The sequence below is a fragment of the Rutidosis leptorrhynchoides genome, chromosome 6, assembly GCF_046630445.1.
Source record: "Rutidosis leptorrhynchoides isolate AG116_Rl617_1_P2 chromosome 6, CSIRO_AGI_Rlap_v1, whole genome shotgun sequence".
Taxonomy (NCBI): Eukaryota; Viridiplantae; Streptophyta; class Magnoliopsida; order Asterales; family Asteraceae; genus Rutidosis; species Rutidosis leptorrhynchoides.
The window spans coordinates 167,864,225-167,936,313 of NC_092338.1; the positions used below are offsets into that span (position 1 = coordinate 167,864,225).

General features: G+C 33.6%; 3 protein-coding genes across 3 annotated transcripts; 2 read left to right on the plus strand and 1 right to left on the minus strand.

Annotated features, from left to right (window-relative positions):
- The first annotated feature begins 21,238 nt into the window (after positions 1–21,238).
- Positions 21,239–26,287, plus strand: LOC139853302 (tubulin gamma-1 chain-like). Its single transcript, XM_071842673.1, has 6 exons — positions 21,239–21,491; positions 24,254–24,284; positions 24,380–24,508; positions 24,875–24,979; positions 25,063–25,140; positions 26,025–26,287. The coding sequence occupies exons 1-5, from the start codon at positions 21,454–21,456 to the stop codon at positions 25,129–25,131; spliced, it is 372 nt and encodes a 123-aa protein (XP_071698774.1). The 5' UTR covers positions 21,239–21,453; the 3' UTR covers positions 25,132–25,140; positions 26,025–26,287.
- A 3,128-nt stretch (positions 26,288–29,415) lies between these two features.
- LOC139855864 (arabinogalactan protein 41-like) lies at positions 29,416–30,613 on the plus strand. Its single transcript, XM_071845107.1, has 2 exons — positions 29,416–29,682; positions 30,307–30,613. The coding sequence occupies exons 1-2, from the start codon at positions 29,559–29,561 to the stop codon at positions 30,408–30,410; spliced, it is 228 nt and encodes a 75-aa protein (XP_071701208.1). The 5' UTR covers positions 29,416–29,558; the 3' UTR covers positions 30,411–30,613.
- A 930-nt stretch (positions 30,614–31,543) lies between these two features.
- Positions 31,544–33,661, minus strand: LOC139851789 (putative glucose-6-phosphate 1-epimerase). The gene is made up of 7 exons (XM_071840960.1): positions 33,296–33,661; positions 33,115–33,189; positions 32,952–33,008; positions 32,574–32,872; positions 32,393–32,495; positions 32,218–32,317; positions 31,544–32,071 (listed from the first exon to the last, which is right to left on the minus strand). The coding sequence occupies exons 1-7, from the start codon at positions 33,404–33,406 to the stop codon at positions 31,893–31,895; spliced, it is 924 nt and encodes a 307-aa protein (XP_071697061.1). The 5' UTR covers positions 33,407–33,661; the 3' UTR covers positions 31,544–31,892.
- Positions 33,662–72,089: the final 38,428 nt, after the last annotated feature.

Genomic DNA, 72,089 nt, shown 5'->3' on the forward strand with positions numbered 1-72,089 from the left:
GTATAAGTATTATAGGTTAAAGGTATATATGTCAAATAACGTTACGTATAGTTATCATTTTGAAAACTTAAGTTAGTAGTCTCAAAGTATACTTATAACTTATTGTTATTAGTACACAATAAGATGTTAAACCATTCTTAGATCATTTTAAATATATATAAATACATATATATACACAAACATATAATTATCATTTGTTATATAGTTCGTGATATCATCGGTCAAATTGGACGGTCAAACGTTGTGTAAAACTCTTTTTAAAAACATAAATCTCAACAATTTAGATTACTTATCATGTTGGTAAGGTTTAATTTATGTAAATATTAATCTCATAGGTATAAAATGATTGGAAAAATCTGGGTCGTTACAGTACCTACCCGTTAAATAAATTTCGTCCCGAAATTTTAAAATTGTACCTATTTTGCGTTCTCGGGAAACAAATGTGGGTACTTTCGTTTCATCTGATCCTCTCGTTCCCAAGTAAACTTGGGACCCCTTCGAGCATTCCAACGAACCTTAACAATCGGTATGTTGCTCTGCTTGAGTTGTTTAACTTCACGGTCCATGATTTCGACTGGTTCTTCTATGAATTGTAGTTTCTCGTCGACTTGGATTTCTTCAAGAGGAATGGTGAGATCTTCCTTTACAAGACATTTCTTAAGGTTTGATACGTGAAATGTATTATGTACTCCGGCGAGTTGTTGCGGTAACTCGAGTCGATAAGCTACCGGTCCAATGCGTTCGATGATCTTGAACGGGCCTACATACATTGGGTTCAGTTTACCTCTTTTACCAAAAAGTATTATACCTTTCCAAGGTGACACCTTTAACATAACCATGTCACCGATCTGAAACTCTAATGGTTTCCTTCGGACATCGGCGTAGCTCTTTTGGAGACTACGGGCTATTTTCAATCTCTCCTTGATTTGTACTATCTTCTCAGTCGTTTCGTGTATGATCTCGGGACCAGTTAATTGTCGATCTCCTACTTCATTCCAACAGATAGGGGATCTACACTTCCTTCCATACAGTGCTTCGAATGGTGCAGCTTTAATGCTCGCATGATAACTGTTATTATATGAGAATTCTGCTAATGGTAGATATTTATCCCATCCGTTTCCAAAATCGATCACACATGCCCTGAGCATGTCTTCAAGAGTCTGAATTGTTCTTTCACTCTGCCCGTCAGTTTGTGGATGATATGCGGTGCTCATATCCAAACGAGTTCCCAGGGCCTCCTGTAGTGATTGCCAAAACTTTGATGTAAATCTACCCAAAACTTTGATGTAAATCTACTATCACGATCGGATATAATGGAAATAGGTATTCCATGCCTTGAAACAATTTCCTTTATGTATAATCGTAATAGTTTCTCCATTCTATCCGTTTCCTTTATAGGCAAGAAATGTGCAGATTTGGTGAGACGATCAACTATTACCCAAATGGTGTCATAACCCCAGGCAGTCTTAGGTAACTTTGTGATGAAATCCATGGTAATACCGTCCCATTTCCATTCTGAGATTTCTGGTTGTTGAAGTAACCCTGACGGCTTCTGGTGTTTTGCTTTGACTTTGGAACAAGTTAAACATTCCCCAACATATGTTGCAACGTCTGTCTTCAAATTAGGCCACCAATAATGCGTCTTAAGATCTTGATACATCTTTCCAACTCCAGGATGTATCGAGTATCTTGTCTTATGTGCCTCATTCAATATCAACTTCCTTAATCCACCCAACTTCGGTACCCAAATACGGTTTGCAAAATATCGAATTCCGTCTTCCCGCATAACGAGTTGCTTCTCATACTTCTTCATTATTTCATTTCCTATATTTTCTTTAGTAAGAGCTTCTCGTTGAGCCTCTTTGATTTGTGAGTTGAGATTCATGCGAATTTTTATGTTCATTGCTCGTACTCGAATTGGTTCCCGTTCCTTTCTGCTTAGAGCGTCGGCCACTACATTCGCTTTCCCGGGATGATAGCGAATCTCACAATCATAGTCGTTTATCAGCTCGACCCACCTACGTTGCCTCATGTTCAGCTGTTTCTGATCGAAGATATGTTGAAGGCCTTTATGATCGGTAAACACAGTGCATTTAACCCCATATAAGTAGTGTCTCCATATCTTCAATGCAAACACTACTGCTCCCAATTCTAAATCATGCGTCATATAATTCCGCTCATGAATCTTCAATTGTCGGGATGCGTATGCTATAACTTTCTTCCATTGCATAAGGACGCAACCAAAACCTTATCGCGAAGCGTCACAATATATCTCAAAATCATCATTCCCTTCAGGTAACGATAAAATAGGTGTTGTAGTCAACTTCTTCTTCAGTAATTGAAATGCACTCTCCTGCTCAGAAGTCCATTCGTACTTCTTCCCTTTTTGTGTTAATGCTGTTAATGGTTTAGCTATTCGGGAAATATCTTGAATAAACCTTCTATAATAACCAGCTAAACCCAAAAATTGGCTTATCTGCGTTGGTGTCTTAGGAGTCTCCCATTTTTCAATGGCCTCAATTTTAGCTGGGTCAACCTGAATTCCTTTGCTACTAACAACATGGCCAAGAAATTGCACTTCTTTCAACCAAAACGCACACTTAGAAAATTTGGCGTATAATTGTTCTTTTCTTAACAATTCTAATACCAATCTTAAATGTTGTTCATGCTCTTGCTCACTCTTGGAATAGATAAGAATATCGTCAATGAAAACGATAACAAACTTATCTAAATACGGACTACAAACTCGATTCATGAGGTAATACGGACTACAAACTCGATTCATGAGGTCCATGAATACAGCTGGCGCATTCGTTAATCCAAACGGCATGACCAAAAATTCATAATGACCGTAGCGTGTCCGAAAAGCAGTTTTCGGAATATCTTCTTCTTTGACGCGTAGTTGATGAAAGCCCGACCTTAGGTCGATTTTCGAGTAAACACATGATCCTTGCAATTGATCAAATAAGTCATCAATTCTTGGTAGTGGATACCGATTCTTGATAGTTAACTTATTTAATTCACGATAATCTATACACATTCGGAAATATTCGTCTTTCTTCTTGACGAATAAAATCGGAGCTCCCCACGGTGAAGTGCTCAGTCGAATGAAACCACGGTCCAGTAATTCTTGTAACTGGCTTTGTAACTCTTTCATCTCAGATGGTGCAAGTCTATATGGAGCACGAGCCACTGGTGCAGCTCCCGGTACTAGATCTATTTGAAATTCTACAGATCTAAATGGAGGTAATCCTGGTAACTCTTCCGGAAATACTTCAGGAAAATCTCTTGCCACAGGCACGTCGTTGATGCTCTTCACTTTTTCCTTCGTTTCGACTTTATTAACATATGCTAAGATAGCATAGCACCCTTTCTTCAAGCACTTTTGAGCTTTTAAACAACTAATGAGTTTTAGCTTTGAGTTACCCTTCTCTCCATAAATCATTACTGGCGTTTTATCCTTACGAGGAATGCGAATTGCCTTCTTGGCGCACACAACTTCAGCTCCTATTTTGGACATCCAGTCCATGCCGACTATTACATCAAAACTTCCTAATTCTACGGGTATCAAATCAATCTTAAATGTTTCTCCGGCTAAATTTATTTTACAATCACGGCAAATTTTATCGACTTTAATTAGTTTACCATTAGCTAACTCAATCATGTACTTAGCATCTAGAGGTAATGATGAACAATTCAATTTAGCGTGAAAGTCTCTACACACGTAACTTCTATCGGCACTAGTATCAAATATAATAGATGCGGATAAGTTATTAATGGTAAACGCACCCGTAACAAGCTCCGGGTCTTCGCATGCCTCTCTAGCATTAATAACAAATTCTCTTCCACGTGCAGATCCGTTATTCTTCTCTGGATTCGGGCACTGACTCTTATAATGACCCTGTTTCCCACACCCATAACAAGTAACAGTGGCCAAGGCAGTTCTATTTGCATTGGTGGCAGGAGTCTTGGTACCGTTTGTATTTGTAGTGGGAACCCTACAATCTTCAGCAAGATGACCTTTTCGATTACATTTGTTTCACACCACATTACAATAACCAGAGTGATGTTTGTGGCATCTGTTACATAAAGGATTTCGTCCCTTGTAACCTGAGTTCGAACCGCTACCCGCACCTTGCGTGGTTTCTTGTTTCTTGTTGGATTGTTGATGATTACCTTCCCACTTTCTTTTGTTTCCCGATGTCTTGACATCGGTGTTCTTATCTAGAATAATCTGGTACATCAACTCATTCGCCATGGTGATAGCTTCATGAATAGTCTTGGGTTTGGATGCTGTAACATTTGCCTTGACCTTTTTAGGCAAACCGTCTTTGTACAGTTCAATCTTCCGTTCTTCGGTTGGTACTAATTCGGGACATAGCAAAGCTAATTCCATGAATCGCTGATTGTAGTTGGTGAGTTCAGTACCAACAACTTTCAGGCTTCGTAATTCAGCTTCTAACTTCCTAACCTCGTTCCTTGGACAATACTCGTTGATTAGCATTGTTTTGAATTCTTCCCAGGGAGTATCATAAGCTACATCTCCTCCTACGGCCTTCACATAGTTTTTCCACCACGTGAGTGCACTATCTTGTAAGGTGCACGATGCATACTTGGTCATGTCCATCTCAATACAACCACTGATTTTAAACACAGACTCAATCTTTTCGATCCACCGGGTTAAACCGACCGGTCCTTCTGTTCCACTGAATGATGATAGCTTGCAACCTTGAAAAGTTTTGTAAGTGCATCCCACACGAGGATTTGGGTTAACTGCAGCACCTCTTGCAGCCTCGACTCATAACATTCTGTCATTCACTCGCTGATTGATGAGTTCCTGGATTTCTTGTTCCGTCATTCGGTTCAATCGCACCATAATCTTCAATAAAAATGGAAAAAATAATTATTCACATGGAATATTATAGATGTAGTATGTATTTACAGTATATCGTAGCTTATTAATAATATGAACCAGTTATTATTATAAAAGCCTTTTCTTCTTATTAGCGTTTTATAATTATACCTAGGGTAGTACCTACCCGTTAAAGTTCATACTTAATAGCTTAGTACGAAAATCAATTACTATCACCCCAATAATACTCAACCATGGAAAATTATTGCATTTCACACTTCACTATTTTACATATGCTTATCTTACATCAAACATTAAGCAAACCACACTAGTAATATTATACAAAATATTATATGATCCCATGGTTTAAAACAACAGCGCATCATTTAACCCAAAGCGTTTGTGTTCAAAGAAATCGCTTAAAGGTTATCCTGGTTGTCTCCCTGCGTTTTGGCTGAGGAACCGAAGAACTGGATGTCGGGATAGAACTAATAGGAATAGCGGGAATAGGTGTGGAAGTATCTGGTGGAGTTGGTGCCACAACATCCTCTCTAGACTCGGGATTTGGATTTTCCATTTCAGTAGCCTTTCGTTTCTTTCCTCGTTCGAACTTGTCTTTCGTAATTTCCTGTATTTCTTCCTCCTCAGGATCACTTTCCAGTTCCTCTTCAATTGATTCATCCGGAACTTGTGAGTCTTCCCCAAAGATGTCGTTTTCATCATCGGATAGGTTAATGACTGGAACACCATCTGAAGATTCTGGTTCGGAGTCGCTGAATGTGATAACAAGTTCTAAGCTAGACATCTATCACATAACAACTAGCATGTTAGTATCACATAATATTTACATATTAATTTTTTTAACCAACAGGGATAAGCAATAGTTTTTTAAATCAAACACGGTCAAAGTCCAGACACACTAATGCATCCTAACAAACTCGATAAGACACACTAATGCAAATTTTCTGGTTCTCTAAGACCAACGCTCTGATACCACATGTCATAACCCTACCTTAACCATAAGAACGATTACAATAACATATGATTTCATCGCGAGGTATTGACCTCTATATGCGACATTTTTCAAAAACTGCATTCGTTTTTACAATACAAACCATAGCTTTTATTACAAATACAAGGTTTAAACAACTTAATAATGATTATTTAGCGATAATCTTAGACTTACAAACTTTACATATGATAATAACAATACGACTTCCAACATATTTTACATTACAAATCCTCCGATATGCAGTTTTATTTTTGACACAAATATGCATACTCAAGATCTTGCTTAAATACAACATGTTGCAGCGAAAGCTTTTAGTTATCACCTGAGAATAAACATGCTTAAAACGTCAATATAAAGTTGGTGAGATATAGGTTTAATGCCGGCAGCGTTATAAATATAGACCACAAGATTTCATATATAAACGTTTTAATAAAAATATTCTAAGTTGTTGAGCACTTGATAATCATACTTAACATTTAATCAACGTCGTATATTCCCTTTATTATGAAATCTTACTACACCGTACCTAGTGTAGTTACCGAAATGAAGTACTGTGCAACCGTTGAATACTGGTCGTCCAGTCCGGTTGGGGTTGTCAGGCCCGATAGATCTATCAACAGGATTCGCGTTTACAATACCTCATGTAAATAATAGTTACCAAGTTACAGGGAAGTATGCCAGTGGTACAACTCAACGTAGAATATATATTTTTAATCACTTGTGTCCATAACGTAAATCATAAAATGCATGTATTCTCATTCCGAAATATTTAGAGTTTAAAAGTGGGACTATATACTCACTTTTGCCTTGAAGGTATTTATCACGACTTGGTCTCCGATAGATATCACGAACCTAACCATATATATAATATATCAACATATTTTCTTTTTAAGTAATCGTTATATATATATATATATATATATATATATATATATATATATATATATATATATATATATATATATATATACTTTTAATACTTTTAATATTTTCTTAGTCCGTAGTTAGCAGTCCGATGTTAGTGGTCCACAATTAGTTGCTTAAATAAAATAAATAAAGACCCCATCGTATTCGTATTGATCAGAATTAATCTCGACACATGGTACCATGTTGTCAAGTGACGTGTTGCGTACATAAAGTACCGTGTTGTCAAATGACGTGTTGCGTACAATCATGAGGTCTTATGATTAATCTTCTCGTGTTGTTTACGGGTGGTCCTGAAATATATAAAATCAAATCATAAGTAAATATATATGAAATATCATATTAATTAGAAATATATGATTAATTTAATTTTTTTCCAAATATTTTCGTAGCTAAACTAGCTTCGGATACCCGATCTTGTTTTAGTCGTAGTTTCTTCATTACAACTCCGTTTTTGTTGGTTCAACTTGCCACTTCCTTGGATCGAGTCAAATTTTAAGAATATGAACTGAAAATACCTTAGATTGTATTCGAAATCACAGGTTATAGGTCAAACTTTGGTGAAACTTATGAAAGTGATCATTTTTCATCATAAAAACAACATTTAATGATCATTTTTCTAAAAATACTTACACTTTGAGTTAAACCATGAAATTTTTATGTGTTAACATATTAATAAGAAATATCATTTTTCCAGAACATGAACTTCCAATTCAAAGCTTAAGATGGTTTTTAATTATCCAACCCAAAACAGCCCTCGGTTGCACTCCGACGACGTAGATTCAGTTTTTAAGATGTTCTTTGTAAAACCAAGTTATATCTTGTTAAGTTAGCATATAATTATGATATATTACAGGTCTTGAAGTGTTTTGAAAGTTAAGTTAGAAGGATCTATTTAGTTTGCAAACAAGTTTGAAATCATTCAAACTATGTTCTTGTTGTTAAAATTTTACAACACAAAATAAGATAGCTATATAAATATGAATCGAATAAGGTTATGAACAAGGTTACTACCTCAAGTTACTTGGACAAAGTTACTGTAAAAGATGAGAAAAATCTTAGAACCAAAAGAGTGGTGGAGTTGGATCAAAAGGTTGGAAGTAAACTTGTATTTTTGGAAGGATTATTGAAGTTTTCTTGTAAGGAATTTATTATGATGATTAAGGCTTGTTTTTGAAGCTAGATCTTCATGGTTATTTGCTGAGATTGTGAAGAACACTTAAGGTTCCTAAGAGTGTATTTTTGGTTAGAGAAAATGTGTAGTAAAAATGAAATTGGAATGGAGTATAAATGGTGGTGAAAAGATGTATAAATTTGTAATATTGTGCAAAATCTTGTAATATGCCAAATTGATTAATCATGCATGCTAAGATCCAAAATTGGCTGACTCATGGCTGCTAATAAAGTGATTGTGATGTGTATATACTAATAGTAAATACGTATAGGAGCTGAGTATGATACGAGTACATATACTCTAGGTATACATGTAGAAATTTTGAGGAAACGGAACGAGAATTCAAATATAGCTATCTTTTGTAAATATACTTATATTGTTTTATGTATATAAGCCCTTTAAAAGTGATTAAATACATATTTATAGGATACTTGTATAAGTATTATAGGTTAAAGGTATATATGTCAAATAACGTTACGTATAGTTATCATTTTGAAAACTTAAGTTAGTAGTCTCAAAGTATACTTATAACTTATTGTTATTAGTACACAATAAGATGTTAAACCATTCTTAGATCATGTTAAATATATATAAATACATATATATACAAAAACATATAATTATCGTTTGTTATATAGTTCGTGATATCATCGGTCAAATTGGACGGTCAAACGTTGTGTAAAACTCTTTTTAAAAACATAAATCTCAACAATTTAGATTACTTATCATGTTGGTAAGGTTTAATTTATGTAAATATTAATCTCATAGGTATAAAATGATCGGAAAAATCCGGGTCGTTACATATAGGGTTGGTCTCGGATTCACGAACCTATATCGGTCATATATATATTAACACATATAACGGAAATCGAACGAATTTTTGTATTATTAGTAAATTAATTGTTATTTTAATTATGTGTTTCCTTAATAATCTAATTAATTACATTTATTAACATTTATTATAAAAATATTAATATAGTTATGTTATATGTAGTAAATACGGTTTTTTTATAACAAATAGTTATTTGATAAAATAATATTGATAATAATAAATAAAAAATATCTTTTTATGATAATAATAATTAGACAAATAATAATTATAATTATAATAATAATAACAATACTAATAAAATGATGTTAAAAATAATAATAATAATGGTAAAAGTAATACTACCTCATAGAAGTTGTCCTTAAAAATGCCTAAGCCCGGGTTTGAACCTGTGACCTCCCGCTAACCCAATAACATTCCTTAACCATTCCATCGCCATTTCATTTATGTTTTAACCACTACCCTAAATCATAGTTCACATAAAATTACGATCCTAATCATCATCCCATTGTTTAATCATCAACACGATACTATCATCTATATCATCATCACCGAAACTAACCATCATCATCATATTTATTATTATCATCTTTTGTGATTTTATGTATTATCACACGTAATTATTGTTATCTCCAATTATGTTAATCATCACCATTATCATCTCGTTCCCAATTATCATCCTAATCCTACACGTATCATAATCATTTGCTTTTAATCATCATCATAACTTCGTAAGTTTTAATCAGGGAATGAACATAGCTGTAGCAGCTTTCGTGATACAGGCCCAATAATAGCCCAATCAAATCATAGTCCAACAAGTAAAATCATCACGGCCCAACAATGGCTCACGGCCCAACAATGGCTAAAACAAACCACGACCCATTATACATAAACAAGTCTCGGTCTAACTAATTGGTTGATTTAAATGACCCATCGTGCAAAGAAAACCCTCGACCCAACCAGCTACTTCATCAATATGTAACTGTCATGTTAGTGGACGGGACCAGAAGAATTCTTTCATCACTTGCTGTAAATCATTAATTTAGTTGGTAGAATTTTCGGTACCCACCTTGATTAATATAATACCACGTAACATCAACTTTTGATAAAAAGATCAAGTGGTTACAGCAATTCTCATAGTCACTTTAGTTTATTTATCAAGTATGCCCCATCCACTATTATGTGTCGGTCCTAGACCTTAATATATACATGAAGTTGTTCGCTAAATTTCAGCAGTTTATAAGAAGTTTTAGAGGTGACCGTTAATCGATGTTGCAGAAAGAAAAGTGGCATTTCAGCAGTTGTTTGAAATCACTCCTGTTCTAGGCTTCGGAGGATAGAAATATAACAGAAAGAGTGCAACAACATGTGGTGTAATGGTGTTGGCAGTTTCAAGTAATATAAATGAAAACACAAGGTAGATTTTAGAATTGAGATTTATGGTGATGGTGGAGGTGTCGATGGTTACAACCTCAAGGAAGAAAAATAGAAGGCATTGAAGGTGGTTGTTATAGTTCAAATGAAGTAGAAACAAACCGTATAACAGTAGCAATAATTGGTTTCAATGATGATTATGAAATTTGATCGAAACCTGTAACACACATGAGTGTTGGGCTTTGGTTTTGGGGTTTTGTTTCTCGACAGTTTAAAACAATGACACAGCTATAACAGCTGCAACATGAATCAATCAGATAAGTGGCTTGTTGATGAGTGGTTGTACATGGGTTTGTGTATTTGATATTTGTGATAGAAAACAGAAATATTATGGCAACAGTTAGCATCGATAATCATTATCTTTTACTGTTGCAAACTTCGAATAGAAATAACAACGATTAGATTTGCAGGTGATGATTATGGTTTTAAGTCGTTGGTGGCGGTTGAGATGGGTTTCAGTTCAAGTGGGTTTTCGATGGGTGGGTTAAGGTGTTCACAGAAAAGAAAATAGAAGACACAATTAGATAGATTGTTTGATAGGTGGTGATGTTGTAATATATCCATGTATATATATTATATTGTTATATGGAAAGGGACAAACACAATGATCTATCATCTATCGCATATGTTTAAATTTCCAATGGATATTAGCTGGAAGAGAATAGACTGAAATATATAAAACTAATATCTAAAAGAAAACAACCTGTCATTTTTGTTTTCAAGTGCCGGCGCTATTGCTTTTACATGCCACGGATGTCAAATAATTTAACTAAATTATATACATTAATTTTTTTTTGATCCAGCAAGTTGTCATTTACCTTTAACTATAATACTTTGTTAGTATCTCAAATATATATATATATATTGATATTGATTTAATTAAGATAATGAATAAAGATCTAACTCGTTATTGTTATCGTAATCCCAAATTACATTTTTAAGAATTTAATTATAAATTTTAAGTCAAATGATTATAACATAGATGTTACAAATAATTCAGATTATCATAAGGCATCTCAATTAAAATGATTTCGTATATTATTTTAAATTACAATTCCAATTTATTATATATACATATATATACATATAATTAAATCTATATGTATCTATTTACAAATAGTTGTTCGTGAATCGTCAGATATGGTCGAAGGTCAATTAAATATATGAAACAGTTCAAGATTTTTGAGACTCAACCTAACAGACTTTTCTTATCGCATCAAAAATATTAAATCGTATCGAGAATTTGGTTTAAAATTAGTCGAAATTTTCCGGGTCGTGACAGTACCCACCCGTTAAAGAAATTTCGTCCCGAAATTTGATCGAGGTCGTCATGGCTAACAATAAGAATGTTTTTCATGACGAATATGAGTTGATAAATAATGTTTTATCATTTTCGATTAATATGGATAAAACGATTCGATCATGCGAAGCGTACGGGTGAAGCTATCACAAAAGAGTGAAAAGTTTTGTCTTATCTTTTGACGTAGTCATGGTGAATTTCCGGAATTCAAGGAATTTAAGGAAATCTTCTAATCAGAAAGAAAATGAAATAGCACAATTTATTTGAAAACTTTTGAAATTACGGAAGAACAGAAATATCAAGGAAATATTTCTGTGATATGCTTAGAGCTTAAGTAGAATGAAAGAGTCGTGTAACATGACATATGATGAGGATAAGATCAGTGAATCATCATCACGTTCCATTAGAATTTTCAGCATGACCTACTGTAATATAATCACGTTGGCAGGGCATCATTATATTATACTAACCCATGTTTCAATACCCAACACTCCTCCACCATTCATTCATAATTTATACTTAGATTTTACAGAAGTTTCCAATATAATGGAATACAGGAAACACGAAGATGTAGAAAATTTCGGACAAGAATATTTATGAAAATATCCTCAGAAATATCGAAGATATTTATGATGATATTTTGGAATTTCAAAGTTCGAAGGTTGATGAAGAAAAATTTTTCGCAAGATTTTAACATGACTTCGGAGCAAGATATTCTCTAAAGATTTCATCGGATCCAGAATTACTTGGATTCTTCGAATATAGGGTTTGATCCTTGTATTTGTCCTTGGTCTCCTACAGGGTTAGCTCAATCCGTTTTTAAGTACCAAATTTTCTATCGAGCGTTCCTAACACCCCATTCTTTATCATTAAACTTTTAGCCGTTTAGACCATCTACAATTTTGCTGTTTTCTCTGCATTTGATGCTACCATATCTGAATCATACGTTATCAATCCGAGGTGGTTTCAAGAGAATCGTGTTTTTAGATGATTAAACGCTGATGGTAATATGGTGGAATATAAAAGGTTCCCCGGTAACAATAAAAGAACAAGCACATATTGCACGGTTATAATAAGGTTGTTTTGAACGAAAACTCGAAGTTGTCTTGCTGGAGCTGTGACAAAATTTGCTACTTTGAAGAAGAACTGCAAAGTTATTTTGGGTAATAATAACACTAATGGAATTAGCACAGCTACGTGTTAAACGTTTACTCAGTTTTCGAGAGTTTTTCAGGTGCATAACTATGTGTATCAATCTTTTCTTCCGTAGATGAAGTGCGGTTGATTTATCCTCTCGATTGAGGTGTTTTCAAGAATCATGAAATGTTTGAACGCAGATTGTAATCATCAAGATACAAATGAGGTTTAAGATGAAATCAAGTGGCAAACTTGAGGAAATGTTTAGTTTCATATGTTATAATCAATATTTTAATTCATTTTAATTGTCCAATATTATTAGTCCACAGTCGATAGTCCACAGTTAACAGTCCAATAATTCATATATAGTTTAATATATAATATTCGAACTAATTAATACGTTTCGTGACCCGTATACGTCTCAGACTTGATCACAACTCAAACTATATATATTATTGTAGAATCAACCTCAACCCTGTATAGCTAACTTCCGCATTACTGCATATAGAGTGTCTATGGTTATTCCAAATAATATATATAGATGCGTCAATATGATATGTCAAAACCTTGTATACGTGTCCCGATATTTAAAGTTCGTAAAAATAACTGACAGAAATTAAATGACGATAAATAAAATTGCAAGAATGTAAATTGCGATAAATAAATTGCGATAAATAAAATGTAATCAGTTAGCTAGGAACAATTAGCTAGGAACAGTTAGCGTGGATTCTTAACAACATTTTTCTCGTAGTTAATTTGTTTGTTTCTAATAAGTTTTATTTTGTCCAGTGTTTTCTTCATTATGCCACTTGTTGGATTCTGATAAATCAAAATCCAAATATGAAATTGGATGAATATGGTTATTCTGTGGTGAACGGATTTGTATATCAGTGGATGTAAGTAGGATAGTAAACGACTACTGAATCTGCTTCGAAGAATATACAGTGTAACTTATTAATGTGAAATCTGAATATTCTTCGGGTATTACCTACCCGTTAAAAATATTTTCACCATTAACAGTTTGTACGAAAGAATTTTTAATTACAATCTTTATGAAAATATACTTACATATATATTTTCTTCAGATGTAACCATGGATTTAATGAGTCAATATGATATTAAACTCATTTGATTTACCGTTGGAACAAGAATATATAATCTCTAAAACATTAGAGATTACATAATCGCCATGTCGAACGAAGATAAATGATGTAGAACAATACGTAGAACGATGATTGTACTCAAGGTATAGAATGAGACGTTGAGGAATGGATTGTTGATGGTACTGGTGCTGTTATTGATGGTACTGTTGGTCCCGGTGATGTTGTTGAAGCTGGTAAGTTTTGCACCATATCCTCCAGATTGATTACTCGTGCGCGAAGTTCGTTGACTTCTTCTATTATTCCGGGATGATTGGCGGTTGGAGCGAGCGAATGAACAAGATTTGTAATATGGGATAGTATATAATCGTGACGAGATACTCTAGAAATGAGAGAGAAAATGGTGTTTCGAATAGGTTCGCCGGTAAGTGCTTCAGGTTCATCGCCAAGAGGGCAATTTGGTGGATGGAATGGATCACCTTCTTCTTGTCTCCAGTGATTTAGTATATTACGAACCCATCCCCAATTCATCCAGAATAGATGATGGGAAATTGGTTGATCCATTCCGGTGACGCTGCTTTCGGAGCCCGAATGGAAATCCATATCGGCATAACTGTCGGAATCTGAAGAATTCGAACTAGATGCGGAATCCATCTTGTATAATGGGGAAAATGAATTTTTGGTATGGAATAGATTATAGGAGTTAGATTTGGTACTCTTCAATACATAATTTACATATGTATATATAATACCAAAATCCCGTGAATTACGGAGAATCTTTGAAAAGATATCAGTCAAAGTTCGCAATAACAGATATGCTAAGATAAGAATTCGTCTATACACTATCAATGCAGTAAATGCAGTAAAACGTGTCTAGACTTATGAATGATAAGCAGGTAATTTCCTAAGGATGATAAGCAGATAATTTCCGACTAGAAATGATAAGCAAAACTTTTGACATGTAGACACGGTCGAAGTCCAGACTCATTAATGCATCCTAACAACTACTAGTTAGACACACTAATGCAAGACCTGGTTCGCTACGACCACCGCTCTGATACCAACTGAAAGGACCCGTCCTAATCTACCTGAACAAAGTCATCAACATTTGGTCCCATTGCGATGATCGGCTCCAAGTAATGTCCTTATATTGAGCAAATGCACAGCGGAAGACTTAATTCGTACCTGAGAATAAACATGCTTTAAAGTTTCAACCAAAAGGTTGGTAAGTTCATAGGTTTATCATAACAATCATTTCAATATGTTAATAGACCACAAGATTTCATAATCATAAACATAATACACTCGCAAGTGTATGTAAAGCATTCTAAGTGGTTGAGCACTTGGTAACCATACTTAACATTTAATCAACGTCGCATATTCCCTTTATTATGAAATCTCACTACACCGTACCAAGTGTAGTCACCAAAACGAAGTACTGTGCAACCGTTGAATACTGGTCGTCCAGTCCGGTTGGGGTTGTCAGGCCCGATAGATCTATCAACAGGATTCGCGTTTACAATACCCATGTAAATAGTAGTTACCAAGCTACAGGGAAATATGCCAGTGGTACAACTCAACGTAGAATATATTTTTAAGTACTTGTGTCTATTTTGTAAACATTTATAAAAGCAGCGCATGTATTCTCAGCCCAAAAATATATATTGCAAAAGCAATTAAAAAGGGAGCAAATGAAACTCACATAATGTATTTTGTAGTAAAAATACATATGACATCATTGAACAAGTATAGGGTTGGTCTCGGATTCACGAACCTATATCGGTCATATATATATATATTAACACATATAACGGAAATCGAACGAATTTATGTATTATTAGTAAATTAATTGTTATTTTAATTATGTGTTTCCTTAATAATCTAATTAATTATATTTATTAACATTTATTATAAAAATATTAATATAGTTATGTTATATGTAGTAAATACGGTTTTTTATAACAAATAGTTATTTGATAAAATAATATTGATAATAATAAATAAAAAATATCTTTTTATGATAATAATAATTAGACAAATAATAATTATAATTATAATAATAATAACAATACTAATAAAATGATGTTAAAAATAATAATAATAATGGTAAAAGTAATACTACCTCATAGAAGTTGTCCTTAAAAATGCCTAAGCTCGGGTTTGAACCTGTGACCTCCCGCTAACCCAATAACATTCCTTAACCATTCCATCGCCATTTCATTTATGTTTTAACCACTACCCTAAATCATAGTTCACATAAAATTACGATCCTAATCATCATCCCATTGTTTAATCATCAACACGATACTATCATCTATATCATCATCACCGAAACTAACCATCATCATCATATTTATTATTATCATCTTTTGTGATTTTATGTATTATCACACGTAATTATTGTTATCTCCAATTATGTTAATCATCACCATTATCATCTCGTTCCCAATTATCATCCTAATCCTACACGTATCATAATCATTTGCTTTTAATCATCATCATAACTTCGTAAGTTTTAATCAGGGAATGAACATAGCTGTAGCAGCTTTCGTGATACAGGCCCAATAATAGCCCAATCAAATCATAGTCCAACAAGTAAAATCATCACGGCCCAACAATGGCTCACGGCCCAACAATGGCTAAAACAAACCACGACCCATTATACATAAACAAGTCTCGGTCTAACTAATTGGTTGATTTAAATGACCCATCGTGCAAAGCAAACCCTCGACCCAACCAGCTACTTCATCAATATGTAACTGTCATGTTAATGGACGGGACCAGAAGAATTCTTTCATCACTTGCTGTAAATCATTAATTTAGTTGGTAGAATTTTCGGTACCCACCTTGATTAATATAATACCACGTAACATCAACGTTTGATAAAAAGATCAAGTGGTTACAGCAATTCTCATAGTCACTTTAGTTTATTTATCAAGTATGCCCCATCCACTATTATGTGTCGGTCCTAGACCTTAATATATACATGAAGTGGTTCGCTAAATTTCAGCAGTTTATAAGAAGTTTTAGAGGTGACCGTTAATCGATGTTGCAGAAAGAAAAGCGGCATTTCAGCAGTTGTTTTAAATCACTCATGTTCTAGGCTTCGGAGGATAGAAATATAACAGAAAGAGTGCAACAACATGTGGTGTAATGGTGTTGGCAGTTTCAAGTAATATAAATGAAAACACAAGGTAGATTTTAGAATTGAGATTTATGGTGATGGTGGAGGTGTCGATGGTTACAACCTCAAGGAAGAAAACAGAAGGCATGGAAGGTGGTTGTTATGGTTCAAATGAAGTAGAAACAAACCATATAACAGTAGCAATAATTGGTTTCAATGATGATTATGAAATTTGATTGAAACCTGTAACACACATGAGTGTTGGGCTTTGGTTTTGGGGTTTTGTTTCTCGACAGTTTAAAACAATGACACAGCTATAACAGCTGCAACAGGAATCAATCAGATAAGTGGCTTGTTGATGAGTGGTTGTACATGGGTTTGTGTATTTGATATTTGTGATAGAAAACAGAAATATTATGGCAACAGTTAGCATCGATAATCATTATCTTTTACTGTTGCAAACTTCGAATAGAAATAACAACGATTGGATTTGCCGGTGATGATTATGGTTTTAAGTCGTTGGTGGCGGTTGAGATGGGTTTCGGTTCAAGTGGGTTTTCGTTGGGTGGGTTAAGGTGTTCACAGAAAAGAAAATAGAAGACACAATTAGATAGATTGTTTGATAGGTGGTGATGTTGTAATATATCCATGTATATATATTATATTGTTATATGGAAAGGGACAAACACAATGATCTATCATCTATCGCATATGTTTAAATTTCCAATGGATATTAGCTGGAAGAGAATAGACTGAAATATATAAAACTAATATCTAAAAGAAAACAACCTGTCATTTTTGTTTTCAAGTGCCGGCGCTATTGCTTTTACATGCCACGGATGTCAAAGAATTTAACTAAATTATATACATTAATTTTTTTTTTTGATCCAGCAAGTTGTCATTTACCTTTAACTATAATACTTTGTTAGTATCTCAAATATATATATATATATATTGATATTGATTTAATTAAGGTAATGAATAAAGAACTAACTCGTTATTGTTATCGTAATCCCAAATTACATTTTTAAGAATTTAATTATAAATTTTAAGTCAAATGATTATAACATAGATGTTACAAATAATTCAGATTATCATAAGGCATCTCAATTAAAATGATTTCGTATATTATTTTAAATTACAATTCCAATTTATTATATATACATATATATACATATAATTAAATCTATATGTATCTATTTACAAATAGTTGTTCGTGAATCGTCAGATATGGTCGAAGGTCAATTAAATATATGAAACAGTTCAAGATTTTTGAGACTCAACCTAACAGACTTTTCTTATCGCATCAAAAATATTAAATCGTATCGAGAATTTGGTTTAAAATTAGTCAAAATTTTCCGGGTCGTGACAATAGTGCTACTGGCTCTTGGTTCACACTCGATGCTACCGGCTCGTGGTTCACATCTTATCGCACACATGTTATGGCACTACCGGCTCGATGGTTCATACCATAACACCCACAAATAAACGCGTCATATACACATACGTATAATTACTCCACTCACCTCAAAATCTCTTGTGAAAGATAATCAAGCTCAGAAATCTTCAATGTAACGTACCTATTACATTATACACAATATCAATCACAAACTCAAGTTGGTTAACCAACTAAAACTCCATTCTAGTGTTATCTTGACCCATTTACACCCTTAACCCTAATATTTGGGTTAACATCCACAAAACCCTAATCGTTAGCCAAGTTAGGTTTAAAACGCATTTCAACACAAGGTTTATGCATTACACAACAACATTAACTAACTTAGGTCCATCTTGACCCATTTGACCAAATTAAGGTCAACACACCCATTTCGGGTCATCCCCCAAACCACACAACACCCATTTACTTATATCTAGGTGTGCTAGTAATTAACTAACTAATTTAAGCTCATAAACATCAATTAATACTTCGAAAAATCCTAGTTAATCGTCTTTAGGTCTTCATGACCCAAATTCACCCAAAACACCCAATTTACTAACAAAGTGGGTTTTAAGTTCACCATTAACCCTAACACTAACCCTTTCACAAAATTAAATTAGGAAATCAAGATTAGAGCATACCACTACAATCAAAACGTAGCTAGAGGATAGATGAACAACCTTAATGCTTGCACTTAGACCCGAAATCGGCTTCTTCTTCCTTGATTTGAGTTCTCTCACTCTAGAAAACCCTTTCTCTCACTAAATTAATTTGGAAGAGGCGAAGTAGGTGAAAATGGTGTTATGAGGCTCACCAAACTGAATCTAGAGCCTTAAAGTCGGCCCTTTAGTGAATTTACCAATTTGCCCTCAAAATATCTAATAAAAAGGAAAGGAATCTGTCACAGAACAATGGCGCGGCGCGCCAAATGGCCGCGCGGCGCGCTAAACGCCCAGACCAGATTTCTGCATTATTTTTAATATGTACAACCAAAACCCCACTTCAAGTACATTAACTACACTTATGTACACTACAAATAAACGGGTCTTACACTTTAAACTTGTATCTTGCATGAAATTTGACAATTTGACTCACATGCTATATTAATCGAGTCGTAACGAGCCATAGGACTAATTGAACACTTTGACCGATCGTGTTTACCGATATTGACACAACCTATTTGTTTAGGTCAAGACTAGCAATTGTTCTTTGCACGCGTTTACCTTGTGAAGTACTTATATACTCGTGCACTCAAGGTGAGATCATAATCCCACTTTTACTCTTTTAAACTTACATTTGGGATGAGAAAACATAAACGTTTCGTTTTACAAAGTGAACACAAGTACGAAAACAAACATTCTACGTACGAGTTAGAACAAAAATACTCAATTCGATTATCATTAGTTACACTTTCCTGGTGTAAGCGAGAACTTATGTTGTATGGCCATATGAGTTTGACAAACCCTCATTCGAACGATTCGCTACCGTTATGCGGATGAAATATATTTTCGAGAATCAGTGTATATTCTAACACTATGTGATGGGGTAACGTTAGTTAAGCCTTGATAATTGGGTGCTCGTGATAACAAATTTTAGAATGGTTTACTATTATTTCAACGTTATAAATATTGTGGTTCAACTTACTTACTTACATACTCACTTACTAAACCTATGATTTCACCAATGTTTTCGTTGACAGATTTTCTATGTTTTTCTCAGGTCCTTGAACGATATGTGTTACATGCTTCCGCTCGCTTTATTTTGATACTTGCTTGGATGTCGAGTATACTTGCATACATGGAGCGTCTTTTGACTTTACATTAAATCATGTCGCATAGCTTTCATTTGTACTTAAAACGTTGTATCGTGATAGTCTTTGAACTACTTTGTAAACTTTGAAACATCTTTACATTTGAAATGAATGCGACATATTTTGGTCAAACGTTGTTTTAAAGACTTATGACCACGTAACGGGACCTAAGTAGAAGGCGCCGTCAATGACGATTTTTTCGGGTCGCTACACCGCCCACCTCCCCTCACTCACCATAGATATGGATCAGCCTTAGAGGTCAGGATTTCGACTCTCGGGGACTACAACATTGCACACAAGGTTATCATCTGACCTTGAAATTCACCCAAGGTCTCCTTTCGCACATTGCGTTGCGGGGACAGCATGGAGGGGTTTTTACCGGCCATGCCCTCCGATTGATTTGGGTTTCCTTCAGGGGCAACATTTGGAGGCGGGGTATGCAACTGCGGTAGATGATCGTGCGGGTGGTTTAGTCCTCTGGGTGATCCCAAACTACTATCAAAATTTTTTTTTTTTTTTTTTTTTTTTTTTTTGGTGTAATCCTATATTTTGAGTTTTGTATTTTAATAGTTAGTTTGGTTAAAGTTGTCATTAACATGCTTAAAACACTTAATTATTTGGAAATCACGGTCATAAAGTTAATAACCAACTACTATATACAAATGTTTTAAGCGTGTTAAAGACAACCTTAAGAGATATCGTTATCAATAATATATTTTTAATAATTTTCGTTTTTATCGAAATCGAACTAAATTCGAATGTAATTTTTGGTTCGGTTTCAATTTGAATTCCGTGTTCAATTTGCTGTTTGTCTTTGCTCTAAAAGTCTAAAAACGAAATAAATCGGACCCAATAAATTGAAAAACAAATTGAAAAACTCCCATTATATTATAAAAAAATTAATTTAATTATTAATTATTGATTATTGATTATTGATTTATAAAACAGTACTGTATTTATTTGTTTCTTTTTTTTTTTTTTTTTTTTTTCATTAATCTGAAACTGAAAATGAATTTTAAAAAATGAACGCCCTTCTTTTTGGCATATATAGTCACCCCTTGCAGACACGCATATACATGTTTTAAACCTCTTCCTACATCTATATTCTATATCTATATCTATATCTATATCTATATCTATATATAGGGTTTGAATCCAGGATTAACGTGTGTTTCACCTCCGTGAGCCAATTGATCATCGTTTTTGAATCTGCGTTGTTGATTCAGCTTAACCGGAAATTGATGGCTGTGAATCGATCTTTGTTGGTGACTTGGCGGTTATCATGGCGGTATTATTAGGCATTGTTTGTTTTCGAGTTGATGCTCAATCGTTTGCACTTGCACCTGCTCCTACCAGTGTAAATAATTTACGTTTACTTTTTATATTGATATTGAATTGAAAATTGAATTGAATATTGAATATTGATATTAAATTGATATTAGTATTAATTTAATATTATAATTAAATATTAAATTAAAAAATAATTATTAGATGATGCAGTGTATACCGAATAATTTTTACTGTTTAATATAGGTCTGGATTTAGCTTAGTGTTAGGTTTTATGTGATAGTAACATTATTTACATCAATACGGTTAAGTGTGTTATGCATAAGAATAGATGGAATTGTGTTGTGTTTGAAGTTTTTTATTTGAATAATCATTTGGTCTCTAATGAGATTTTGAATTAATTTAGGCTATTGTTACTTTTTCATTGATGATATGCCTACAATCCGGAATACGTAAATAATCACAAGAAATATTCGTTTATATACGGTATACTGTATCCAATGCGGAAATTGTTAACATGGGTGCGAAAATAATAACTTCGGGGGCGAATGGTGTAAAATGTTACCTAAAAATTAAAAATTTTACCCTATAAGACGATCTACATGTCTAGTTTGATGCACAAAGTCATTGATGATGTTGAAGATGATGCTTCTAAAACACTCTATGAGTCAGAATTTGGTTTGCATTCTTTAGTCGATCTGGTCGAAACAACTATCATCAGTGTGTCACGAAGAGGAGATGAACTTCAGACATAGCAAAAGCATGCGGGAAAGTCCTTGGTGATGTGGGTCTTGTGGCTGAAAGATTAGCTAATACCCTGATTCATCTACTTGGGATGGTAGTCTCGGATGCTATGGGTGCTTATTAAGAGATCATTCTTACTGATGAGGGCAAAGCCTCTCTTCTGTTAAAGATTATGGATGCTACTGTGGAAGCTATCATGGCTGCAACAGAATCGACGCACCATTTACTAAAGCTAGTGAAGTATTTAAGAGGAAGATGATAAAGAAGAAAACAAGGCAATCCCATCAATCCAGGTTTCATAGTCGAAGATCAGAAGAATGTGGTATGTTTTACACTTGTCAATATTTTAAGGTATCGTTGTTTTTTTTCGAAAAACAATATATTTTAATAAAAAGCTCCCCAACAAGCAGCTAAGAGATCAAAACCATGCTTACAACTGCTTTAAAAACCACAAATTCCAACTAACATTACATTTACTTGTACTACGTAACCAATTAAAATATGAATTACAAATAGAATCGAAAAGAATACATTTCTTCATATGATTTGTTTGGACATCAACGTACTTTTGCGAAGTCTCTATATATGCAAACTCGAAAAGAAATGCACTTTCTTCAAATCTATCTGTAATACATATTTAAATTGGTTATGTAGTACAAGTAAATGTAATCTTAGTTGGAATTTGTGGCTTCTAAAGCCGTTGTAAGCGTGGTTTGCTCTCATAGATGCTCACTAGGGAGCTTATTATTAATATATACTACTTTCAATAAAAAACAGCGAAACCTTAAATATATTGACAAGTGTAAAACATACCACATTTTTCTGATCTTCGACTATGAAACATGGATTGGTGGTAGTGGCTTGGTTTTCTTCCCCCATCATCTTCTTCTTAAATGCTTCACTAGCCATAGTAATTGGTGTGCGGATTCTATTGCAGCCGTGATGGCCTCCACTTTGTCATCCATAATCTTTAACGGCAAAGAGGCTTTGCCATCGTCAGGAGGAATTTTTTCTTTATAAGCACCCATAGCATCCGAGACTACCTTTCCAAATAGACGAATCAGGGTATTAGCTAGTCTTCCAGCCACAAGACCTGCATCATCAAGGAGAGATTTTCCCACCTGCTTCTGGAATGTCTGGAAGTTCATCTATCTTCGTGACACACCAAGCATAGTTGTTTCGACCAGATCGACTAAAGAAGCAAAACAGATTCTGACGCATCGAGTGTTTTAGAAGCATCATCATAAATGACTTTGTGCATCAAACTAGTCATCACATGTACCCTTTTCTTTGAATCTTCGAATGGGGAATCTGTTGCAGTCAATTTCGCAACTGCATCGACTGCTCTGTTCATGCCGGAGGTCGAAAATCTCACTTTCTTTTCAGTAGTGTCAGTGAATATAGTTACAGCTTCATGAATAGCCGTTGCATCGCAATTCCTAAATTTCAAATTTCCCGTGAATAGAAAACACTTGCTCTTTTATACTTCGCTAGTTCCCTCTTCTTTTTCCCCTCCAAGTCAATAGGAGCAAACGAATTTGATGAACGATCCATTGTTTATCTCAGCAGTGAAAATCGACGAGATTTGTTTGTGATAAATTTTATAGTTAAAATCTTATATTCTTACAAGAACACCACATTCACTAATGTTTATGAGGGTGTGCTTATTAATAGTTTCTAGCCTACCGTAGCCTAAACCATACAAAGTACGTAGTCCCTATGGAATAATAATTGCAGATTAAGGTTATATATATATATATATATATATATATATATATATATATATATATATATATATATATATATATATATGCCAATTGGTTGTACCAAATTATGGGTTATATACTTATATGCATCCCGTTCAAAACGTTTGTTTGTGCGTGTGTGTTTTTCCGTGGATGCTGCTATTGGTTTTTAGTTCAATTGTATCTTTTAAAAAGGGCATGCCCCTATATGAACTTAGTTTTTCACTGTACAAGTAACAGTTTTATTCTTAATGATTTGTGAAAACAACAATCATTTTGTTTACAATGACATGCAATATGTTCTACATGTAGTCTTGTGATGTTTTTTGGTTTCTTTTATTAGGTTCATCGAGTGGGGCCCTGCTAGCATTCAGGTATGTTACATAATGGCACTTAAATATTTTTCTGTGTTTCTTTAATTGCGATGGATAGAAAGATAATGGAAATTCCCGTTCTTGTATATATTTAGGTAAGTGGGCTTATGTTAGCAAGTTACACTGGTATCCGACATCTATTCTCCAAATGTTTGTGTCAATGTTCGCTCTTAAGAAAGAGACAAGCCTTTCTTGACAAGTACAGAAGCTTCTCGTTGTTTGATGTATGTTATCGCTCGTATTCTTCATCGTACGCTGTTATATAAAAAAATTTGCGGATAATTTTTTATTGAACTACAATAGATCCACGGGTTTGCGGTATGCATGGAACCCTAGGTTGCAGGTCAACAAAGTTGGCTCAAGTGGCATATTTCTGTATATTCGAAAAAAATAGATTTCATAAAAGTGTTTCTGCGGTTGAGTATCGCCATAAATTAATTGAAGATTGGTGAACGTTAACTATAGATTTTGTATATTTAAAGCATCTAAAGCATTTATATTTATAATGGTAATTAAACCGTGATGATTACATGTGAGATATTCTGAAATATATCAGCTTTGTTTATCACTTTATTTTGAACCTTGTACAGGGCAATGATCTTTCAGAATTCGACGAGTCTAGGGATATAATTGAGAGTTTAGTGGATGAATATAAGGCCTGTGAATCTCCAGATTATATAAAATGGGGAATGGAGGTAATTTAGTGCGCCCTAATTATTAATCTTTCCCAATTTTGTCATTATTAATCTGCTAATGGCCGGTTTCATGTGTTTTTCAGGATCCTGACCATATCTTAACAGGGGAAGGAAGTGGCACTGGGACAGTGGATCCTAGGGTTGCAATGTAAACAGGCCAAGTATGTTTTTTTATACTTTTAGTTAGGTTACTTGCGTATTTCAAATAATTAAGTTAATTGGCTCTGTTATGATGGATCTCACCAGCTAATCAATATTTAAACAAATTTATCGTGCGCAACTTTCAACTTTTTTTATTTTTATTTTAGATGTCTACATGTTATGCCTCATATGCAGTGTCTTCTTACAGAAGTTTAATGTGTTAGTTGATCCGGTCCCTGCTATTAAATGGCCGGTTTACAATCAACTTTAAAAATCTTATTAAATGTTCAGTTTTGATGATCTCGTTGGAATCTAGAAATAAATTGGATCCTATGCATGTTAAATGTGCTGAAAAAATAATATAAACAAAAACAAAAACTTGGAACAGATGTACTTGCTTCAAAGTAGTATCCTTATGGTAACACCCAAATTATATTATATTGAGTTAAATGTAGTTGTGGCCTTGTAGGTTTCTAGTTATTGTTCAGTAATTCAATAATAATTTATATATGATTTGAACGTTATAATATTGTAAAACAAATGGAGTAATTCGACCAAAAAGTTATAAACCGGTACCTGACCGCACCTGTTATAACTTGGCTCTCTGACTTTGACTGGGTACAGGATAGGCGTTAGAACAGTCAAAGGTCTTGGACCGTTTTTGCATCTCTCTCTCTCTCTCTCTCTCTCTCTCTCTCTCTCTCTCTCACACACACACACACACACTCTCTCACTCACATACACACACAAACAACCCAAGAAACACAGCGTATTCATGTTGTATAAAATACTGATCTACACATGATCATTTGATTATCCGATGCTGAATCTTATTATGCACCCAATCTTTATAAATATGTTCTAATGAATAATAAATCGTCATTGACACTGCATATTGTTACAGGGAGTGTATGATAATTATGTAGAAAAAGTGTTCAAGAATGGCTTTGTTTTTCAGCTTACTACAAGGCTGCGTGACGTGTGTCTTAATTTGTGCGCATTTTTTTTTTTTTTTTAAATTTGAAATGAAGATTGTAAATCTGGTATGTCGTGTATTAGACGTTGTAATCTTATTTTCCTTGTCTAGTGAAAATGCTGCTGAAGTTTGACTTTGTTAACCTTTTAACAGTATTTTAAGAATGTTTAGCATTGCCCATGTTGTATTCACTTGGATTCTTAAATGAAAATTCTAATGTGATGAAATAGCATGTGGTATGTTTGTATTTTATTTAGTACAATAAGTTTGTTAATCTTTTACAATTTGGTAGGTTTCTGTCAACATATAGTTAAAGGATATTCTTGCACTGTTACTTAGATATAATGTTTTCAAACCACGATTTGTAATGTATAAAAGATGTATTTTTATCAAAAACGGCGCAATAAAGAAAATGTATACTGTCAATTATATCTATTGATCACATTAAAGAACAAAGAATGCTGTTCTGATCTTTGGAAGATGGCTAATATTGATGTTGTGGTCAAGATTATTTCAATTGGATTGCTTGGCTGGTTTGATTGGTCAGGATCACAATTTGTGCTTTTGTGGGTCCTTGATGTGCTGGATCTGGTATGGGGTTTGGTTTGGTACGTGCCCATGTGAGTGGGTTAGGGCCAGGGTCAAAGGTCAGGACTGATGGGTCCCTTCTTGAATTGTACATATCGTTCATGCTAATGTGCCATTGTTTTCTTTGGTCCTTTAGATGATTCATATCACTCTGGTGCAGAATGTAAACCGTTTTATTTTTTTATTTTTTTTGAACGACAAGCTTGCATCAGTGTATCATTTATTTTAACGACACTCATCATTTGCACACACACGCACGCGTTCGGGAGGAAACCCGAATCACATTACAAGAACCCGATTCTTTAACCATCCCCAGAGGCAGACGGAACGGGTTTGAATCATTTAACCGTTTTATTTTTTTAATTGGTTGCAGATTTATTTATGTGATAAGGGTGACCATTTGTTAAGCAACACACCCTACATATCCTTCCTTTACTAACATCTTTTCGGTCCAATTTGAATGTGGGTTTCTATTGAAGTGATTATACTGAATTACTACTTTCTTACTGATACTAAAATTCTGAAAGAAGTTAAACAATTAGTACTTTTTTTTTAATCATTGACACGTTTATTTTAAACTAATTTGGTTATTTAGTTTGTTCGAGCACTCACATTCGATGACTTCAGAACCAAAAAAACTTACTATCAGTTTGTCAGCTCTTCATTAGAAAGATTAAGATTGAATAAAAACTTCACGCTGTCATCCGATGATTAAAATAATAAACTTTTCCGTTAACAAATTTATTATACACACATTTATCCGTCTTTAATCGTCCTGTGCAGGAAGTTATGGTCTACGACGGGTCAAAGATATTGTCCATGTCAGTGGTGTCTTTGAAAAGAAGTAGAAAGAGAGTTGAAATATGAAATAGTTGAGACTTAGTGTGATTTAAAGATGTGTAATTAGACAAATTTTTTATCAAGTACTTATTAAACACCAAATTGTGAGCATCAACAATTATTTATTTAATAACTTATTAAACACCAAATTTCATCTTTGGATCCGGCGATCAGTCGGCACTGTGTATTAGCCTTCCAAGTGGTTAGATACTTGGATGTCATCAAATTTAATTTTCTTTATTCTTTGATACAGTATTTAATTAATTTAATATTTATATTAACATTGAGTTGTAGTTCAACTGGTATTGACCTGCCTCTCTTTTAGTAAAATGTCAGGAGTTCAACTCCGCTGGCCTGCAACATTGCACTCAATGTTATCCCTGACCTGAAGTATCCACTCAGGTTGTCTTTCGCTTAGTGCGGAGGCAACGGGGAAGGGGTTTTACCGGCCATTCCCACGGATTGGTCCGGGTTTCCTCCAGGACAGTAGTTTGGGGCGTGTTATGCACAAAAAAATAATATTTATGTTTAATTTAGCATTTACTACTCGGTACTCAGTATTTTAGTATTAATATTAATATTTAGTATAATCAAAATAAAATAAAAAGTAAATTACGAAAAGGATTTTGCTAATGAAAACTCTGAGTTGTCGTTAGTATGCAGTAAATTATTGGATGCTAATAATAAATTATTGTATTCGTTAGTATGTAGTATCAAGATTGCAAAAGTCGTGAGACGGGGTCGAGATGGTCAGGTCTTAAAAAGGTTTAAACGTTCGAGATGGAGGTCGAGACGGACATTAACCAAAGTTGACTTTTAAATATATAAGTATATAAATGTATATATGTGTACTTATTTTAAAGCCAAAAACTTTAACTGACTAATTTGTACCCATAATCACTATCACCGTTAATTTAATACAGAAAGTTCAAACTAAAATACGACAAATTTGACCGATTTGACCGACTTTCTAGCTTTTCGAATTTTGACAGACTTTGACTTTTTTCAACTTTGACCCGAATTTTGACTGTTGACTGTTATATTAGACGGTTTTCTTCGAGACGGGACAGACTAGTCACTAAACCGTCGCAACGGCTCGAGACAGGGTGTTTTGCAACATTGTGTAGTATACATGTCGTTTTCGTGATGGAAGTTAATGGATTGTACAAGAACTTTATGTGTGTTAACGAGAACCCTACTGATGTCGTTATTATGCAATAAATTATTATACACCGCGATTGAATATGTCGAATTCATTATGGAAATTAATGGATTGTACAAGACCTTTCATGAGGTTGTTAATGGAAGTCTATACTTAAATTCCATGTTTGATTCGCTTTTTGATTTCGCTCTAAAAATTTTCAAAACAAAATAAATTCAACCTAATAAATTGAACACCAAACCAATAAACTCTCAAGTATCATATAAAAAATTACTCCCTCCGTCCCAGATTAATTGTCCCCAGACAAAAAGCACACAGTTTAAGAAATGTCATTATCACACTGTACTTTTTCTGTATTTTTTTCTTACTTTACTGTTTTACCCTCAACTAATTAATTAGAAATCTCTCTCACCTTTAATTAATTCTTTAGAGACAATATTGTAAACTTTATCAAAATTACTTTCCATATTTGGAAATGGACAATTAATCTAGGACGTCCCAAAAAGGAATACTGGACAATTAATCCGGGACGGATGGAGTAATTATAAATTTTAAACACGATGCTTTTTAGTTTCTTTTTGTTGTTTTAATTTTCAATTAAACTCAAATGAAATAAAACTGAAAATGAAAATAAAATAAAAATAAAAAATAAAAATAAAAATAAAAACGAAATGAAATGTAAACTGAATGTCCTTCTGTTTGGCATATATATAGTTACCCTTACAGACACGTATTTACCTGTTTCAAACCTCTTCTCTATATCATATCTATATCTAGGGTTTGATTCTAGGAATAACGTCTGCTTCACCTCCGTGATCCAATTGTTCATCGTTTTTGAATCTGCATTGTTGAATTAGCTTAACCGGAAATAAATGGCAGCGAATCAAGCTTTGTTGGTGACTGCAATGGCGGTTATGATGGCGGTATTATTAGGCATTGTTTGTCCACGTGTTGATGCTCAATCGTTTGCACCAGCACCTGCTCCTACTAGTGATGGTAATTAACCCTAGTTTTGTCCGTTTAAATAATTTTTGTTTACCTTTTATATTGATATTAAATTAATAATCAAAATTAAATAGTTAATGATGCAGTTTAGACCACATAATTTTGCTGTTTAATGTAGGTCCGGATTAACCTTATAATTAGGCTTTTATGTGATTATAACGTTGTTTACATCAATCTGATGTTCATTGTTATGCTTAAGAATAGATGTAACTGTATTGTGTTTGAAGTTTTTTATTTAAATAAATCATTTGGTCTCTTATGAGATTTTGAATCAATTTAGGCTATTGTTACTATTTCATGTTATTCAATTTTATATTAGAAAGACAATACGAATATTAATGCAGTTTTGGATGGGGTTATATTGTTATCTGTGTGGAAATCTCGTTTAGTTCTACTTTTATCTTTTTCGTGAATATAGAACCTCCATTTTCTATGTAATTTTAGGCTGATTTACCCGTGAAAATTATTAATCGTTTTATGCTATGGTTCATAGAAGCCGCTTTCAAATAAATATGCATCGTTTTCTTTGTTTGTGTATCTGCTTTAGCTCTTTTTGATCATTGACAAAAGCACCTAAAAGTTGAATAGAGTGACCAATTTATATGATAATTTCAGGGACTTCTATTGACCAAGGCATTGCTTACGCGTTGATGATTGGCGCGTTACTTCTAACCTATCTCATCCATCCTTTGGATGCTTTTCCATATGGTCTCTTCTAAATCATCTTTGTTATTTTAGTAGATTAAGATTTGGCTATGAAATTAATTAATATCACGGTGATGTTTAATTAGTTGTATTCTTGATCATTCTGTACCTTGAGAAGTCTCAATGTAATACCTATTTTCCCGTTATTCGGTTTGTTTTTTGATCAAGTTAGGCCAAGCTCTTGAGGACCTGAACTCTTCTGTATATGGGTACTTTCGAATCATATAACTGAAGAAGAGTTTGTGTTTGTATCACTTCAAACACCCTAAAACTCAAGTGTTATAACCTGAAACAAATAAGTATTTTCCCTAGTCTCAATATTGAAAATTTAATGTACACTTCATGTGCTTGATTCTTAGTGGTTGTCTATATGAGCTAGTGTTGATAGCTGATTTGCTGGGGTGTTTGTATGAGCTCAGTTCTTGAGTTTATAAGCAAATAAACTATCAAAATAAGCTCATATAGACACCTCGATAGTATTGATGAACCAAACAGACATTGAATCTAATGTATCAACTTTTTTCCATATAAAATATTGTTTTCAATTTTGCCTGGAAATCAATTTAGGCTCTAAATGGCAGTCAAGATCGACGCTTGTTGTCGACTCAAAAATAGAGCCGAAAATGGTTTTAGGCTCATTTCTATAAATTTGTGAAGCATTTGTGGATTTTGTTTGAGTTTGGTGTTTATACAATTATAATCATTCAAACTAAAGCTCTCAGTCTGACATTGTTCCTACATTGAGTTATTCATCATCCACCGATTATCAGGTTATAACCAAGATGAACAGAAGAATGTCTTAAGTTAGAATTTTCAGCCTATTTACTTTTATAGAAAATTAGTTTGTCGAACAGTTCATTAATGTTTATCATCATACGGTCATTGTCAGAAGAACTTTAACTTTTGAAGTATAGACTCCAATCACGCTGAAACTTGGCAACGGACTAGCAGGATCATTTTGACCGTTAAGTGAAATGTGTAACCTCATATACCTCTGGTCAAACCCGATCCTACCTGAGCAAATAAGGGGAAAAACATGTGGCAACTAAATCTCGCTTGAGCTGTTTTAGTAGGATCCATAACATTCAAATCGAAAAGGGATCTCTATTATAAGCTTTCTAGTCCTCTTCTCATTAATGGTGGCCACAAGGTATAACCATATTTTGATATGCATGAATTTCCTTTAGATAACAAGGTACAAGATTACAGTGTGGCATGACTATAGTATGCACTAACAAAAAACATGATTTTTAGCTGGTAATGTTCCTAAACATAGATTACTAGGAATAGATTTCGCCCAAAGCATCAGACCAATGATGAAGCATTGAACATGTGGCTGGATTGAATCCTTTGCGATCGAAATCCCTTAAAGGTGCTTGATTTTTAAACATAAAAAACACCTACAATCTATCCTACTTGCATATGCAAAAGAAAATAACTAATATGAAACAGTATATCTTGTACGGACAGACACATCAACTGAAAATCATATATCCTCACTGCAAAAACTTGGAAGGCACGACAGCAATCTCCAAACGACCGGTCCATTCTTCACCTGGTTTTAAAGCAATTGGTTTTTCTATCGCTGCACCATCGACACACAGCATCTGCTTGTATTCATCGTCTCCTAAATCCGACATTGCTTTTGATTTCTTCTCCCATGGATTCCATACCACTGTTCATTTGCACAAATCATAACAGATAAATTAGTCAAGATCAGAAGTGAGTTGACTTTTTAAGGTATATAATTGACAACAATGTTGTGCTTATAAAACAGCAGCTGTCGATAGAAATAAAGTTGTTCTTTTTATATTAGCTTACCAACATCCGGAAGCCCTTCTTTTCGTATCACGTATGTACGCTTTCTTTCATGATCAAGTACAGCAATACAATTCGGAGAACTAAGATAAACCCGATCAATCTGAATATTCAAAATCAAACAAATATAAAAACAATCAATTCAGGTTTATATTCATTATTCATAACAAATAAATACCTCGGATTCAAAAGTAATAGCATCTCCCTGTTCAGTAAAACGCTCTTTTTTAAGAAGATTGTCAAAGTAGTCCATTGTTTCTAGCCCTTCTATTCTCACTTCACTGCAAATAACAAGAGCATTTATTATTTAATTTTAATTTTATTTTAAATATTAAATTAAATATAAAAAGAATCTGTACCTTATATCTGAAACGGAAAGATACGAGTGATAACCAAACGAGAAACTAAAAGGCTTTCCGTTTACATTCCGAATGCGAGATATCAAGGTTAAATTCCCATCGATTCCAAGAGAGACTCTAAGACGAAATTCAAAGTTGTGGGGCCAAAACTTGAGATCTTCGTCCGAAGGTTTGAATAGCAAATTGACAAACGATTTTCCGTTCGAATCGTTAGCGGGAAGTGGTGGAGGATCGTCATCAACAGCCCACAACTTGTTTTTCGCAAACCCATGTTGTTCAAGTGAATCACAGTTCCCAAACTACATCAAAAGGTTAATTTATAAAAACACTTAACATTGTTGGTTTACGGGTTTATGGTTATAACGTCGTAAAACGCACCTGAGGAAAGCAAATTGGAATACCTCCTCGCATTGCCTTCGGTGGCTTTAAAATACTCTGAAATTGTTAAATAACAATATATAATTAGTAAAAAAAAAAAAAAAAAAAATCTTCCATGTTTTATTTTGGGAAATTAAATTAAATGAAGAAGAAAAGGCGACACCTTACTACTCGCAAACAAAAGTTCTTCTCCTCGTTCATTTCGCCATGAAATCACTTGACCACCATGCAAGCTAACCTGCAAAAATGTTCAAATCAAGATTAATTCAGTGCATTAATTTTTAAAATTTTTACATAAAATGAGATTGTTATTGTTATATTCAAAGAAGTAAAAACTAACATACCCTAGCCGAAGCTCCTTGTGGGTTACGAAGCACAATTTGATCAACTCCATTCAAATCCTTAATCGTTTCAAGGGCTAATTGTGAATCCCAAACTGCTGCAAAGTGCCCCATTTTTTTTCTTTTCCAAAAAGAGCTTTCCAAAAATCTAATCTCGTGAACGATCTATAAAATCCAGTGCTACTTAATCATATTTGTTACTAGTCGGATCATCAAAATCTTCCATAAAATCAGGTCTCGAAAATGGATTCAACCGGAAACCAAGTTGAATTGTACTTTGAAAGTGAACGCTTCTATTCAATACAAGTAGCAAAGGATAAGATTGACAAAAGTATATATTGTGATACAAGAATACCTACCTAATACTCAACCTCAAAATATTCAACCTAATTTTCAACCTCAAAACCAAATTTTCAAATAATAACAATCAAATTTAGTACATAACAAGCAAAACATATGTTCAAAACAAGATGACTCAATCACTCTCCATTTTAAAAGACGGGTCCACTTTACGATTTAACGGATATATTTTGTTGCAATATTACTTGTACGATTAGATACTTCGTATTAATTAACAAAAAGGATACATACATGATCTGCTACCTTAACTTCTACAAATAAATATTCCAATTCGATTTTTTCAAACGCGTATAATACATAAAAGTACACTCCGTATTAAGAAAATAATCAACTTTACCGTTTAAGAAAAATCTCACTATAATTTATAAAAAACTTGGCCTACATCAATTATAATACAAAATGACAGAGGCATGAACTCTACCTATACTTCATAACCAAATTTGTCATGTAGAATGAAATGAAGTCAAAAAACGAAATTAGTCCCTTTTTTAGACAATATTAGAAACCTTAAATTCTATATCTAATCTAAATAGATATATAAATAATAATCCTTAATCACAGCACTTGTGCTTGGATTGAAGTGTAACATCCAATTTTAACAACTTTTATCTCAAGTTTTAGACATTTTAAAAAAAAAAAAAAAAAAAGAAACATTGTAAGATGGACTATTTTTAGGGATTTAGGCAGCTAATTCACACAACACTTCCAAGGAAAAATTCCAAGAAATAATTCCTATTTGATTAAAGAACAAAACCCATATTCCTAAATTCAAATCAAAATCTCACAACTTTAAAAAATGATTATCAAGTACCACCCTTTTCCCAATTCAAGAATTCAAAAACACAATATGTCGAATACATACATCCTATGTTAGTATGTTGCCAATTAAAAACATAAATTAATTCCTACAAATTTCAGTTTGGGAACCAAAACCCCATACACAAACTTTATACTACAGTAAGGAGAAGCAGTAGATGAATAACCAGATGACAAGAACAACTTATAATTATAAACAAAGCTTTTAAAAAAACGACTTACATTGATGGTTTTGGCTTCAAATAAGTAGTGAGGAAAATTCAAGAACCTTAAAATAAGTTTGAATCTTTTTAAAAAACTAGACAAAAAGAGAATATATAAACAGGGGGGCAAGATTGTGAAAACATGTGCAAAAATATAATAAAAATTTAAAAATATTAAGCAAAAATTAAGGAGAAAAGAAAAGAAAAGGGGTATACTATCTAAGTTTAGGAATGTGAAGGACGTGGAGGATACGTGGAATTATGTGTAAATTGTACGAACGGTGAACATACGTGGAACATACACCGCTGGTTAACTAGTTAACAACAACAACAACAACAAAACCCAATACCACAATGAGTGGTGTATGGGGAGGTGAGATGTAGACAATCCTTCCCCTATCCGAGAATAGAAACAAGTCCTTTCTCTACCCAGAAAGTAGAGAAAGTGATCTCTCTCTCTATTCGACGAATAAAGAGATTGCTTCCGAGTGGACCTCCGGCCAATGAGTAAAAAGTTTTTTTTTTAGTATAAAAAAATTAAAATAGAAATAAAAATAGTTAACGAGAGTTATAAATGACATCCGTTACGTCCGTTGCGACGTTCGTTGCCGCATATTGGTGAGTAGCACGTTTCGACCTCGTTCTGTCTTCAATAGTAGGGTTCAATGGGCAAAAGGTCAGTTCAACGTCGGTCAAAAGTCAAAAATTCTGTTAAAATCGGTCAAAACTCTGTCAAATCGATCAAAATCAACGCAATTTAGTGTTACCTTTTTATATTATATTAGCGATAATAGCGATTATATGTATAAACTTGTTAACGATGATTTTTTGACTTTAAAATATGTGTGTATATACACATATATAAAGGTCAATGTCAGTCAACATCCGTCTCAACCTCCGTCTCGATATTTAAAGTCACGATCGTCTGACCGTCTCGCGTCTTTTTCAACCTTGATTGTAACTCGAATCATTTACATTGAATAGTTTAAGTGGTGTCATCAATTTGTAGATAGAATGGGTTAATTAATTATTTGATTAAATGACCTAATATCGACTAAATAAAGGGTTTAATATTAGAATTTTATTGGGTCACTTGACCTCATTAAGATTAAGATATGGGTAAGACCGATCAAAGCAGTACGTCGTCGAAGCGCCGTTGCGGTCGCTAAAGATTAGCGCTGATGTTAGCATGCGTTCATGGGGGCGCCGTTGATCCACCGTGGTCAATTATACTATGCAACGAAAGGTTTCAGGACGCTAGAATTCAGTTTTGTTGAATAAATAAATTGTATATAACTTATAAATAATATAATGAATAATGATGAGGAGTATATGGTAACACTACAGATGAAACAGATTGGGAATTTAGGGCTAGAGAGGAAAAGGGAGGCACGATCTGATGATGAAGATGATACGATACAGTTGTCATTATTTACAAATTTATTCTCTTTAGTTCTAACTAGAAAAAATCCGACCGCGCGTTGCTGCGGTTGTATTCGACGCGCGGTCCAATTTGGATATACGATGTCCGTTTCGCGTATAGTTAGTCGTGTTGTATATGTATATATATGTATGTAATATAGCCTGAAATATTTATTTTTTAACGATGTCCGTTTCGCGTATAGTTAGTCGCGTTGTGTTCGTAAAATTATTTCGAGTTGAACGGTGGTCCCGGAAAAATTTAACTCGCACCGAGCGTGAATATAGGGCCCGTTATTTAGTGTTTTTTTAACGATGTCCGTTTTGCATATAGTTAGTCCCGTTGGGTTCGTGAGATTTTTCCGAGTTGAACGGTGGCCTCGGAAAAATTTAACTCGCACCGAGCGAGAAGATAGGACCCGGTATAAATTCGGGTGGAGTAAGGTTTTTTTATTTTAATTAAATTAAAAATTTACGTTTTTTACCCCTGAAAAAGTGTAAAGTTGAGGAGTTGTTGTGTAATTTGTGCGAAAGTTGGAGGACCATTTGTAGTGTGAACGCAAACTCAAAACGACAACTCGTTAAAACTGAAACGACCAAATTTGGGAGGAGGTTTAGTATACACCGAGCGTGAATATATGGCCCGTTATTTAGTGTTTTTTTAACGATGTCCGTTTTGCATATAGTTAGTCCCGTTGGGTTCGTGAGATTTTTCCGAGTTGAACGGTGGCCTCGGAAAAATTTAACTCGCACCGAGCGAGAAGATTGGACCCGGTATAAATTCGGGTGGAGTAAGGTTTTTTTATTTTAATTAAATTATAAATTTACGTTTTTTACCCTGAAAAAGTGTAAAGTTGAGGAGTTGTTGTGTAATTTGTGCGAAAGTTGGAGGACCATTTGTAGTGTGAACGCAAACTCAAAACGACAACTCGTTAAAACTGAAGCGACCAAATTTGGGAGGAGGTTTAGTATGTAAGTATAATATAATATAATATAATAATATAATATAATATAATATAATATAATATAATATAATATAATATAATTTTATATATTTTGAAAATTTTAAAATTTGAGCTAGTCATTTAATTAACAATTAATATTAATTAATAATATTAATAATTGTACAAAATATTAAATTTAAAAACTACATATAATAATAATAATAATAATAATAATAATAATAATAATAATAATAATAATATATAAATAAAATAAATAATATTGAATGTAGGGTCAATGTGATAGATGTGATGGATGTTAGTGAATGTGATTAGTAAAGTGAAAGGAAGAAGTTGCTGAGGTGACGCTAATGTGACAACAATGTGGTTCCATGACAGGTGTCATGAATAAGAGTGGTCTAATAATATTAAATATTGTTACTTTGAATTTTAATAGATTCACTACATTACATTAACAATTGTATTGTAGAAACGATTAATGCAATAAATGTAGTTCAAAAGGGAAAATTGAAATATCAACTCCCTTAGACCACTTTTATCGCGGCGTTAGAAGACACTGGTGACGGTGATCTGGCGATGTTGACACCGGCTGCGCTGGTAATGCAACATCACCTCACCCGTGACGATAGGACGACATTTGTCAACCAAGTGACTGAAGAGAGTATGACGTTTGAGTAACCAATCACAATTTAAGACAGATATATTTATATTATTAATTTATATTTTTTTACTCAAATTCTTATAATATTTTATCATATCACCCAAAATCTTTTCATTCACTCAAATTTAACAATAACTATTATTTACCTTCACTCTATGACATTGCATCTCGATATTTGTATAGCTGTATATTGCATCTCGATATCTATGTGTTTTTATTTAGGATATATATATATATATATATATATATATATATATATATATATATATATATATATATATATATATATATATATATATATATATATATATAAGGTCTCATGTATATGTTTGTTTATGTTTATGTATGTATGTATGTAAGTGTATATGTATGTATGTATCTATACGTATACATGTTTAGGTATACGTATTTTTACATGTTTATGTGTGTGTGGGAGCATATATAGATATAGATATATATAGGTGTATGTATATATATGTATGTGTGTGTGTGTGTGTTTGTGGGTGGGGGGTGGGGGGGGGGGGGGGGGGGGGTTGTGTGATTTTTTTTTTTTACTTGAAATTACATATTACTAGGCATTATATTATTCATGCTATCTGTCATACTGTTGTGCATTACTGCTATATGTGTTTTCTTTTTTTGGCTTCTTCGTATGGTTTCATATTCCTAGACGCACATAATGCTTACAGGTACGTATGCCCTCACTTTCTCGTTTTAATGAGCTTTCCTGGCCGGAGGTCCTTTAGGAAGCAATCTCTTGGCTCTCGAGTAAAGGGTGAGACGATCTTATCTAGTCGAGGGTTCTATACCCGCGGGTGGAGTAGTGACTTCCCTCTAATCTAGGGTTCGAGGAATGATTGTCTACACTCCCCTCCTCCATACCCTACGCTCGTGAGATTGTGTATTGTTGTTGTTGTTATTGTTGTCTATGACATTGTAACGTCACAGTTAGAAAATCGTATTTTCTTCAAAAAAATACATCATCTGGCTCCACAATACCGTCACTTACGATCACGGTTAAAAATGGTCTTCAGATGTACAGATGTACAGATGTACATATCTCGCCCAGATATACTAAACATAGTAACCTTTTACACAGTTGCACAATATTCACATCATTCTAAACCAATTCTTATTATACGTGTGTGTTGTCATTTTCCCAAATTTTACAAGAGAGATAGATAAGTATTATGGACTAATCATACACAAACATAAACATACTTATATACACCGGATAATCAGATTAAATTAATTTATTGATTGAATATTTTTCATCTTTTACACGTACGTGTTATTGTTATACTCATCTTGTTATAGATAATATATCTCTCTGTCCAAGTAGTTAGTTTCTATCATTTTTCATCAGTATATAAATATATTTGAAATTTGAAATAATTGTGTCTAATAACGTGTTAAAGAAATGACACGTCTTAAAAAATTAATCTCTTATATTGATTAACATGTAATCTATCTATATCTACTACACACACACACACACACACACACACACACACACACACACACACACACACACACACACACACATATATATATATATATATATATATATATATATATATATATATATATATATATATATATATATATATAATCAAGCTCCCCGAGCACGAGACCTGGTACCGGTGAATAGCGAGGCTCATACTTTATCATGAGGTATGTCCGTTTTATGACATTCGGTTCCGTGGCGCTTCATATGACAACCCTCAAGTTCTGTTATTCCTGTTCCGTTATTAAGACTGTATGTAATCATAAACTTTGTTAACAACCTTTGAGTAAATAGTAATTTTTTATCAACATTTCCGTTATATAAAGTTTATGTATTTGTGTATTATCTTTACTATATAAACTATATATATTAATACTTAAAAATGACATTTCATAAACTTTAAAAATTAATATATAAACTAATATGAACCAAATCAACAACTAATAAAAGTTAGGGTCTAATAAATAAATAAAATGTAATTTAAATAAATGTAACCCTAATAATAATAATAATAATAATAATAATAATAATAATAATAATAATAATAATAATAATAATAATAATAATAATAAAATATAAAATACTTAAATAAATAATAATGCCGTAAAAAAAAGAAATAAAATACATGTATCAAATACAATCGGCTGTTTAGAGGATTAAGAGAAGGTTAACTTGATTCTTAAGCATACACAATCCTATCCAAACTCTAACTTTAAGTTCTTGATCACCAAGTAAGCTAGTGGAATTAGGAAACCAAACTAAACTATAAAAGGCCTCAAGTTTCCTCATGAAATCACCACAAAATAAACTTGCAATTGTCGACTAGTTCCTGTTTCCCTCAAAATTCTGTCGCTAAACAACCCTATCCAGCCTGCTTCTCTTGTCAACTAAACACCTCCAAAAAGCCTCCTGCCAAATCGACTAAAACTGCCCTTCAAACGCCTGCTCTACCTCCTGGTTTTCTGACGTGATCAAGCAGCCCAAAGGATCCATTGTTGCTGCATAATTGCTGCTGTTTTCTGTCTGTTTTCGCACCACAGACATCACCCATTGTTGCTGCTAAACCTGCTGTACTTGCATCTGTTCTGTCGAGCCAAAATTCAGTCCAAGAAACCCTCTTCTTGATCGAGTGTTGTTGCTGCTGTAGCCTGTTTCGGTTCGTGATCAAAGAAGACCCAAACAGACCCCCTTTTGGGTCGTGTTCTTGCTGTTGCTGCAGTTGCTTGGCTTCTGTTTCTGTTCTTCGCATTTATCATCATAATCCTAGGTCTCAATCTTTGTAAGGTATAACTAATAAAGCCTAGTTCAATCATACATTAAATCTCTTAAGGTTATTGTTAATAAGTATTATGTTTATGTATTGTTAATGAATATGAATATGAATAAGATTAAAAAGTAGATTATGAATATGAGGTATTGATTGGGCTAGGATAAAGGATTATAGTTATTAGTTGATGAATAAAAGTTTATGGCTAAAAGAAAAAGTTAAAAGTATTTAGGGTAAGATCTTAATCAATTATTATGATTGGTTATTAATAATAAGTTTATGATTTTATGTTGAAATTAGGTTATGATTATGACATAGGGTATGAACTAGTTAATGAATCATGTAGGAATAAGGATTATGATTTTTATGTGAAAAGTTAATAAGCTTGATTACAAGATTAAAAGATTTTGAATGAATATTGATAAAAAGAAGATTAGGGTTAAAATATGATCATGATCTTTGTGTTGAAGTTGATTAAAATAGATAAAGATTATGTATACGAATAGATTATGGCTAATAAGATTATTAGTTGTTATGTTAAAAAGTTATGGTTTTATGTTTAGTAAAGAGTAATGATAATAATAATATGTAACGACACTGGATTTTCCAACTTTTATTTATTAAATATTATTATTAATACTTGTGCTTTAATAATTGTATTTTATTACATTTACTTGTTACCGTATTTAACTTTTCATGGCCCGACTAGTCTTTGTGACACGCGTACTTTTCACGAATAATATTTTTGAATATTATCTACATTCATGATTATTTATTATTAATCATTTTTAATTAACTAGTGTTAGTAGTTAATTACTTGGGCTTATTTACTTAATTGTTGCACATACTTGGACTTGGGCCTTTTATTAATAAATTTGGACTTGGACTTTTATTACATGGGCTAGCAAGCCCACCCTACACACTTGATGGACTAGTTGTGAGCCCATTTTATTACTAGTAACTACTTAAGACTAAACTAGCTTAATTAACTTAAATTGAAGACAAAACCTTACAAGCATGCAAGGGTTCTTTAACCTTATTATCCAATCTAGCTCACACCATTATCCCACACTTGAAAGTTTTCTAGTTGACTTCCCCTTTGATCTCTTGCAAACCGTCCACTATGCCCCATGTATGGGAATTCTTTTTCAAATTTTTTGTTACATATTTACTTGTATTACTTCATTTTTACACACACTTCCTTACTTGCATTTTTTTTTCTCTCATATTCTCTCTCAAATCTTGTAAGTTACAAACTTTATTCTTCTTCCTTTCTCACTTAAAAACCGAAACATAAGCATAAACATCATCATCATTCACTTGTTTTGGTTACTTGTTTGTTGTTGTTGTTGTTGTTGTTGTTGTAAAGATCAAGTTCTTTAGCTTGCATCTTCATGTAATCTTGTTCTTCCATCTTTGTTTGATGAAGAACCAAGAACAAGAACCTAAACTTGTTAGTTTATGGTTCTACATTTAAATGTTTTCAAGATCTAAAGTTCATAAACTTGATGATCTTCTTTATGTTTATGTTTTGTAGACTTGAATTCTTAAGATCTAAACTTTGGTTTGAATCTTCTCAAGTATGAAGCAAACATGAACATAATACTTGTAACATTAATTTATTTCTTCATTTCATTTATTTAAAGTTGTGATGTTGTTGATTTGGTCAAGTATTACTAGTTAATCTTGATCTCATATTTCTTGAAACTACTTTGTAAATTCAAGAACATGTAAGTAAAACTTTTGATTATAACTTTGTACACTTTATGATAGATCTAGACTTTTGGGTGTAGGATCTTCAAGATCTAACTAAGAATTATGTTCTACAAACTTAAGATCTTGTTTATATAAGTTTACTTTCAAGTTTATAGCTTAATATTACTTTTATAACTCTTGTATGTGTTGGATCTAAGATCTTGATGTAACTTTGGTTCATCAAACTTCATACAACTCTTAAGTGAGTTGTGCCACATATCTTAGACTTACACTGGTGTCATGATAGTCAAAACTTGGTTAATATTACTTTTAGAGTTTATGTATGTGTCGGATCTAAGATCTTGATGTAACTTTGGTTCATCAACCTTCATGCAACCCTTAATTGAGTTGTGCTACATCTTAGACTTGCACTTGTGTTATGATGGTCAAACCTTGGTTAAGATGATGCAAACCCATCAACGATTTGTACACTTGAAGCTACAAGCATCAAGGATGAGAACCGTGATGAGCATCAAGCACCAAGAACCCATCAGAACACCTTTAGCTACTGTTTCTGTAACTGATCAGACCACCTGGGCTACTGTAAAGTTTATTTTCAGTTTTCTCAGTCGTGTAGATGATTTTTCGTTTAAGACTCGTCTTAATCCGAGTTACGGTTTAGGATATATGGCCCTCCGAATGTCACTATGTCCTTTTAACGTTGTGCTGAAAATTCTAACCTACTCGCACTTAAACCGTCGCCACAGTCAAACGAAGACGAGTTTGGTTTTGGAATTTTTACAGAAACTAGGGGACTCATATACGGAGTCATGGCCACTGGTCTCACCTCATTTCAGTTTGTATAGAGGCCGTGGTTACTGAACGAAGTCAGCCTTTGTTTCAAACTCTTTTCTTGAATGAAACCTACTTTATACTTTTTGTTTGATGATGAATGATGATGATACTTAAGACCTAATTTACATTCTTATAAACCTATTGGGACGATTTACTGACTTAGTAACTTTTGACTTAGGTTGAGGACCTTTTCGGACAAACATACTTGCTTACCTTTCCCGTGTCAACTTTACTACTACTTAACCACTGTGAGTTATAGCATCCCTTTTTACTTTAACTATTTTGTGTACTGAGAATACATGCGCGTTTTACGTTTTACATACTAGGAACGAGTACTTAAACTTATTATATGTGTGGGTTATACAACGGCATAAACTTTCCCCTTAGCTCGGTAACGTTTAGTCATTGATTTTTGAACCGGTGAACGCGAATCTTAGATATGGATTCATAGGGTTTGACATCCCCACTCGGGCTAGTAGCGCTAGCATTTAATGGGTGTTTAATACTTCGTAAACATACGCACTCGCCAAGTGTACTTTTAGGGGGTGATAAACGTTAAGTTAGTTACCAAGTGCCCACGGTTAAACATATACTTTACATACTATTTTGAAACGCTCTTTGAAGCACTGAAATCTCGTGGCCTACCTTACATTACTATTATACTTAAACTATAGCTCACTAACCTTTGTGTTGACGTTTTTAAGCATGTTTTTCTCAGGTGCTTAAGGTTTGCTTGCTTTCGCTGTACTAGTCATGCCTTGTAGACTTCCGCTGCCTTTGATAGAGATGTCACCGCATGAAACATTTTATCTTGCATTCAAACTATATTACTTTTGAAACGATGTATTTGTAACGACCTATGGGTCACGTACTATTATTTCTTGCTCTTCATAGAAGCATACTTTTGGTTGTTAAACATTTGACGTTGGTTAAAACGTCACCTTTATTCATGAATGCCAACTTATTTTGAAACAACATATAGTGTTTGACCTTGTAATGATCCTGTTGTTGATGAATCGTACACGATGGTTTTGTACGGGGCATCACATTTGGTATCAGAGAATTGGTTATAGGGAATTAGGTTGCATTAGTGAGTCTGGACCCGATCGAGTAGGATTCACTAATAGGACTAATCTACAACTTGCTAGTTTACCTGTTTCTTCGAAACTTGCTGCATGCTGCTGCTTACTTTTACCGCTATATGCCGTATACTGTTACTTGATTTCACTTCTGCATGCTATTACCTGTTTTCGATTGCATGATACTTGTCGTTATTGCCATGCTACTTACTGCTATACATGATCTAGACTGTCTTAGTTACTTTGCCTAATACGTGCTTGCTTTATGACTTACTGACATGGAAAAAGTTATTTTTCCTTGTTCAGATGTCGGATATTCCACCTGTTATCATTTTGGAGAGCAGTTCAGACTCATCCGCCACCTCGCCTGCCGTCGTTGCCGATCCTCAGATCCCGTCGTCGATACCCTCCAGTGACTCCGGCGCTTCATCCTCCGGAGCTAGTAGCCATGCACCCGGCCCAGTGATTACCTCAGACGGAGCCGAGGACCTACAGGAGATTCCAGCTCCACTTGTCCAGGACCCTTGGAGCCACAGCACCATTCCGATGGTGCTGTGATTTCTGCGAAACTTGGGGAAGGTCCAGTCCGTAATAAGCATAACCATTGGTGTCGACGCCTTCCTGATGGACGTCTCGTGCCGATCGGGCCCGGAAGATACCGACAGATGATGGCCGCCCGAGGAGAGCCACCCGTGCAGCCACCCCCAGCCGATCTAGACGACCCATCATCCGCCGATTCTTCATCCGACGACTCATCCTCTGACGAATCTAGTGATGAGGATTCAGATGAGGACCCTGATGATGCTCCTGTACAGCCACCCTCCACCCCGCCGAAGAAGCGATACCGTTTCGATGGTACCGTCATTCCCGGGATTAATGGAGGTCGACCATTCGTTGACGCTCATGGTCGGCGTCGTAGGGTTACCGCCCGAAAGCGGCTTGTGCCGTACCCTGCTGATCCTTTTGTGCGTAAGCCTTACCGCTTTGCAGTCTCTACTTCTGGAGCCGGACCGTCTGCACCACCGGCACTGTGATGACCCAGAAATTTCCGACCAAATTTAAACTTATTCTTTATATGTTTCTGATACGATAAGCAAAGTCTGTAATATTGAAATCTAATAAACTTTGAACTGTTTCATGAGTTCATTTACCCTTTGACTATTACTGACGTTTCACGAACGATTAATTGTAAATAAATGTGTATATATGTAATAAATAGAAATAATAAATAAAGTATTATATAAATTAATGAATCATTTGAGATGGCTTTCTGTTTCTTTCATCAAACACGTTTAAAATTATTATTATTTATTTACTATTATGTATTATCTTATTATAATTATGTTATCAATCAATTAATTTACGTAAATGGCGGAAGTTTGAATAAAGTTGTTGATTGATAGTGAGATTCCTACTTTATTTGTTATCCGTTCTTTTCAACTTAAAAGATCCATCTAATTATCTATTTTTATTACGACTCACAAATTATTGTAGTACTACAACCATCTTTATCTATTATATATTATATATACATATACATGCTTCTGAATTATGAGAAACCCACCATCACTAAACACTTGCTCTTCTTTTCTTATCATCAATCGAACCACATATTGTTGTTGGATCAAGACCATGAGCTAAACACCAAAACATAGATTACAAATTATTATCGTTTTCGTTTTGAAGCACACACAAACATAAAACCCACTTCGGGTTCTTCATACCACCACAAACCCGACCTTCATCATCACCGTGACACCAAGATCATTACCTCTCTATTTATCTCTCTCGTCCCTCATTCTCTTAGTTGTGATCGAGAATCACCACTCACTCGCCACCTTAAACTGCTCAAACATGCTGCCACCATCGACAACCCACAACACAATCTCACCGGTAAGAACCACAACTCCAACATCACCTTTAATTGATCGTGACTCGTAAACTACCACCGTGAACACCACAAATCCACCACGACAACCATCTGCTCCATTAAACCTTCACCTTACACATACACTCTCTCTCTCTCATCCTCTCTCTTTCTTGGCCATGAATCACCTTGCAAATCAAGAATACCACTAGTTGTGTTTCTATTCGAATGAAAACCAAAACCAAACATCATCAAAACCATCGCACCACATACACCAAGAACTATCATCGTCTTCTGTTTAAAACCCTCATGAAAAATTACCAACACCCCGTCACAAAGGTTGCTACTATTTGATCCGGTCACACCATCACTTGGTTCGATTTTCTGCTGGTACTTCACCTTAATTTGCAGCTTAAATACTACCACCAATTAACCACACACCACCACCACCTTGAGTCTATTTTTCTGTTTCCATCATGATGTCTCTACTGATACGCGAGATTCATTATTTCCTGATGCTATTGTAATGATGATGATGAAAACGAATTAATGGAATGGAAGGGGTGAAGAAAACAACGAAAAACAAAGATAATACCCATGAGCATACTGACTTATTTACTTATACAATGCATAATAATTTAAAGTATGGATGAGCTGTCTTTATATTTATGATAATGGAAAAGTGACTCGTGGAGGAGCTGTAAAGATTGATTTGTCGAGCACTATGAATTTTAAAACATAAATTACGCTGGTCACTAACAAATACATATAAACTAGTGCTGCTAAGGGATCCAATTTGATAAATGCCGAGAGTTTTAATTTCTATTTGGGCCGAACTCCATGCTATGCTTTATTAACTGGACCGTGAACTAGTATGTGTATTGGGCCTAGACTCAATAACCTGTTTCCTTGAAACGATTTTAGTGATGCTGTTATAAGGGTGATGTTGATTACGAAAACGATGGGGTGATGATAATGCTAGTGATGATACGGTTGACATTGGAAATGACATAATTACATGAGAAAGATGTTGTATGGATTACATGTTGAGTTAATGTTGATGATTAGAAAGATAATTAAGTGATAATGAAAATTGGATTATAAAAATAAAAATGAGTAAAGGTTAAATAGATTCTAGGAGGTAATTAGAACAGAAAGGTAGTGACAGAGGGATGGTCTGAGGAGTTATCAGGGTTAGCGAGACGTTGTGGGTTCAAGTGGGTTCAAACCCGGATTTGAGCAGTTTTTTTTTAGAGTTACTCCTATGAGGTCCGTGAATCCGAGGCCAACCCCGCATTGTTCAATATAGTCATATGTATTTTTACTACAAAATACATTAGGTGAGTTTCATTTGCTCCCTTTTTAATTGCTTTTGCAATATATATTTTTGGGCTGAGAATACATGCGCTGCTTTTATAAATGTTTACAAAATAGACATAAGTACTTAAAAATATATTCTACGTTGAGTTGTACCACTGGCATATTTCCCTGTAGCTTGGTAACTACTATTTACATGGGTATTGTAAACGCGAATCCTGTTGATAGATCTATCGGGCCTGACAACCCCAACCGGACTGGACGACCAGTATTCAACGGTTGCACAGTACTTCGTTTCGGTGACTACACTTGGTACGGTGTAGTGAGATTTCATAATAAAGGGAATATGCGACGTGATTAAATGTTAAGTATGGTTACCAAGTGCTCAACCACTTAGAATGTTTTACATACACTTGCGAGTGTATTATGTTTATGATTATGAAATCTTGTGGTCTATTAAAATATTGAAATGATTGTTATGATAAACCTATGAACTCACCAACCTTTTGGTTGACACTTTAAGCATGTTTATTCTCAGGTACGAATTAAGTCTTCCGCTGTGCATTTGCTCATTTTAAGGACATTACTTGGAGTCGATCATCGCAATGGGACCAAATGTTGATGACTTCGTCTAGGTGGATAAGGACGGGTCGTCACAGGTGGTATCAGAGCGTTGGTCCTAGCGAATCAGGTCTTGCATTAGTGTGTCTAACTGATAGTTGTTAGGATGCATTAGCAAGTCTGGACTTCGACCTTAGCTGCATATTATAAGTATTGTTTATCATTTCTAGTGGAAAATTACATGCTTATCATTCCTAAGTCTAGACACGACTTCCTGCACTTATTTGATAGATAGTGTACAGATAAATTCATATCTTAGCGTATCTGTTACTGTAGACTTTATCTGACACGTTTCCTTAATTTCCTCCGCAATTTATGGGATCTTCTGTAATATATACATGTATTCTATGTAATTAGAATATCAACCGATATCCAAAAATCATCTCATATCGAAAAATCCTTTATCTAACCGTACAAGACGGAACTCGCAACTAGTTCAAATTCCTTAGATTCCCACAGCTATTTCGATATGGACTTCGACTCAAGCTCCGAAGACAGTGTAACCGGAATGGATCAACCAGTTAGTCATCACCAATTCTGGATGAATTGGGGATGGGTTCGTAGCCTACTTAATCATTGGAGGCATGAAGAAGGTGATCCCTTCCACCAACCGAATTCACCTCTGGGTGAAGAACCTGAAGCACTTACCGGCGAACCTGTCCGAAACACCATTTTCTCTCTCATTTCCCGAGTATCTTGTCACGATCATATACTATACCAAATTCTAGATCTTATTTATCCACTCGTCCGAACCCACAGTCACCCCGGTATAATAGAAGAAGTCAACGAGCTTCGCGCTCGAGTAGTGGCTTTAGAGAATATGGTGCGAAGGTTACAAACACCAGCAGCAGCACCAGCAGCATAACCAGTACCACCATCACCAACATCAATATCTGCATCCCACATCTCAATATCAAAATCTTTACCACAAACATCAACATCATACGCACCATATATACCAAGGAGTACCAACAACAATGAAGGATGAAGTATTGATCCATAACTTCATTGATATTCTGCGAAGAATATGTGGTTCCTAATAGTTTTAGAGATTACATATTCTAGCTCAAACCGAAAATCATATGAGCTTAATATCATATTAACTCATTAAATCCATGATTATATCTGAAGAAAATATATATGTATATATGTTTTCATAAAAATTGTAATTAAAAATTCATTCGTACAAACTGTTAATGGTGAAAATAATTTAACGGGTAGGTAATACCCGAGGAATATTTTGATTTCACATTATTAAGTTATACTGTACATTCTTCGAATCTGATTCTACAGTCATTTACTATCCTAGTTACATCGATATACGAATATGTTCACCACAAAATAACCATTTTCATTCAATTTCATATTTGAATTTTGACTTCTCAGAATTTAACAAGTGGCATAATGAAGAAAACATTTGACAAAATAAAATTTGTTAGAAACAAACAAATTAACTATGAGAAAAATTTTGTTAAGAATTCACGCTAACTGTTCCAACTAACTGTTCCTAGCTAACAGATTACATTTTATTTATCGCAATTTATTTATCGCAATTTACATTCTCGCAATTTTATTTATCGTCATTTAATTTCTGTTATTTACTTTACGCACTTTATTTATCGTCATTTAATTTTTGTTATTTATTTTACGCACTTTAAATAACGGGACACGTATACAAGGTTTCGACCTATCATATCGACCCATCTATATATATGTTTCGGAACAACCATAGACACTCTATATGTGAATGTTGGAGTTGGCTATACAGGGTTGAGGTTGATTTCAAAATATATATATGGTTTGAGTTGTGATCAATACTGAGACCGGTACACGGGTCACGATACGTATTAATTAATTCGAATATTATATATTAAATTATATATGAATATATTGGACTATTGGACTATTGAATTGCTAACTTTGGACAATTAAAATGAATTAAAATATTGATTATAATATATGAAACTAAACAATTCTTCAAGTTTGCCACTTGATTTCATCTTAAACCTCATTTGAATCTTAACGATTACAATCAACGTTCAAACCTTTCATAATTCTTGAAAACACTTCATATCGAGAGGATGAACCAACCGCACTTCATCTACGAAAGGAAAGATTTATGCACATAATTATGCACCTGAAAACTCTCAGAAACTGAGTAAACGTTTAACATGTAAATTCCTTAGTGTTATTATTACCCAAAATAATTTGGTAATCCCTTTCAAAGTAGCAAATTTTGTCACAACTCCAGCAAGTCAACTTCGACTTTTTGTCCGAAACAACCTTATTATAACTTTGATATATATGCGTGCTCCTTATTGTTACCGGGGAACCTTTCATATTTTACCATATTACCATCAGCGTTTAATCATCTAAAAACACAATTCTTCTGAAACCACCCCGGATTGATAAACGATGATTCAAATATCGTAGCATTAAATACAGAGGAAACAGAAAAATTGTAGATGGTCTAAACGGCCAAAAGTGTGATGATAAAAAAAAAGGTGTGTTTGGAAACGCTCAATAGAAAATTTAGTACCGAAAAGCGGATTATACGAAACTATGAAGGAAGCTGTGGACAAATCACAAAGACTAAACTTGCCTTCAAAGAATTCAAATAATTCAATGCCAGATGAAATCTTTAGAGAATATTCTGCTCCGAAGTCATGTTAAAATCTTGCGAAAAATTATTCTTCATCAACTGTCGAACTTAGAAATTCCAAAATATCATCATAAATATCTTCGATATTTCTAAAGATATTTTCATAAATATTCTCGTCCGAAATTATATACCTCTTCATGCTTTCTGTATTTCATTGGAAACTTCCGTAAAATCTAAGTATAAATTATGAATGAATTGTGGAGAAGTGTTGGGAAATTGAAATATGGGTTAGTATAATATAATGACGCTTGGCCAACGTGATTATATTACAGTAAGTCATGCTGAGTTTCTAATGGAACGTGATGATTCACAGACTATAACGTCATCATGTGCCATGTTACATAACTCTTTCATTCTTATTAACTTCTGAACATATCAAGAAAATGTATTCTTGATGGTTCTATCTGCCGTGATGTTGATAAATTTGAAAATCAAATCGTGCTATCACGTACCTTCCTGCTGAGAACATTATAATCATTCAAAACTCCATACTTACGAATTCTGGACCATTACTCGCTTTACTAGGAGTCGAGAGGAGAATAAAAAGGCAAAGAGCTCCAAGATATAAAAGAAAATATAAAGCCCAATAACAACACGGAGGTTACAAACCGTGAATATTAATATAAAGACACGGTATAATTAAGAATAGTATCACCCAAGGTAATAGTAGAGGTAAACAGAATTTTTCTCTGGTGGAAGGGAAGATGACAGAATTGATAATTAGAAAAATATCAAGTATTAGAACGGGATAAAGCACTATCACAATCTTTTGAATGTATGAACTAAGAAAGAAAGTATAGGAATGGTGAGAATAATGGAACGGAAGAGTTTAATTTATAATGAAAATATCAGACACAGTAATCAAGGCAGATCTACGCATTTAATTAAAGAAATCCTCATTTCCTTATTCACTGAAGAATCAAATCTTATAGATTTCGAGGATTTTCTTTTAAATCCCTTGAATTCCGGAAATCAACCATGACTATGTCACCAGTTAAGTCAAACTTTCATTTATTCTTTTCACTCTTTTGTGATAGCTTCACTCGTACGCTTCGAGTAATTCGAATTATTTTATCCTTATTACTCAATGGTAATAAAACTCAAATTATCAGCTTTCATGAGTCATGAAAACATATTTATTGTTAGCAATGACCACCTTACTCAAATTTCGAGACGAAATTTCTTTAACGGGTAGGTACTGTGATGACCCAGAAATTTCCGACCAAATTTAAACTTATTCTTTATATGTTTCTGATACGATAAACAAAGTCTGTAATATTGAAATCTAATAAACTTTGAACTGTTTCATGAGTTCATTTACCCTTTGACTATTACTGACGTTTCACGAACGATTAATTGTAAATAAATGTGTATATATGTAATAAATAGAAATAATAAATAAAGTATTATATAAATTAATGAATCATTTGAGATTTCTTTCTGTTTCTTTCATCAAACACGTTTAAAATTATTATTATTTATTTACTATTATGTATTATCTTATTATAATTATGTTATCAATCAATTAATTTACGTAAATGGCGGAAGTTTGAATAAAGTTGTTGATTGATAGTGAGATTCCTACTTTATTTGTTATCCGTTCTTTTCAACTTAAAAGATCCATCTAATTATCTATTTTTATTACGACTCACAAATTATTGTAGTACTACAACCATCTTTATCTATTATATATTATATATACATATACATGCTTCTGAATTATGAGAAACCCACCATCACTAAACACTTGCTCTTCTTTTCTTATCATCAATCAAACCACATATTGTTGTTGGATCAAGACCATGAGCTAAACACCAAAACATGGATTACAAATTATTATCGTTTTCGTTTTGAAGCACACACAAACATAAAACCCACTTCGGGTTCTTCATACCACCACAAACCCGACCTTCATCATCACCGTGACACCAAGATCATTACCTCTCTATTTATCTCTCTCGTCCCTCATTCTCTTAGTTGTGATCGAGAATCACCACTCACTCGCCACCTTAAACTGCTCAAACATGCTGCCACCATCGACAACCCACAACACAATCTCACCGGTAAGAACCACAACTCCAACATCACCTTTAATTGATCGTGACTCGTAAACCACCACCGTGAACACCACAAATCCACCACGACAACCATCTGCTCCATTAAACCTTCACCTTACACACACACTCTCTCTCTATCATCCTCTCTCTTTCTTGGCCATGAATCACCTTGCAAATCAAGAATACCACTAGTTGTGTTTCTATTCGAATGAAAACCAAAACCAAACATCATCAAAACCATCGCACCACATACACCAATAACTATCATCGTCTTCTGTTTAAAACCCTCATGAAAAATTACCAACACCCCGTCACAAAGGTTGCTACTATTTGATCCGGTCACACCATCACTTGGTTCGACTTTCTGCTGGTACTTCACCTTAATTTGTAGCTTAAATACTACCACCAATTAACCACACACCACCACCACCTTGAGTCTATTTTTCTGTTTCCATCATGATGTCTCTACTGATACGCGAGATTCATTATTTCCTGATGCTATTGTAATGATGATGATGAAAACGAATTAATGGAATGGAAGGGGTGAAGAAAACAACGAAAAACAAAGATAATACCCATGAGCATACTGACTTATTTACTTATACAATGCATAATAATTTAAAGTATGGATGAGCTGTCTTTATATTTATGATAATGGAAAAGTGACTCGTGGAGGAGCTGTAAAGATTGATTTGTCGAGCACTATGAATTTTAAAACATAAATTACGCTGGTCACTAACAAATACATATAAACTAGTGCTGCTAAGGGATCCAATTTGATAAATGCCGAGAGTTTTAATTTCTATTTGGGCCGAACTCCATGCTATGCTTTATTAACTGGACCGTGAACTAGTCTGTGTATTGGGCCTAGACTCAATAACCTGTTTCCTTGAAACGATTTTAGTGATGCTGTTATAAGGGTGATGTTGATTACGAAAACGATGGGGTGATGATAATGCTAGTGATGATACAGTTGACATTGGAAATGACATAATTACATGAGAAAGATGTTGTATGGATTACATGTTGAGTTAATGATGATGATTAGAAAGATAATTAAGTGATAATGAAAATTGGATTATAAAAATAAAAACGAGTAAAGGTTAAATAGATTCTAGGAGGTAATTAGAACAGAAAGGTAGTGACAGAGGGATGGTCTGAGGAGTTATCAGGGTTAGCGAGACGTTGTGGGTTCAAGTGGGTTCAAACCCAGATTTGAGCAGTTTTTTTATAGAGTTACTCCTATGAGGTTCGTGAATTTGAGGCCAACCCCGCATTGTTAAATATAGTCATATGTATTTTGACTACAAAATACATTAGGTGAGTTTCATTTGCTCCCTTTTTAATTGCTTTTGCAATATATATTTTTGGGCTGAGAATACATGCGCTGCTTTTATAAATGTTTACAAAATAGACATAAGTACTTAAAAATATATTCTACGTTGAGTTGTACCACTGGCATATTTCCCTGTAGCTTGGTAACTACTATTTACATGGGTATTGTAAACGCGAATCCTGTTGATAGATCTATCGGGCCTGACAACCCCAACCGGACTGGACGACCAGTATTCAACGGTTGCACAGTACTTCGTTTCGGTGACTACACTTGGTACGGTGTAGTGAGATTTCATAATAAAGGGAATATGCGACGTGATTAAATGTTAAGTATGGTTACCAAGTGCTCAACCACTTAGAATGTTTTACATACACTTGCGAGTGTATTATGTTTATGATTATGAAATCTTGTGGTCTATTAAAATATTGAAATGATTGTTATGATAAACCTATGAACTCACCAACCTTTTGGTTGACACTTTAAGCATGTTTATTCTCAGGTACGAATTAAGTCTTCCGCTGTGCATTTGCTCATTTTAAGGACATTACTTGGAGTCGATCATCGCAATGGGACCAAATGTTGATGACTTCGTCTAGGTGGATAAGGACGGGTCATCACAGGCACCACCTGCACCACCAGCACCGCCTGCCCCACCATCTCCCTCTGTCGAGGAACTGACGAGAGAGGTGGAGATCCTCCGTGCTCGGGTAACTGAGCTCGAGGACCAGATGTCCTACATAATGGACATCCTTCACCCACCATCACCATAGGGCTTTTGTATTATATTTCATTTTGTAATCTCACTTGTAGTTTTAAGTTTTACTTATGTATTGTACGAACCTATGCGGATGTATGCAACTTGATATTAATGAATGGAACTTTGTGTTATCTAATTCTTGCACGGTGTTCTATTTACATTACTGTGTGATGACTTTGTGGTATCTGAATCTATTTGCGTTACTTAATTAGCATGTGTTGTGTTGATTCCATGCTGGTTACCATATACTGTATTATTACTATTTGAATACTGGATTTTGACTTGAGTCAAAATTTTTGTTTAGAACATCAATGGCAAACGGAAGATCAACGCCAACCGTGGCACAAATCGAGGAAATGATCAATGAACGAGTCACCGCAGCTTTAGCAGAAATGAATCCCCAAGCTCCACCGCCACCGGTTATCCAGCCCATTCGTAATGGGTGCACATACAAAGAGTTCCAAAGCTGCAAGCCCCACAACTTTAGTGGAACTGAGGGGCTAGTTGGTCTCACTAGGTGGTTTGAGAAATTAGAATATGTGTTTCGAGTTAGTAACTTTTTAGAGGCGAATAAAACCAAGTATGCCTCATGTACGCTGTCTGACGGTGCACTAACTTGGTGGAACACATTGGCTCAAGCAAAGGGTATTGATGAGGCGTTTGCTACCCCAAGGGAGGAATTCAAAGGGGCCTGATTGAGGAATATTGCCCTAGGACAGAGATCCAGAAAATGGAGATGGAGTTTATGCAGTTAAAGGTTGTGGGAAACAATCTCGATGGTTACAACCGTAGGTATCTAGAATTAGCCCTGATGTGTCCTACCATGGTGATAATGCTAAAAACGAACATATATTTCATAGCATTATCCCTCAAGAAAGACAAGCTTTTAGTTGCAATTGTTCTATTTACAAGTAATATTCGTTTAAATAATAAAAGGTGAAGACAAAAGACAGATTCGACGAATTGAAGACGCAAACGACCAAAAAGCTCAAAAGTACAAAGTACAATCAAAGTGGTTCAAATTATTGATAAGAAACGTCTCAAAATTACAAGAGTACAAGACGCAAAACGCAAAATACAAGATATTAAATTGTACGCAAGGACGTTCAAAAATCCGGAACTGGGACCAGAGTCAACTCTCAACGCTCGACGCAACGGACTAAAAATTACAAGTCAACTATGCACACAAATATAATATAATATTTAAATAATTCTATAAATTATTTATATATTATATATTATATTAAAAACCGTCGGCAAGAAAGAAAACAAGCTCATGTGAGCTGGAAAAAGAGGCCATGCGATCGCATGGCCTGGAGGTGCATTTTCCATGCGATCGCATGGCAGTAGGTATCAGGCCACACCCCTATAAATTCGCAGTTTGGTGATCGATTAAATATCCATCTATCTCTCTATCTCACTCGTATAATATATATATATATATATATATATATATATATATATATATATATATATATATATTATAATTTTAATTTTAATTTTAAATTCTAATAATAAGGGTATGTTAGCGAATGTTGTAAGGGTGTAAGTCGAAATTCTGTCCGTGTAACGCTACGCTATTTTTAATTATTGTAAGTTATGTTCAACCTTTTTAAATTAATGTCTCGTAGCTAAGTTATTATTATACTTATTTAATGCCGAAGTAATCTTGATATTGGGCTAAATATTAAAATTGGGTAATTGGGCTTTGAACCATAATTGGGGTTTGGATAAAAGAACGACACTTGTGGAAATTAGACTATGGGCTATTAATGGGCTTTATATTAACTAAATGATACCTCGTTAATTTAATATATAGACTTATAATTTGACGTATTTATATATAACCACATACGCTTAACTGGGCACGGTGGGCGGGATATCTATAAATACCAATAATTGTTCATTTTACCGGACACGGAACTGGATTAATAGTTAATAGACTTGTTGAAACAGGGGTGGATTACATTCAAGGGTAATTGGTGTAATTGTTAACAAAGTAGTAAAACCTTGGACTACACGCAGTCGATAACCTGGTGTATTCATTAAACAAAGTATTAAGACCTTGTTACAATTCGAATCCCCAATTAGTTGGAATATTTGACTTCGGAAATAAGAATAATTTGACGAAGACTTCCGCATTTTATGATTATGACTGATGGACTATTATGGAAAAATCCGTATGGACATATCGAATAATCCAGGACAAAGGACAATTAACCCATGGTAATAAAACTAAAATCAACACGTCAAACATCATGATTACGGAAGTTTAAATAAGCATAATTTATATATTTTATATTTAATTGCACTTTTAATTATCGCACTTTAATTTATTGTTATTTTAATTATCGTACTTTTTAATTATCGCAACTTTATATATTGTCATTTACTTTACGCACTTTTATTTATCGCAATTTCATTATTATCTTTTACTTTACGCTTTAAATTAAGTTATATTTATTTTTTTTACATTAGGTTTTAACTGCGACTAAAGTTTTAAAATCGACAAACCGGTCATTAAACGGTAAAAACTCCCTTTTATAATAAATAACACTACTTATATATATATATATATATTTGTATTTTTACAACTATAAGTTAAAACTAATATAGCGTTGAACTAGTTTATTAGATCCCTGTGGAACGAACCAGACTTACTAAAAACTACACTACTGTACGATTAGGTACACTGCCTATAAGTGTTGTAGCAAGGTTTAGGTATATCCATTCTATAAATAAATAAATATCTTGTGTAAAATTGTATCGTATTTAATAGTATTTTGTAGTAAAAATATAACTATTTTATACCCCTTCGCTTTAACATCAAGTATTTTTGGCGCCGCTGCCGGGGACACTAAAACACCGAAAGCGCAACGCTATAAAAAAAAGATTTTTATTTAGTTCTTTTTATAAAAATATACGTTTTAAAAATTAAAAATACAAAAATATAAAAAGAAAAGAAAAACAAAAATTATATATTTTTAATAGTTTGTTAAAATTATAAAATTATAAAGTTTTTATTTTTATTAAAAAAATGAAGTTTTTATTTAATTTTTATATATATTTTGTATAAATATAAATCACAAAGCAGAAATATATATATATATATATATATATATATATATATATATATATATATATATATATATATATATATATATATATATATATATATATATATATATATATATATATATATATATATATATATATAAGTACTCGGCCCAGAACTGTAGCAGCCCACACCTGGCCCGAAACCCTAATCCATGCGACCGCATGGATTTAAAACGCATAGACCATGCGGTCGCATGGCCCTGTCTGACACGCCAGGTTTGACCTGATTACAGCATTAATTACGGAGTATATTATTATTATTATTATTATTAAAACCCTAATTAGGGTTTAGTTTTTAATTAATTAGTTTAGTTTTTATTATTAATTTGTATTTTTAGTTTAATTAGTTTTATTAATATATAAAAATTAATACTTTTATAAATAAATAATATAAAAATAATATTTTTGTAAAAATTGTGCTTTTTACAACTTTAAGTTTTATTTTTATATTTTGTATCTTTTTAATCGTTTCTTCGTAATATTTGTATTTTTCGCTCGTATTTAGTTTTAAGTTATAGTTTTTGCCGTAGTTTTTTTTTATTTCTAGATTTTTAGGCTTTGCCGTAAAATTCCTTAAGTGCTTTTTCTTTAAGACTAAGATTTAGGTGCTTTAGAATTTTGCGACGCCGTTTTTTTTTAAATAAATTTTAGTACTTTTTAATTTTATACTGTTTTGAATATAGAATTCCTTTTAAGCTTTAATATTTTTAGACGCAACTTTTAATTCTTAGTTTTAGACTTTTAAGTTTCGACGCGCTACGTTCTTTTTATTATTTTTGACCTTTTATTTTTCGACGTTTTTCGACGCTCACTTTTTCTTTCTTATTTTTCGCCACTCTAGTTTTTAGGACATAGAATTTTTCTATTTCTTCTCTAAAATTTCTTTAAATTTCAACGAAAAATTATTTTAAGTGGTTAAATTGATAGAAATCCAAATTTTCTGCTTCGTAGTAATAGTTGGATTTGTTAGTGGCTGAGTTGTGAGCTTCCGATTTAAAGGGTTCTGGCTCCCTGCTGCATCTATTGGCTATTCGAAACGTGGGCAAAAGCAGAAAAGTCTATTATTTTGATAACTTATATAATTTTTATATTTTATAACTAATAGGATATTCAGTGAATGCACCGAGCAAAACGTTCACCACCTTTTGTACGTTCACCACCTGTAACTCGATCAAGACATCTAGCCAATATTGTCGCCGTTGATTTTTCTTTAGAATCATCATCCAGTCAACCAAGTACTCCAATTCAAATTTCCGATAATCCATTTTTTGAACCCGACCTCACAATTGAGAATCCGGAGGATATTCAGGGACAATTCAGAGATCCTGAACCACTAATCTTTCATCCGGAACCACCAATCATTCCTCCGGAACCACCAATCATTCAAATGGAAATTGTCAAGGAACAACCCATTAAATCAGAATCCTATAGTGATTCAGATTCAACAGATTCAATCATGGAAAATCTGGAACCTCTAAGTATGAAAGACCGAATGCGAGCTAAACGCACTGGCCAAGGTCACGCAATTACTCAACCAGACATTAATGCGCCAGACTATGAAATCAAAGGACAAATCCTACACATGGTAACTAATCAATGCCAATTTAGTGGTGCGCCGAAGGAAGATCCAAACGAACATCTTCGTACCTTTAATAGGATCTGTACTCTATTTAAAATAAGAGAAGTGGAGGATGAATAGATATATCTCATGTTATTTCCCTGGACTTTAAAGGGAGAAGCCAAAGATTGGTTAGAATCGTTACCTGAAGGGGCGATTGATACATGAGACGTTTAAGTAGAAATTTTTTTTAAACAATTCTTTCCGGCATCTAAAGCCATAAGACTTCAAGGAGAAATTATTACGTTCACGCAAAAGCCAAATGAAACTTTATATGAAGCGTGGACCAGATTTGGAAAGTTATTGAGAGGATGTCCGCAACATGGTTTAGACACTTGTCAAATAGTACAAATATTCTACCAAGGATGCGACATCACTACAAGAAAAGACATCGATATAGCAGCTGGTGGTTCCATTATGAAGAAAACCGCAACTGACACTTACAAAATTATAGATAACACTGCTTCCCACTCACATGAGTAGCACCAAGAAAAAGATATTGTGACGACCCGGAAATTTCCGAACAAATTTAAACTTTATCTTTATATCATTAGATAAATATTTCAAACATATATATTACGTACAAATTTACAATTCTAAATAAAAATATATATATATATATTTTAACTTAGTCATAAAACGTCTCGATTTAAAATAATATATTTTGATAAACAACGAGCCACTGATTTATTGAAGCAAATGACCACAACGCTCAATTTTATAAGCTACATTTTTTTAAGATAATTTATTGATGAGTAAGTCAAATTATTAATAAGGGTACACGTCGCGTAACGTAAAAGGCTAGTTTTCTAAACGTACGAACGTGCGCTCGAAAAACCGAAAGTGGTACATGAGTCGTGTGACAACGTCCGTGTCATTTGAATAAAAATTATATTTTTATCATGCACGTAAATATAATATAATATATAATTAATTATATAGATTAAATATTAATTTATATATAATAATAATTATTAAGGTGTCGGTAGCCTTTGTTAAACGAATGTGACTTACAAGTGTGGCTCATGCGATCGCATGAGGCCACCCTCACAAACTCATGCGATCGCATGAGTGGTAGGTGGGGGTGAAGATGCTATAAATTGGACGATTTCGGTTCGAGTGATTCATTCTTCTTCCCAGTTCTCATATAAATATATTATTATTATTATTATTATTATTATTATTATTATTATTATTATTATTATTATTATTATTATTATTATTATTATTATTATTATTATTATTATTATTATTATTATTATTATTATTATTCTTATTGTTGTTGTTGTTGTTGTTGTTGTTGTTGTTGTTAATCCTAATATTATTATTAGTAGTATTAGTATTATACCTAAAATAATACGACGAGGGCATGAACAAACTATTTCAAGACAAGTTTTTCGAGTGGGATAGGGCTAAGGAAATTATGGGTTATAGCTATGGAGATGATGGGTATGGTTCATGGGTATGCTCGTGAGGTTAATTTAGTGTTTATCATCTCCGTTGCATCTACGTACCTTTCCTGCAATATTGAATCTCAATATTGATACGTGAGTACTCGTAATTTAATTTTTATATATTAATAGTGTATCCCTGACTAGTGCTCGAGTATATAGGATTATGCATGCTTGTACTTTTGATATTGCCATTAGATAGGTTATGTTGAATCCTGAATTAGTTACATATGCGGTTAAGATAAGGTATAATATATGCATGTTGTTGGAAAGCTAGCGAAAAATTATTAACTTTTCATTTAGAAATCGCGTGATTTCAATGAATGGATTAAAAGATATGGTCAACTGAATTATGGTTAACGTTAATTGAAATTGTGTTTGAAACTGTAAATTAATATTTAAACAACTTGTCTATGAGATTGATAAATTGGATTTTCAAATATTACTAATCGAGTAAATGAATTTCTATATAAGGCACGTTTTGTTTTGTTGATCAATTGTCAAAGTTGACTGTCTTATCATGTTTTAAAGCTTTATAAACACTATAATCTGATTTTTATAAGTATTGGAAAACTATGTGAAATAATAAAATATTTTCGATTGCCATGATAATTCAAATATAATATAGCTCCTGAAATAAATAATATTTTGAGTTTGATAAACTATAAATTCGTTCAATTATCAAGACTTTTATTATGTTAATAGACATGTATAGATTTAAAGATCATATTGGGTAAGATTAACTTTTGAGATGACTTTTGCTAACTTTTGTATCTCGGTCTCGAGCATTAGGATTGTGATACACTATGACCAGACCTAATTTGTTAGACATGTATTGACCAACATATGTTCTCTAGGTTGAGATCTACGGTTATTTTACATTCCGAGTTTCGGTCACATTCCGGTGAATTACTTTATGTGCTGTTAAGGTGAGTTTCATTTGCTCCCTTTTTAATTGCTTTTGCAATATATATTTTTGGGCTAAGAATACATGCACTTTATTTTAAACACAATGGATACAAGTACATACTAAATTCTACACTAAGTTTGAACCAAAAATCCCTTAGCTTTGGTAACTAGTAACTGCCAGTTATAAGAACTGGTGGGCGCGAGTAGTAGTATATGGATCCATAGGGCTTCATATCCCCGTCCGAGCTAGAGCACTAGCCTTTTAACGGACGTATGCTATTTGAGAAGCATACACGTTGGTTTGCGTGTATTATTAAGATGATTATACAAAGGGTACAAATTATATATACGTTAAGTTTAGTTACCAGGGTGCTCAATTTCGTAGAATATTTTGATAAACGTTTCTGGATGAAACAACTGAAAACTTGTGATTCACCAACCTTAAAACTATGAACTCACCAACCTTTGTGTTGACACTTTTAAGCATGTTTATTCTCAAGTTTCTATAAGTCTTCCGCTGTTTGCTTATATGTGGTACAAGCTATGTGCATGGATTCATACATACTTTATTCAAGAAAACTTTGCATTCACAAAATCATCACCGTGTATCTTATTTTGACTACATTGTCAACTAGTGTATTATGGTAAACTATTATTTATGGTGATTGTCTATATGTAGAAATCATCAAACGTTGAAAACCTTAGAAATTGATATTCATTTATTGTGTACCTTTTGAAAAGAATGCAATGTTTACAAAACGTATCATATAGAGGTCAAAACCTCACTATGAAATCAATGAATGATGTATTCATCCAAAGGGATTTGGAAGGATCGTCACAGTTGGTATCAGAGCTTGAGGTCATAGGGAACCAGAATTTGCATTAGTGTGTTTAACTGGTAATTGTTAGGATGCATTAGTGAGTCTGGACTATGACCGTATATGTTTTTACCGAGTTTTGCTTATTATTTCTTGTCAGAAATTACCTGTTATTATCTTAAGCCTAAGACACATTTTACTCCATTAATTGCATAGATAGTGTATGGACAAATTTCGTATCTTAAGCATATCTATTACAGTAAACTCTGTCTTACACTTTTCGAAAATTTCTCCGTAACTTATGGGATTTTGTTATTATATATACATATGTAAATTATGTATCGGAGAATACCAAACTAAATCCTATAATCTATCTCATATCAAAATCAATTCTCTGATTATACAAGATAGATCACGTATCTAGTTCAAATTCCTTAAACTCCGACAGCTATTCCGATATGGATATTCACCTGAACTCTTAAGACAGTGTAACCGGAATGGATCAACCAATTATCCATCATCTATTCTGGATGAATTGGGGATGGGTTCGTAGTCTACTTAATCATTGGAGACAAGAAGAAGGCGATCCCTTCATTCCACCGCATTCCCCCCTTGGCGAAGAACCTGAAGCACTTACCGGAGAACCTGTTTGTAATACCATTTTCTCTCTCATCTCCAGAGTATCTCGTCATGATTATATACTATCTCAAATTCTGGATCTCATTCATCCGCTCGTCCGAACCGACAATCATCCCGGTGTAATAGAAGAAGTCAACGAGCTTCGTGCTCGGGTAGTGGCTTTGGAGAATATGATGCAAAGGTTACAAGCACAGCAGCAGCACCAACAGCAACAGTACCACCATCAGCAACACCAACAGTACCATCACCACCACCAACAACAACATCCACATCCTACACTTCAACATCACAATTTGTACCTTGAGCATCAACGTCATACTCACCATAGATACCAAGGAGTACCAACAACAATAACCGATGAAGTATTGATTCATAACTTCATTGGAGGAATATTCTGCGGAGATTATGTAATATCTAAAGTCTTAGAAATTATCTATTCCAGCCATAACCGTAAATCAGATGAGTGGACCGAAACGGTAGAAGGAAGAGTAGAAACCCTGACCGGAATGGTGCACGATTTACAAGCTAGACTTGTTTTACCAGCAGCATCAACAGTACCGTCAGTATTACCAACACCGGCAAAACCTGTAGCACTACAAGTCCCGCCAATTCCGTAATCACCAACATCATCACAAATCAACAACGCGTATATTGTATCAACGAGATATGAAGTATTAAATCATTTCCCCTGAAGAAATTATATGTATATTTAATATATATGAATTTTGAAATCAAAATAAATCTTTTCATACTAAGCTATTACGTGTGAATCTTAACTGGTAGGTACTACTTGGTTAATTCATATTACTAATATGCAATGATGTACATCCTTCATTAATGACATAACCATCGTTAATTACAATCTCTGTTTCAAATTCAATGAATTCCTTTTCATAATAAACTAAGTGTATTATTCAATTACACGTTTGATTTTACACTTTCATTTTCGATGTACTCGAAACTTTCTAGAAAACATCATTCGTACCTTGCGAAGTTAGCAAGAGTTCCATAAGAACCAACATGATTCACTAAGGAAATATCAATAAAACTGAATAACGAAGTATTGATTACATTAGTGAAATACTCCTCGAAGATTATTAAATCTTTAATGTTTTAGAGATTATTCATTTCTGATCCAGCTGAAAATCAAATGAGCTTAATATGATATTAACTCATTAAATCTGTATTACATCTGAAGAAAATATACATACTTATATTTTCATAAAGACTGTAATAAAATTCTCGGGTACAAAATATTACTTGTGAAACTTTTAACGGGTAGGTAATACCCGAAAGATATATGAATTCACAATTGATATGTTACATTATTCGATTTTGATTCGGCAAATCATCAACTATACTCACTACTTTCACAACGATATACATTCTTTCTTAGAAATCAAAACAACCATTCGCATTCAAATTTGATTACATATTCTGATTTTGAAAAATCAGAATCCAAGCCAAGATTTAACAGAAAATATCACTCTTAGATTCTTACATCTTTCAAAGCTATACTTTGACTTCAAAACTGTGCTAGAACATCACTTCTATTCATAAACCCAGTAAAAAAATATTTGTATCATTCAAAATTCTAGAACATCATATGTATCTTGACAATTACAATCTTCATGTAAACCCTTCAAACTTTTAAAAACACCTCGGATTGATAACCGACGATTCGGTTATGATAACTTTGAATGCTGATGAAGCAGCAAAAAAAAAAAAAAAAACTGTAAACGACCTTAACAGCCAAAAGTTTGATGATAAAGAATAGTGTGTTGGCAAAGCTCAGAAAAAAGAGAAGGTTTGGAACTGAAAAACGGATTGAGCAAAGTATGAAGGAGGCTGTGGATAAATCACAAAGACTAAACCTACCTTCAAAGAATCCAAATGATTCAGTATCTTTTGAAGTCATTAACAAATACATTGCTCCTGATACTAAACCCCTACGGACAATATTCTTCATCATCCTCTGATATTAAAAATTCTAAGATATCATCGCATCTTTCATTATAAATATCCTCCATAATTCTAAAGATATTTCCATAATTATTCTTATCTGAAATCATTTACCTCTTCGTGCTATCTGTATTACATCATAAAAGAAACTATTTTAGTTTCTAAATTCTGAAACTTTCGAGTTTAAAATAGGAATATTTTTGAAGAAGTGTTGAGAACTGAAGCATGAGTTAGTATAATATAATGACACTTGATCAACGTGATTATGTTACAGTAATTCATGCTGAATTTGTAAATGGAATGTAATGATTCACAGATCATAACATCATCATGTGCCATGTTACACGACCCTTGTATCCTATTTAATCTCTAAAATATCAAGAAAATATTTCTTGATGATTCGGTCTTTTCCAGGGTATTCTGGTAATTTAACAAATCAAAATCATGCCATTATCATTTCCTTCCTAGAACATTAACAATGTTCATTCCGAAATTTATATATGCGAATTCTGGACTATTACAAAAGATGCCTAATCGTAAAAAGAAGAAACGAAGGGACAAAGCTCCCAAATAGAAATTGGAGTATAAATCGCAGCAAATAGGAGGGATTATTAACTGTGGATGACAATGATTATAGAAGACAGAAGTAGGGACATTGAAATATAAGGGGAGATATAAAACCCGATAACAACGCATAAATTACAAACCGTGAATATCAATGTTTATCGCAACATAAAGACACGTGAGAATTAAAAGCACTATAACCCCAAGAGCAAAGTAGAAGTAAGCAGATTCCTCTGGTGAAAGTTGGAAAAGGAGAATGATTGTTGCGATAGTAATGATAAGGACAAGGATCAGAACTGGATTAAGCATTTTCACAATCTTTTGAATTTGAGAATTAAGTATAGGAATGGTAAAAGTGACAAACCGGAAGAAGTTAATTTATAGTGAAATATTTTATAGAGAAATCAAGGCAGATCTCCGCATTTAATTAGAGAGATCCTAATTTCCTTATTCGTCGAAGAATCAAATCTTTTAGATTTAGAAGATTTTCTTTAAATCCCTTGAATTCCGGAATTCAACTAAGACAACGTCAAAAGTTAAGACAAAACTTTAGTTCTCATTTCATTCCTTTTAGGATAGCTTCACTCGTACTCTTCAATTAATCAAATCGTTTTATCTATATTACTCAATAGTGATAAAACTCTATATACCAACTCATATTCGTCATAAAAACATTTTTTTATGATTAGCCATGACGACCACGATCAAATTTCGGGACGAAATTTCTTTAACGGGTAGGTACTGTGACGACCCGGAAATTTCCGAACAAATTTAAATTTTATCTTTATATCATTAGATAAATATTTCAAACATATATATTACGTACAAATTTACAATTCTAAATAAAAATATATATATATATATATATATATTTTAACTTAGTCATAAAACGTCTCGATTTAAAATAATATATTTTGATAAACAACGAGCCACTGATTTATTGAAGCAAATGACCACAACGCTCAATTTTATAAGCTACATTTTTTTAAGATAATTTATTGATGAGTAAGTCAAATTATTAATAAGGGTACACGTCGCGTAACGTAAAAGGCTAGTTTTCTAAACGTACGAACGTGCGCTCGAAAAACCGAAAGTGGTACATGAGTCGTGTGACAACGTCCGTGTCATTTGAATAAAAATTATATTTTTATCATGCACGTAAATATAATATAATATATAATTAATTATATAGAATAAATATTAATTTATATATAATAATAATTATTAAGGTGTCGGTAGCCTTTGTTAAACGAATGTGACTTACAAGTGTGGCTCATGCGATCGCATGAGGCCACCCTCACAAACTCATGCGATCGCATGAGTGGTAGGTGGGGGTGAAGATGCTATAAATTGGACGATTTCGGTTCGAGTGATTCATTCTTCTTCCCAGTTCTCATATAAATATATTATTATTATTATTATTATTATTATTATTATTATTATTATTATTATTATTATTATTATTATTATTATTATTATTATTATTATTATTATTGTTGTTGTTGTTGTTGTTGTTGTTGTTGTTATTGTTAATCCTAATATTATTATTAGTAGTATTAGTATTATACCTAAAATAATACGACGAGGGCATGAACAAACTATTTCAAGACAAGTTTTTCGAGTGGGATAGGGCTAAGGAAATTATGGGTTATAGCTATGGAGATGATGGGTATGGTTCATGGGTATGCTCTCGAGGTTAATTTAGTGTTTATCATCTCCGTTGCGTCTACGTACCTTTCCTGCAATATTGAATCTCAATATTGATACGTGAGTACTCGTAATTTAATTTTTATATATTAATAGTGTATCCCTGACTAGTGCTCGAGTATATAGGATTATGCATGCTTGTACTTTTGATATTGCCATTAGATAGGTTATGTTGAATCCTGAATTAGTTACATATGCGGTTAAGATAAGGTATAAGATATGCATGTCGTTGGAAAGCTAGCGAAAAATTATTAACTTTTCATTTAGAAATCACGTGATTTCAATGAACTGATTAAAAGATATGGTCAACTGAATTATGGTTAACGTTAATTGAAATTGTGTTTGAAACTGTAAATTAATATTTAAACAACTTGTCTATGAGATTGATAAATTGGATTTTCAAATATTACTAATCGAGTAAATGAATTTCTATATAAGGCACGTTTTGTTTTGTTGATAAATTGTCAAAGTTGACTGTCTTATCATGTTTTAAAGCTTTATAAACACTATAATCTGATTTTTATAAGTATTGGAAAACTATGTGAAATAATAAAATATTTTCGATTGCCATGATAATTCAAATATAATATAGCTCCTGAAATAAATAATATTTTGAGTTTGATAAACTATAAATTCGTTCAATTATCAAGACTTTTATTATGTTAATAGACATGTATAGATTTAAAGATCATATTGGGTAAGATTAACTTTTGAGATGACTTTTGCTAACTTTTGTATCTCGGTCTCGAGCATTAGGATTGTGATACACTATGACCAGACCTAATTTGTTAGGCATGTATTGACCAACATATGTTCTCTAGGTTGAGATCTACGGTTATTTTACATTCCGAGTTTCGGTCACATTCCGGTGAATTACTTTATGTGCTGTTAAGGTGAGTTTCATTTGCTCCATTTTTAATTGCTTTTGCAATATATATTTTTGGGCTGAGAATACATGCACTTTATTTTAAACACAATGGATACAAGTACATACTAAATTCTACACTGAGTTTGAACCGAAAATCCCTTAGCTTTGGTAACTAGTAACTGCCAGTTATAAGAACTGGTGGGCGCGAGTAGTAGTATATGGATCCATAGGGCTTCATATCCCCGTCCGAGCTAGAGCACTAGCCTTTTAATGGACGTATACTATTTGAGAAGTGTACACGTTGGTTTGCGTGTATTATTAAGATGATTATACAAAGGGTACAAATTATATATACGTTAAGTTTAGTTACCAGGGTGCTCAATTTCGTAGAATATTTTGATAAACGTTTCTGGATGAAACAACTGAAAACTTGTGATTCACCAACCTTAAAACTATGAACTCACCAACCTTTGTGTTGACACTTTTAAGCATGTTTATTCTCAAGTTTCTATAAGTCTTCCGCTGTTTGCTTATATGTGGTACAAGCTATGTGCATGGAGTCATACATACTTTATTCAAGAAAACTTTGCATTCACAAAATCATCACCGTGTATCTTATTTTGACTACATTGTCAACTAGTGTATTATGGTAAACTATTATTTATGGTGATTGTCTATATGTAGAAATCATCAAACGTTGAAAACCTTAGAAATTGATATTCATTTATTGTGTACCTTTTGAAAAGAATGCAATGTTTACAAAACGTATCATATAGAGGTTAAAACCTCACTATGAAATCAATGAATGATGTATTCGTCCAAAGGGATTTGGAAGGATCGTCACAGATATCGTTAGATCATCTAAAGCAGCTAGAGCCGATTCTAGTCATGACTTCGATTCCATTTCCGCAAAGATAGATGCTGTCGAGAGACGAATGGAAAAGATGACTAAGGATATTCACTCAATACGAATTAGTTGTGAGCAGTGTGGAGGACCACATTTGACAAAAGATTGTCTCAGCATTGAACTTACAATGGAACAAAGAGAGAATGTTTCATACATAAATCAAAGGCCTGGAAATAATTATCAGAATAATTATCAACCGCCAAGACCAATCTACAATCAAAATCAGAATTATAACCGAAATGTTCCATACAACAACCAACAAGGTCCAAGCAATCAACAAGTACCTAATAATACTTACAATCAGCAAAGACATATTTTTCAAAATAAACCACCACAAACCGATGATAAAAAGCCAAATTTAGAAGAAATGATGTCGAAGCTAGTTGAATATCAAACTCAATTTTTCACATCTCAGAAACAAACCAATGAACAAAATGCTCAAGCATTTAGAAATCAACAAACTTCTATTCAAAATTTGGAACAAGAAGTAAGCAACCTAGCAAGGTTGATAGGTGAAAGAAAACCGGGAAGTTTACCTAGTGATACAAATGCTAACCCCCAAAATGAAACAGCTAAAGCCATTACCACAAGAAGTGGTATTACACTTAAACCACCTGAAATACCTGTAATTTCTGATGAAGCTATTCCTACTCCACAAGAACCACAACCTGAACAAGATAAGGAAAAAGAACCGGTAGTTGAAAAGGTTAATGAAGATAACACAGCTAAAGCTAAGCCTTATGTTAAACCATACCAACCACCACTTCCTTACCCGAGTAAAATGAGAAAAGAGAGACTTGAAGCCGAGCAATCTAAATTCTTGGATATGTTTAAACAGATAAATGTCAATCTTCCTTTCATTGATGTAATTTCAGGAATGCCTAGATATGCTAAATTCTTGAAAGATCTAATCACAAATAGAAAGAAAATGGAAGAACTCTCGGCTGTTACAATGAATTCTAATTGTTCTGCAGTGCTATTGAATAAGATACCAGAAAAATTATCAGATCCAGGAATTTTCACGATTCCATGTTTTCTGGGTAGTCTTAGTTCAATAGAAGCATTGGCATATTTAGGTGCTAGTAAAAATTTAATGCCGTATTCACTATACGCTAAACTAGACCTTAGAGAATTGAAACTAACACGAATAAGCATACAACTAGTCGATCGATCAGTAAAATATCCTAGAGGGATAATAGAGAACATGCTAGTTAAAGTTGGTACTTTAGTATTTCCAGTAGATTTTGTTATTCTGGATATGGAAGAAGATTCTCGAGTTCCTCTCATATTAGGAAGACCATTCTTAAACACAGCTAAAGCAATAATAGACATGTTTGGTAAGAAACTGACCCTAAGTATAGAGGACGAGAGTGTTACCTTTTGTGTTGATAGAGCCATGCAACAACTGCAATCTGCAGATGATACATGTTATTATATTCAAACTATAGATTCACATGCAGAATTGTTAGAAGAATTTCCAGAATTACAAGGAACAGGAGAATATTCTTTAGGAGAAGGAACTGAACCAATTTATGAAACTGAAATGTTAGCTACTCTTATGGCTAATGGATATGAACCAACAACAGAAGAAATTCAAATGCTAAAATAAAAAGACAGATATCGATATAAATCATCGATAGAAGAACTACCGACATTAGAGTTAAAGCCACTTTCAAACCATTTGAAATATGCTTATTTACATGGTGAATCTGAATTTCCTGTAATAATATCGTCTTCTCTTACGAAAAATAAAAAATCTCAACTCATTACTGTGCTAAAAGCTCATAAACCAGCTATTGCATGGAAAATTCATGATATTAAAGGAATAAGTCCTTCGTATTGCACACATAAAATCCTTATGGAAGAAGGTTATAAAACGTATGTGCAACGTCTACGAAGACTAAATCCTAATATGCAAGATGTTGTTAAGAAAGAAATTATTAAACTACTAGATGCAGGTTTAATTTATCCAATCTCTGATAGTCCATGGGTAAGCCCAGTTCAATGCGTGCCTAAGAAGGGTGGCATGACTGTCATCATAAATGAGAAAAATGAGCTTATTCCTACTAGGACTGTAACAGGATGGCGTGTCTGTATTGATTATAGAAAATTAAATGACGCCACCAGAAAAGATCACTTTCCCTTACCTTTTATTAATCAAATGTTGGAAAGATTAGCCGGAAATAGTTACTATTGTTTTCTTGATGGTTTTTCCGGATATTTTCAAATTCCAATAGCACCCGAGGACCAAGATAAAACCACGTTCACGTGCCCTTATGGTACTTTTGCTTAGAAACACATGCCATTTGGACTTTGCAACACCCCTGCAACCTTTCAAAGGTGCATGATGGCGATTTTTCACGACATGATAGAAGAATGCATGGAAGTTTTCATGGATGACTTTTCAGTCTTCGGTGATACATTTGAATCATGTCTAATTAATCTTGAACGAATGCTTATTAGATGCGAACAATCAAATCTAGTTCGTAATTGGGAGAAATGCCATTTCATGGTTAAAGAAGGCATCGTTCTTGGTCATAAGATTTTAAAGGAAGGAATTGAAGTGGATAGAGCTAAAGTAGATGTAATTGCTAAACTTTCACATCCCACCAATGTTAGAGGAGTTAGGAGTTTTCTAGGGCATGCCGGTTTTTATCGACGTTTCATAAAAGATTTTTCTAAAATTGCCACTCCTATGAATAAACTCCTAGAAAAGGATGCTCCATTCATCTTTTCAGATGAAAGCATCAAATATTTTAATTTTCTTAAAGAAAAACTCACTAATGCGCCGATTAT

What these genes read in the sequence shown, in the direction of transcription:
- LOC139855864 (XM_071845107.1), top strand. Translation starts at nt 29,559, where the DNA reads ATGGCAGCGAATCAAGCTTTGTTGGTGACTGCAATGGCGGTTATGATG. An exon ending in ACCTGCTCCTACTAGTGATG is followed by an intron (nt 29,683 to 30,306) that starts GTAATTAACCCT and finishes TGATAATTTCAG; the next exon opens with GGACTTCTATTGACCAAGGC.
- LOC139851789 (XM_071840960.1), bottom strand. Translation starts at nt 33,406, where the DNA reads ATGGGGCACTTTGCAGCAGTTTGGGATTCACAATTAGCCCTTGAAACG. An exon ending in CACAAGGAGCTTCGGCTAGG is followed by an intron (nt 33,190 to 33,295) that starts GTATGTTAGTTT and finishes ACATTTTTGCAG; the next exon opens with GTTAGCTTGCATGGTGGTCA. An exon ending in CTTTCCGTTTCAGATATAAG is followed by an intron (nt 32,496 to 32,573) that starts GTACAGATTCTT and finishes TGTTATTTGCAG; the next exon opens with TGAAGTGAGAATAGAAGGGC.
- LOC139853302 (XM_071842673.1), top strand. Translation starts at nt 21,454, where the DNA reads ATGCTCAATCGTTTGCACTTGCACCTGCTCCTACCAGT. An exon ending in GAAGCTTCTCGTTGTTTGAT is followed by an intron (nt 24,509 to 24,874) that starts GTATGTTATCGC and finishes AACCTTGTACAG; the next exon opens with GGCAATGATCTTTCAGAATT. An exon ending in ATATAAAATGGGGAATGGAG is followed by an intron (nt 24,980 to 25,062) that starts GTAATTTAGTGC and finishes TGTGTTTTTCAG; the next exon opens with GATCCTGACCATATCTTAAC.